Source organism: Elephas maximus, chromosome 17, assembly GCF_024166365.1.
Source record: "Elephas maximus indicus isolate mEleMax1 chromosome 17, mEleMax1 primary haplotype, whole genome shotgun sequence".
In the NCBI taxonomy this organism is placed as follows: Eukaryota; Metazoa; Chordata; class Mammalia; order Proboscidea; family Elephantidae; genus Elephas; species Elephas maximus.
Window position 1 is genome coordinate 47,587,285 of NC_064835.1, and position 72,089 is coordinate 47,659,373.

Sequence of the window (72,089 nt, forward strand, 5' to 3'; positions counted from 1 at the left end):
GAAGACCCTCAACGAGATGGATTGACACAGTGGCTGCCAACAATGGGCTCAAGCATAGCGACAATTGTGAGGATGGCACAGGACCAGGCAGTGTTTTGTTCTGTTGTGCACAGGGTCGCTATGAGTTCGAACCGACTGGAAGGCACCTAACAACAACAATAACGTATACATAGAGAAAGAGAAGGAGCTGGGGTGGGGAGGAGTCATTTATGTACCCATGATGACCACATATCATCACCAACGATTATGCTTAATCTACTCTGTATACTAAGGGCCACAACAGAAAAGAAAGACAATGCAGAAGATGACGTCCTTTTGAGATATTTCCGAGGTGGAATCCCTAGATTTCCAGATTTTCTGTTTCCCTCTTTTGGTTTTACATGCACTCCCTGAGAACGGCCCCACGTGCTTTTCCCTCCCGCCAATGGGAACGCGAGGAGAAGCGGCAGGCGTCAGCTTTGCCACCACAGCTGGCGGCCAGCGGAGCCCAGCAAGAGGCGGAGGGGGCGGAGCAAACGGGGAGGCAGGGCTAAGGGCCCGAGGGGGAGGGAGGTGACCCACGCAAGCGCAATAGTGCGCCTCGCCGCCATGGCGTCGGCACCGCCCAGTCACCAGGCGGTGGTGGCGGCGACTTCCCCTCAGGAAGGGCCGTCTCCGCCTCCTGCCTGTACCCCGCCTGCTCGGCGGCGGAGGCGGCGGCGGCGGCAGCGGTTGTTCCTGCCTCTCCGCCACCTCCACCCCGGCCTAGCTCCCGGCTGGCGGCGTTGGCGGGGAGGGGGACAGTAGTTGTAGACGCCCGCCCCTGCCTCAGAGAAGGTGAGTTCCCGCCGGCGGCGGGGGCGCCCCGTCTCAGCCCGTCGACTCCGCGGCCCAGCCCTCCGGGCGCGCCCGAGTGGACGAAATGGCCGACGTCGGCTCCCCTCCACGCCCCGGGAAGGGGCGCCAGGGCTCCGGAGGAGTGTGGAGGGAAACGGGGAGCTGAGGCGTGAGTGGGGAGCCAGGCGGCCAGGCGGACGTCTGTGGGTCTGAGTGTCAGGGAACTCAAGAGATCGAGGGGACGAGACAGGCGACAGCAGGCCCGAGGCGGGAGCCGAGGAAACCTCCGTCTGGTGGAGTCAACATTCTGGAAAAGTGGAGACTTCCCGTAGGATCCTTAGGAGAGGTGGAGTTAGGGCTTGGAGGAGAGTAGGAAGTAGCTCAGGGAGCCCTGGTGGCGCAGTGGCTAAGCGCTGGGCTGCTGACCAAAAGGTCGGCGGTTCAGCCAGCAGCGACCGCCGGAGAGAAGAGTGTGGCGGTCTGCTTCCGTGAGGACGTACAGCCCTGGAGGCCCTGTGGGGCAGCCCTACTGGGCGCTATAGGGTCGCTAGGAGTCAGAATCAACTCCACGGCAACGGGTTTGGTAGGAAGTAGCTTTACAGCTGCGGGGGCCCTCGGAGGAAGAGGCGTTGGGGAATCACGTCGGAGAACTTTCCTTGACTCCCTCCCGGAAGCCCTGGCCGGGTGAAACAAGCGTCTGAGTTTCCTAAACCAAAAAAAAAAACCCAAACCCAGTGCCCTGGAGTCGATTCCGACTCATAGCGACCCTGTGGGCCCACTTGAATCATGGTGTGTGAGTTTTAAGGCGAATCTGCCAACGCTTTTTCCCTGACATATTTTTTTCTTGACCATCTCTGAGGTGTTTGAGCGCTCCCAAAGTATAATATTATATAGCTGCGAACAGCCTGCTTTTTGCTAACCATGCATTAAGGCTTTAAAGCAGTTTTGGAAATTATTTTAGATGGTGGTACTTGATCCAGCCGCAAAGGATCTCAGTAAAACATTCATGCATCTTAAATTTCGTAATTAATTTTTAATATTTGCTGTGTTGCCTTATGTTGTCTTTTGTCTCCAGAGTGAGAGAGAGTGGAAGCCAGCATACTGTAGAATAATAATTCCTGGAGGGATAATCATAGATAACACTTCATTTTCACCCGCTTACATGATAAATTGTATTCTTCTGTGCTATTCCATAATCTTTTACACCTTTCCCTTTGGAGGCATGGCAAAACAGCAAATGTAATAAATCTTTTAAAACTTTGTAAGCACTTTATAAATCCCATTCACTAAAAATGGAAGTTAGAATTTCACTGCATCAAGATGATGTTCTCTTAAGTCTCTTAACGAAGACAACCTTTGGAAAACTAGCTTTGGTGTCTTCAGTCAGCCTGGGTTAGTACGATTGTTCGGAAATAAAAAATAAAATCTCCTGGATTTTTGTTTTTATATGAAACTGCCTGCTCGTCAGCAGCAATTAAGCCTGAGCAGTTTATAGGTGTCAAGACTGCAATTCAATTTGGCTCTTATGGCCAGATCACAGGAAGATTTGGAACCAACTTCTCATGGAAAAAACGGCTTTTTGCCAGATTCAGCATTTTTTTTCTTTGATTGTTTTTGAATATGTGTAATTATTAAAGATGTTAAAAGATCTCAGTTCACACAATGCTAGCAGTAACCTTCCTATACCACTTCAAGGTGGTAAAATGAGAATACTGGAAAAGGAAGATTCTGGTACTAGCTTCTACATGGCCCTGAGCAAATCAAACCGCCTGGACTTGGGTTTTATCATCTTTGGGGTGGGGAGGTTGAACTAGTCCACTAGTGGTTTTGCCCCTCAAGGGACATTTGGCAATGTCTGGCAACATTTGTTGTCACCACTGGGGGGCAGAAGGTATGCCATTGGCATCTAGTGGCTTGAGGCAAGGGTTACTGCAAAGATCCTGGGGTGCCCAGCATAGCCCCTCACAACAATTATCCCACCCAAAATGTCGATAGTGCCAAAGTTAAGAAACCCTGGACTAATCAAACTCAGGTCCCTTACAGCTTTAAATTTTTGACTGATTTTGCATTTCCATGTTGATATTCATGGCTGAGTACTAGAATGACAATTCATAAAAAATAACAAACATTAATCTTAACCTTTGAGTTGAGAGTTGAGACTGTTCACTAGGATTTGAAGAACAAGGTATAATTGTTCTTCAAAAAAATTACCTCTTGTCGTCTACTTCCGGTAAATACCTTTCATTAACTGTTCAGTCAACTTCTCACTTAACAAATGGTAAAATTTTACGTATTATATCCTTTAACACTATGAGGATTCAATGTATTTTTAATTTAGATGTTTGTAAAAGCTCTAAATAATTGCGTTATAATAGTAGGTAAACAAGAAAAGGGAAAAAAACATGTTGCTTGATATTTTGTCGGTATCTTTCTTTAAAAAGACCTGTTAGGAGATTCCTCCATAAAGGTATCAAGGAACTGTCATACTTTCAGTTATTAAAATTCCACCCTCACTTTCCAGACCCTGACAGGACCATTAAAAGTGATTCGAAGAGCATCTGCCCATCCCTTTTTACCGACAGCTATAGCACCCTTATGAGTCTGTCCTCTGTATTGGTCTTGGCAATGAGCAGATTTCAATAAGGATTAGAGATTGGCAAGCAGGGAAGAAATAGAAGCTGAGAGGTTACAAATAGGAAATTGAGAAACTCAGTCACAGAAAAAGAAATACCAAGGGGCCACACTATATGAAAAGAAATACACATACTTAAAATTTATGATCAAGGTGTCATAAGATTTTCCAGGACACTTTGTAATTCATTCAGTGAAGTTTCTCAGATATTTTTGACAGTTAAAAAATGAATGTTCACCAAATAATGATATCCCTGAGTAATCATAGTAAAAACAGAACAGCAACAAACAAAAAAAACTTTATCTACCTAGGTATTCCTTTTAAGGAAAAAAAAAATTTATTTAATGGACTTAATTTTAGACTGAAGGACATTTCTGACTCTTTACTGAATTGTTAATTCATTTATATAGCAATTGCCTAAAAATACTTGCCCTTGTTTCCATGATATTAAATAGATTCAAGTCAAATGGCAGTAAGAAAATCTAACTCATAGCCCTTCTTACACATTTATTCAAAAAACATTGAGCTCCTGCTGTGTACCAGGTAGTGTGCTCAGTACTGCGGGTATACAGATGAGTTAGGCACAACCTTTTTAAAGACCCCAGTGCTTGGTAGTTCAATTAGGGGAAAAAAAACAAAGTGGGAATTAGTTTTAAATATGGATTATTCAGACTTCTGTAGCACACAAGCATAATCCCTGAGTTAGCTAGCTACAGAGTAGTTACGATTATTGACGTTCAAAGGCTTAGTTTAAATAAAGACAAATTTAATATTAAATATGTAACTAGTACTCTTAAGTGATTTTGTTCATTCATTTGTATTTTGTGATTGGACATATGCCATAGTAAGTACTTAGTTATTTTTGTGATGGTCGTATTAGTAAAATTGCTATAATTTAACACACTCATAGGTCAGATAGCTAAGAGTATTTATGATGCTGACAGGTGTAGGACTGCATTTAAGATGCGTTTAAGATACAATCAAGATCTCTGAAAACTTCTTAAATGGGGTTTGACCTTCAGGGGCAAAAAGGGATAAAGCAGCGTGCTTTGGCAGAGATGACAGAATTGGTTACCTAAAAAAAAAACTAAAAAACCTAGTCCCCTGTAATTTAGTGCCATGCTCTGCTTCATCTTTTCCAAGATTATGATGGTGTTAAAAGGTTGCAGAACTTCCTGAGAACAGGACCAGGCAGCGATGTTCATTCTTACTGCTTCTGTTCAACATTTTTTCTGAAAGCCATACGATAAGACAAGAAAAAGAAAAGGTGTACAGATTGGCAAAGAAGAAATAAAACTGACTTTATTTGCAGATGATATGATCATCTATATCGAAAATCCCAAGAAATCTAGAAAAAAGACTACTAGAATAATAGTTTATGTAATGAAGCCACAAAGTTCAAAGTCAATATACAATCACATAAAAGACTTATGAATAACTTTTAACAAAATACACTAGGAACTTTATAACATTGCTGAGAGAAATTGAAGATGCAAATAATGGAGAGAAAAAATGTCCCCTAACACATTCATAGTGAATTAAAGTATTTGGACCATTTTGTTAACTTAGTACATTTATTGGAAGGGAAGAAAACAGCTATTTACACCTGAAACAACCAAACTAACATTCTAAGTTTGCCCAAAAAATTTTGTTCTTCGAAGATTAAAGACATTTAATAAATCATTATGCTGTATTATATTTAAGTGCTATGTCAACACAAATCAAATAATGTGCTGTGAAGCATGAAGATTTTTATTAAATTTTTCACTTAAATTCAGTTTATTTAGTAAACCTGAAACTTTTTAAAAACATATTTCATATTATGCAATAGTTGAATTCAGGTTTTGCTTTTTCTAAAAGAGTGGCCAGAATGGAACAGATTCTCTCTGACAAGTTTAGAATTAAGAAAAGCAAACTAGTTCTTAGTATGTCATTAAGATTTATATGTTGTTTTCAGACAACATTTGAAAACAGTGGTTGGTGTGCAGTGTTTTTATTTAACTTACACAATGGCAGTACATATTTTTACTGCAGTACATATAAAAGATCAATACAGCTATCGAGTAACTTGCAGGGTTTCATTTCTCCAAAATGAAAGAATCCATGTTCCTCCTTTCCACTGTGATCGTTTTCCTTCCTAAAAGTAAATGACCAGGTAAATGGCATCATTGATGTTCACCCATAAGTAGGTTTGTGGTGTATATGTGGTATCAATAGGAACATCAAATCTTCTCAACTTTTTCCAAAATTTTTAGAAGGTACATCTAAAAAAATACTCTAGATGAGTTTCAGTCACCGTGACAAGCTGTATTTCCTGCTTAGGACCTAATCCAAAACCAAATCCATTGCCATTGAGTTAATTCCGGCTTATGGTGACCCTATAGGACAGAGTAGAACTTCCCCATAGGGTTTTCAAGGCTATAAATCTTCACAGAAGCAGACTGCCACATCTTTCTCCTTGGGGGATGCTGGTGGGTTTGAACTGCCAACCTTTTGGTTAACAACTGAGTGCTTAGCTACTGCACCATCGGGGCTACTTTAGGACCTATACCAGCCTGTTAAATAGCTAAGATCCCAAGGTGTTTCCGCTTGCTACTACATACTCTTGGGTATAAACATAATACCAAATTATAAAGACATTAACACAAGTGGTAAACCTTAAAAGAGTTCAAAATCAGCAATCAGGAAAGACTAGGATGAGATTTTTAAAAAAATAATCCCTCTAGTTCTAAGTTAGCTTGAAATCAAAGAGTGAAATACTCCTTCCAGGCACCCCTATCCGGTTAACGGAAAACCGTTATTTGGCTTTCTGTGGTTACTAACATCAGTATGTCTGTTAAGTAGATGAAATCCTGAATAACAAAATAGCCCATTTACCCATACAGCTCTTCCTGTGTGCCATGTACTCCTCTAAACCCTGCATACATTTTCTTTAAGCCTCACAACAACTTTTTTATGTGTATCCGTATTTTAAAGATGAAGAATCTGAGGCACAGAGGTTGCACAGCTTGTAAGTGGCGCAACTGACTGCAGAGTCCCTAGTTCCATGTGACTTCAAGAACAGTGAGGTAGTTAAATGACAGGCAGTAGTTAGTTCTACATAGGTGTCTTGGCCTTGTTAGGTGGATGATCTTTCGGGAAACGAACCCAACATTTCAAAATCTGGCTTAACAAAATAAGGTAAACATTTCTTTTTCCCAAAAATTCGTTGTCTTTAAGCTCCTAGTATACTTCATAAGGAGCTCTGGTGGCGCAGTGGTTAGGCTGCTAACTGAAAGGTTGGCGGTTCAAACCTATCAGCTGCTCCGTGGGAGAAAAGACCTGGCTATCTGCTTCTGTAAAGATTACAGCCTTGGAAACGATATGGAACAGTTCTGCTCTGTCCTATAGGGTCGTGAGTTGGAAAGGTCTTGACAGCACACACAACAACAACAGTACCCTTTATTAAGGTGTGCTTTACTTAAACCAACAAAGTGTACAATTCAGTGAGTTTTTGACAGACGTATACTCCCATAAAATCACCATCATAAGCAAAATACTAAATATTTCTATCATGCCCCTTTGCAGTCCACCCCTCCCTCCACCCTCAAGCAGCTACTGATCTGCCTTCTGTTACTATAGATTTGTTTGCATTTCTATAAATTTGTATAAATGAAATCATCCAGTAGATACTTTTTTGTGTCTGGCTCTTTTCACTAACCGTGGTGTTTTTGAGATTCATCCGTGTTGTGTGTGTTGCTAGTTCCTCTTTATTGCTCAGTAATTCCATTGTATGGATATACCACATTTTGTTTATCCATTCACCTGTTGATAGACATGATGATTTTTTTTGGGTGGGGGGGCTACTACAAATAAAGCTGCTGTGCATATTCATATACAAGTCTTTGGATATATGTTTTCACTGTTCTTGGGCAAATACATAGGAGTGAAATGACTAGATCATATAATAGATGTGCTTTTTTAAATATATTATTCTTTAATTTTAGACCATAGGCACTAGACATTCTCCCACAAATACCTTTGGCACATTTGACTTATCGCTGAGCAAACACCAGTTATGCCTGTATCTTGGGATGGGGCAACAGGAACAGAAAACTCACCAACTTTATTAATTTCTCCCCCACCAGCTTTTTCATTAGGCTGGCAATGAGCTTGGAATGAATTCATAAGCATTGCTTCCTCTATTGCCTTTCCAATAAATGGCTGTCACCTGTATAGGTTTAAGGCGGGCTTGAGTAGGACCTTCCGGAGACTCTTCTGTTTGATGTGCTTCTTGATTAGATCTGGTGTTGCCTCAAGTGTTCTTCGTGGCTCTTTATCAAGCGGTGCAAATTTTGTTATTGTAAATTCCAAGTGAAAGTTCAATCGCTTTTGTTGCAGGGGAATTACAGTTTGACAGATATCTCCTGAAACTGAACTGTTAAGCTTCTAAAGTTTAGAATGCTTCATGTTTTGCATGTTTTTGTGTTAAAGCACCGTAACAAGAATTATGCCCATTACTCATTAAAAACTTGGTTCTTCCTGACATTTTCATCCCTAGCAAGCTCTGTGCTTCCTTATATTGTATTTCCATTTAATGATTCTCACAATATTTGCCCTTTTCTTGTATAGATTCAGCAATATTGAATCTTGTAGAGCTGTGCTGCCCAACAGGGTAGCCACTAGCCTCATACAGTTATTTAAGTTTAAATTAATTAAATTTGAAAATTCACTTCCTCTAGTCAAATTCGAAGTGCTCAATAGCTACATGAGGCAAGTGGCTACTGTATTGGGCAGCACAGATATAGAACTTTCTATCTAGATGTACTTTTTAAGTCCTTTTTGAAGGATGCTCTTTTAAGAAATTGTCTAACTTTTATAAAGTGGTTTTACCGTTTTACATTCTAACCAGCAATGTATGTGAATTCCAGTTGCTCCCCGTCCATACTGACACTTGGTTATTTTCAGTCATTGTAATTTTAGCCATTCTTTTAGTGAGGTGGCACAGTGGTTAAGAGCTCAGGCTGCTAAGCCAAAGATCAGCAGTTCAAATCCAGCAGCTGCTCCTTGGAAACCCTGTGGGGTAGTTCTACTCTGTCCTGTAGGTCGCTATGAGTCACAGTCAACTTGATGGCAAAGGGTTTGGTTTTGGGAGGAGTTTAGTGAGGGGTTAATAGTTTCTTCTTGTGGTTTTAATTCACATTTGCTTGATGTCTAGTATCTTTTCATGTGTTTATTGTCCATTTGTATGTATTTTCTGAAGTGTCTATTCAAATGTTTTGCCTGTTTTTAATTGGGTTGTCTTATTGAGTCATAAGAGTTCTTTATGTACTCTAGATAGAAGTCCTTTGTCTTATATGTATTATGTGGACATTTTCTCCCAGTCTGTGGTTTTCTTAATGGAGAGATGGGTAAGGTCTAGATATCAGGAAATGTTTTGGTTTTCGAAAAGGGAAGAAATGGATTCCAGAATATAGTCTGAGAAGTTTTGTATCAGAAAGGCAGCCTGGCATAATGGTTAATAGCACATTCTGGAAATATTTACTGTGACCATAGATATATTCCTTAGCCTTTTTGTGCCTCCGTTTACTCTTCTATAAAATATGGATTATAATAGGACTTACCTCTTAGGGTTGTTAAAAAGATAAAATTAGTTACTAATAAGTGCTTAAAACTGTACCTGGTACACAGGCCAATGCTGTGTAACAGTTACAGATCAGATTATTAGTAGGTGGCTTGCAAGTGTGATACTCTGCAGTGAACATAAAATGACAGTGTGGATTTACTGAAAGCACAAGTCATGCCATGCTTTCTTTTATGAAAGATGAACTGGCAGATAAAGGAATATTGTGAACCCATATTTCTTCAGTGAAGACACTCAGATTCTCAGGGGTTTTTGAGGTATTCAGCAATACCAGGTATACCAGGAGATATTTGAAGTTCAGTGGCACATCTTCCTGAGTAATTTTATTCAAATATTAAATAAAGACATTTTACATAAAATTAATGTTTTAAGACTAGAGTTCAAGAAATTCATGAGTTTTTAAGGAACTCCTGGCACACAGTCGGCACTCAGTAAATGTTCATCTTGTTTTCCTTCCCTGTCCTTTCCTGCAGTACCCACCATGGTACCTTGAAGCAAACTCAATAAATAGTGATGAAGTTTAACAAAGCCCGAAGCCATGGAGAACTTGAACTAAGTAATGTATGGGAGTTGAAAAATGAAGGGATAGCTATGAAAGAACATTATGAAGTTAAAATTGACATAATTTAGGATTTCCTGGGGGAGGAAATGGCTGAGATTTTGAGCTTAGGGATGTGATGAAATTAAATAAAGATAAAGAGCTGCATGAGTGAAGGAGTTAAAGGTAACCTCAAGCTCCTGACCTCAGTGTCAGCTTAGAACCTTGACTTAAGAATGGGAAATCTGGTATTAAAGGTTGAGCTGGGAGGGATATGATTGTTTTATCTTAAGATATCTTGAGCCGCTAAATGACTAGCCTTCATCTTCTTAAACTTTCTATCTGTAATTAAGTTTTTGGTTGTCACCAAAAGATATTGTTTACCTGTTCTTATTGAAGATTTTTAAAGGAAAAGTCAATACCACACCACCATTGGGTATGTCAAGTTTAGTTTGAAGATACCAGTATAACTTTTAAGTTAAATTTTTACCACATTTTTAATTAACAATTTTTTTTTTACAAAAAGTAAAATAATACAGACATGTACAGGGAGCAAAATTCAATGTTTTCCCTACCCCTGTTCTAATCTCTGGTGGCATAGTGGTTAAGTGCTACAGCTGCTAACCAACGGGTCGACAGTTCGAATTCACCAGGTGCTCCTTGGAAACGCTATGGGCAGTTCTACTCTGCCCTATAGGGTCGCTATGAGTCGGGATCGACTCAACAGCACTGGGTTTGGTTTTTGGTTTTGGGTTCTAATCCCATTTCCCAGTGGTAACTAACCACTGTTGAGTTTGTATATATTTTTTTCAGATTTTTTTCTGTGAATATTCAGTTAACACAAGATCAGACTGTCAATTAGATGCACACAAATCAGAAATATTACCTGATATCAAGTTTTTCTAATTATTTCAGGATTACAGGTAGTCAAGAGGCTCAAATATCACAACATGTCAGCATTCTCTGTAATTGTGTTCGTGTTCCATTTCCAGTACTCTAGTTTCCCTGTACCCTTATGTTCTCATCTTTTTTTTCCCCCACTGTACTTTAAATGAAGGTTTACAGTCCAATCTAGCTTCCCATTAAACAATTAATATACATACTGTTTTGTGACCAACCCTATGACATGTCAACACTCTCCCCTTCTCGACCTTAGATTCCCCATTACCACCTTTCTGTCCCCTCCTGCCTTCTAGTCCTTGCCCCTGGGCTGGCATGCCCATTTAGACTCATTTTGTTTTATGGGCCTGTGTAATCTTTGGCTGAAGGGCAAACCTCAGTAGTGACTTCAGTACTGAGCTAAAAGGGTGTCCAGGGGCTGTACTATCAGAGTTTTGCTGTTTTTGTTTGTTTGCTTGTTTGTTTTTGAGTTAGAATTTTGTTCTACATTTTTCTCTAGCTCTGTCCCGGACCCTGTGTTGTAATCTCTGTCAGAGCAGTTGGTGGTGGTAGCTGGGCACCATCTAGTTGTGCTGGACTCAATCTGGTGGAGTCTGTAGTATTGTGGTCCATTAGTCCCTTGAACTAACCTTTCAGAATCAGGTGACTATCTTAAAAGAGACTACATTTCTTGAAATTGTGTACTGTAAAACATAAAATGCCAAGGCTGACTTTCTTAGCTTAGCCTTTTAATGCTGGTATCCCAGACCAGTCTACTACTAGTACCCCAGTAGCTGTTTCTTCAGAATGGTATTTTCTGGCCTTATCATGCTAAATAAATACATATTGCCATATTAAATATTAGTGGCTTACTAAATGTTTTCATTAGTAAAAAGATATTACGGTAGCCTTGCAAGTAAATTAAGGAAATTTCGGTTTTGAGATGGCGTATGAAATGGTATCTAGGTAAAGATTGAAAATATTAAATGTTTAATATGTTGTATCTGTTTTATTAATAGATATCATGTTGAATGAACAAAGATTGAACTTTTTACAGATACCTTTTATAAGGTATATATATGTGGAGTAGTGCTACAGTACACGACGGCTCTGGGTGGGGCTACAGTTTGAGTCACAAAGGATTTTATGAGAGAGACTGAAAATAAAGTGAATGTGCCTTAAAGCAGCTTTTTATTTTTTTCTCTTTATTGTGCTTTAAGTGAAAGTTTATAATTCAAGTCAGTTTCTCATACAAAAACTTACACATTGTTATGTGACCCTAGTTGCTCTCGCTGTGTGAGAGCACACTCCTACTCTCCACCGTGTATTACCCTTGTCCATTCAACCAGCTCCTGTCCCCATCTGCCTTCTCATCTCACCTCTGGAAAGGAGATGCCCACATAGTCTCATGTATCTACTTGAGCTAAGATGCACACTCCTTGCCAGTATCATTTTATGTCTTACAGCCCAGAAAGAGTTGGCTTTGAAAATGGTTTTAGTTTGGGGCTAACAGAGTCCAGGGGCTATGTCCTCTGGGGCCCCTCCAGCCTCAGTCAGACCATTAAGTCTGGTCTTTTTACTACTTGAGTTCTGCATCCCACTTTTCTCCTGCTCCATCAGGGATTCTCTGTTGTGTTCTCTGTCAGGGCAGTCATTGGTGGTAGCTGGGCACCATCTAGTTCTTCCAGTCTCAGGCTGATGGAGACTCCGGTTTATGTGGCCCGTTCTGTCTCTTGGGCTCATATTTTCCTTTTGTCTTTGGTGTTCTTCATTCTCCTTTGCTCCAGGTGGGTTGAGACCAATTGATGTATCTTAGATGGCCACTTGCTAGCTTTTAAGACCCCAGGCTTAAAGCAGCTTTTTAAATGTAGCAGGTAAAGTTCATAAATGCATCTTATTTAATCCTTATAAGAACCCTGTGAAGGAGATGGTATGTTTTGTTTGTGTGTGTGTGTGTGTGTGTGTGTGTGTGTTGTCCTTTTGATGGATGAGGAGGAGGCTAACTCAGAGAAGGGAAATAACTTGTTGAGTTACATCAGGATTTAAACTCAGGTCTTCCTAACTCCAAAGTTCATTTTCTTTTCTTCACACCATTCTGCCTTCCACTGTATCTAGAAAGCGACTACAACTTGATCCTTGTAGTCAGTATAGGGAGACATTATGAAGCTTGGGCAGGAAATTATTAATAGTAACCAAGGGATATTGTAGATCCTCAGAGCCTTCTTTTACAGTGGGCGAAGGCTATTAACATAATATGCAACAGTCTTACACTTGACTTAGCCATTTTTTTAGACACAGGACTGTAGAATGCTAGGGCTAGAGGGGAAATATTTAGTGGTCTTGTTTCCTTAGTTTATAGATGAAGAAACTGAGATCCAGAGGAGTAGTAATTCTCCCTGGGTAGTCACGGGTATGACTAAGCCTGAGAGTGAGATCTGATTCCCTCTCCAGTGTTCTTTCCCTTTATATGGTGTTGTCTCTCATTTCTGCAGCATTCCTGTATAATGGTGCCCTAGAGAAAGACCAGTAGTTATTCCCCACTCTGTGCTTTTCATAATCTGAGACCTGAATGAGCTGCTAGAGCTCTTTCATCTTTGATATCTGGGATACCAAAAGTACTAGACACCTTTACATAACTGAAACATAATGCTTGCTGTACTGTTTTAGATAATTCATCTAGTCTTCCCATTACTAATCTTATTGGCAACAGCATTTTAGTTCTTATGTGGTTGAGGTAAAAGTACTGTAATTGCAGTCATGTGTTGACCTTGGATTGAGAGGTTTTAGATTCAAGTCTCAGCTTCACCAGTAACACTGGGAAATAACTTTTACCTCTCTGAGTAGGTAACTTGCAGAATGGGAGTGGTGTTCCCTTCCATAGCTGTGAGAATTCAGTGAAATCAACTATTTGAGTGTGCCTAATACATTCTCACTCCCCAGAGCCCAAAGATCTCGGGTTAGTGAAAGACAACCAAAGGGTTCTGTAATACTTGAGATGCATAATCCCAAACTTTTATGGGATTATAAAGTAGTGTTCAGTGTGGAAGATACAAGAAAATAGAAATCTCTGATAATTGTGCTCAGATAATGTTTGTTTCCCTTCTTCCTACGCCCACATCTTGGTTATTCTTAGTGGTTGGTTATAAATCTATTCAGATTATTAGCTTTAACCTATAAGAGTTTATTCATTCCCTCACTTAAAAGAAATTTGGAGATACACAGTACAAGGCTATTGAGAGAGATCTTTGACAGATCTGTCAGGAATCCAGGCGTTTTCCTTCCTCAAGGTCCCCTCATGTTCCACGATGACTGTTTGAACTCCAGCCATGGTGCCGTAGTCATCTAGTGCTGCTATAACAGAAATACCACAAGTGGATGGCTTTAACAAAGAAAATTTAGCTTCTCTCAGTCAGGTAGGCTACAAGTTCAAATTTAGGGCATCAGCTTGAGGGGAAGTCTTTCTCTCTCTGTTGGCTCTTGACGAAGGCCCTCGTCATCAATCTTCCCTTGATCTGAGAGCCTCTCAGCATAAGAACCTCTGGTCCAAAGGACACACTCTGCTCCCGGCGCTGCTTTCTTTGTGGTATGAGGGGCCTGCCTCTGCTTGCTTCTGTCTTTTATACGTCAAAGGAGACAAGCTCAAAACACAGTCCAATCTTGTAGATTCAGCCCAGCCTCATTAACATAACTCTAGCCTATCCCACCTCATTGACGACATAGAGGTACGATTTATAACACATAGGAAAATCACATCAGATGACAAACTGGTGGACAGTCACACGATACTGGGAATAATGGCCTAGCCAAATTGATACACATATTTTTGGGGGACACAGCTCAGTCCATGACATGTGGCATCTTCATTCCAGCTGCAAGACCCTCCTGGAAGTCCTACACAGCACTTCCGCTTTCTGATTATTGGCCAGGATTTATTCACACAGTCACATCTTGCTTTAAGAATGGCTAGAAAATAGAGTGTTTTAACTGGGCACATTGCCCAAAGTTGTTAATAATAAGGAAGAAGATAAGCATCTTGGGAGGTAGGTGGTAGTTTCTGTCACAAACAAGAACATAAAAATTACTGTCTTCTAAATTGTGTCACTCTGCTGAAGCTGATACATTAATTTGAAAGCAAGCCGCACTCTATTCTTAAACTTTTCCTTCAGACCAAATATGTTAAAACTCAGGAGTGCCACCTTCAAATTCAGAGGTGTAAATTTGAGGTCACTTTTGTTCTTGAAAAAAGAAAATATTATTTATTTTTCCAAAGCAAAAACCTGCTCAAAAAGTAGGCTTCATTTTCAAACTTAACGGAAAACAAAATGGTAAGAAAATAAGAACGGATTTTATGAATTTTCAGATGATTGGTCTGTGTTGATGTTATAATTCTAAAATATGAGTTATTTAATCTGTGTAACAAAACTGTGCTTGATTTCAGGAGAATGGGAGTGGAGTATTAGACAAAAATAGATTTTATCATCTCTGCATCGTGATTTTTGGCTCCCTGGTTGGTTACTGCACAGTCTCACCGTGTGGGAAGTTCAGCTGAAAAACTGAAGCAGTTAATGAGCAAATATGAGGTTTCTCCACCAAGTTCTCAGCCTGATAAGGGTAAGGTTTCGTTCATATCTTTATCAAACTCTGCCATCCATTTTGTACTGGGGAGACTTTCACTTTGAGGCAAGAACTTGATTATTGCTCTTCAGTTTATTAAATTCAATTTAAAGCTAGTGATTTCGTATTCTACTATAAAGTCACAACAACAGCCAACCTTAGTTTTGTCTGTTTCTAATCAGATCATAAAATCACCACCCCTCTTGGCAACTGTCCCTGTTCTTTCAGTCTTTCTTTCTATCACATAATCTTGTGTATTTCTGGATCAGTGTCTTTACCATAATATTTTCCTACTATAACTATAGATTTTTAAAAAGAGTGGATTTCCTTTTAGCATTCTATTTAAGGGTACCACCATCATCAGCCGGTAGTCATTGACAACTTACCTTGTGCCAGATCCCAAGGACACAGTGCCGTAAAACTCATTGCCTCTTCCCTCCCCCCAGTACAGTTGAATTACCAGAGGACATGAGTGACCTGACCCAGTGTAGCCTGAGATGGCAGGATGCACCCTGGAAAATCCAGCTTACATTTTGAAAAGGAGGAAAACCGAAAGCTTGTGTGGTGCTAGAACAAGTACTAAGATGATTATGGCCCTGAATCAGTAATGTAACACAGTGCTACAAACTCTGACACTTTGGAAATTACATCTGGCACGGAACAGGCACCAATGTGGCATGCTACCCTTTTTCCCATTACAAATCCAAGTGGCAGCATCACCCACTGAAGCCGTGTCATGGGAGGCATCGTTAAAATTTGTTTTCTTAATGAAGCAAAAATGACTTTTCAATATTTTTGAGGTCTTCATTGAGATATAACATAAAGTTTGCCCATTTAAAGTGTGTATAATTCATTGGTTTTTAGTATAGTCACTGAACTGTGCAACCATCAGCGCACTCTAAGTATATTACCCCAAAAAGAAACTCCATACCCATTAGCAGTCACTGTCCATTTTCTCTTCCACCCTCACCCCACCCCCAGCCCTAGGGAATCGTCTACTTTCTGTTTCTGTAGATTTGCCTATTCTGGGCACTTCATCTAAGTGGAATCATACAAATGTGTGGTCTTTTGTGACTGACTTCTCTCACTTGGCATAATGTTTTCAAGGTTCGTCTATATGATAGCATGTATAAGTACTTCATTCCTTTTTATTGCTGAATAATATTCAATTGTATGAATATGTAACATTTTATTCATCAGTTTGGTAGACATTTGGGTTGTTTTACTTTTTGTCTATTATGACTAGTGGTCCTATGAACATCCATGCGCAAGTTTTTGTAGGGATGTATGGTTTCACTTCTCATGTATGAAATCATTACCACAGTCAAGGTAGCAAACTTATCCATCATCCCAAAAAGTTTCCTTGTGCCCTTAATTCCTCCCTCCCACCTCCCCCTTCCCATGTCCTCAAGCCACCACTGTCACTGTAAATTAGTGTGCATTTTCTAGAGTTTTATGCAAGTGGAATCACAGAGTATGTATTCTTTTGTCAGGCTTCTTTCACTCAGCATAATTATTTTGAGATTCATCCATGTTGTTGTGTGTATCAGTAGTTCATTCCTTTTTATCACTGGTAGTATTCCATTGTGTCATTATACCACAATTTATCCATTCACCTGTCAATGGACAGTCTGGGCTATTAAATAAAACTGCCATGAACGTTCGTGTACAATCTTTGAATTAGCATGTATTTCTTTTTCTCTTTTTGAGTAAATACCTGGGAGTGGAATGACTAGATCATATGGCAGGTGTATGTTTAGCTTGTTAAGAAACTGCCAAACTGTTTGCCAAGTGGTTGTACCATTTTATATTCCCACCATCAGTGTATGATTGCCCCACATCCTCACCATCACTTGGTATTCTCAGCCCTTAATTTCATTCTAGTGAGTTCATGGTGGTATCTCATTGTGGTTTTAACTTACGTTTAGTTGATGACTAATGATATTGAGCATTTTTTCATGTGCTTATTGACCATTTGTATATATTCTTGCCTGAACTGTGCAGATCTTTTGCCCATATTTAATCAAAGTGTAGTCCTTCCGTTACATCATTTTTATTCTAGTCAGGATTGTAGATACTATTTAGCTAAGGAGCTAATTTTCTGATTTACCAAATTAGGCTTCATTTACAATTTCTTTTGTTTCCAGAAAAGCAAAGTGATCATTAGTGACTTGAGAGTTCTGTCAGGCTTAATTTGTTTCTGTTAAAGAGAAGAAATAGCCCATTTGACCCGGGCTATGCTGCCTCCTTTTTTTTTTTTTTTTTATGCTGCCTCCTTAATTTCAGTGATAATATAGATCACTACAAATATCTAGGGCATCACCATCTCATGGTAAACACATTTGCTGCTGTGTTTGTACTTATCCAAGATTTGAGGTAGGGGAAAAAAATCAGAAATGGCCCTCCCCCTCTCCAAAAAAAAAAAACTCTAGCTAAAATTTTTGAAACTTTTCCCTACATCAGTCCTACCCCCTTTCAGCTTTCACCTCCATTTCCTCCCTTAACCCTGTCGCTGTTGCTTCAGTGGTAGAGACAACAAACCTGAGGGCATTCTAGAATGCTTTCTCACCAATCAGAAGTAGGAGAATGAAATCCAAGCCCTGGATAGAAGATCCAGAACTCTGTTCCCTCATCTTCCCTCGTGCCCTATTCCTAAGTGTAGATTTCATCTCATAGCTGAATCTCTAATTCTGTCCAGTATTTCAAACCATTTTACCAACATCCTATTATTACTGAGCCTTACAGTACTTTAGTCAGGTGAGTATGTACATTGATTTTATTTCACTTGAGTAAACTCAAGATTCTAAAGATCAAATTACTTCTCTGCAGTTCTGTTATTTCCCTTAGAAAACCAAATACAAGGAAATGATTAATAAGTACTTTAGAAATTATGTGAACATTCAGATAGATCACACACCATGGATGAGTGGCTCTAGCCACACATTCTCCATGCCTTACGTTTTTAGCCCTACAGCAGCATCCAATATGTCAGCTCTTTTCTGCCCATCTCCCTCTTTTCATCCCACTCTGAGAGACTTTTTTCATTTTTGTTTTAAATAAAGTTACTTGTGAATGGCTTGGGAGATACTTGGCCATCCTGTTGCTTCTTTTTGGCATATAATGTCATATTTAATTTTTATGCTGATGTTCACTTTTTAATTTGTCTGAGCTTCGTTTTTGTCCTTTGAAGCTCTTTTAATGAGCAAAAGAAATATTCAAAATAATCTCTTTAAGAATTTTCCCGCATCTTGTCCACAGAGAATCCCTTGTTGTGAACCTAATGAAGCATTCAAAGAAGACATATGACTCTTTCCAAGATGAACTCGAAGATTATATTAAAGTGCAGAAAGCCAGAGGCTTAGAGCCAAAGACTTGTTTCAGAAAGATGAGAGAGGACTATTTGGAAACCTTTGGGTACGAAGAAGAGGTTGATTCCAGACCCAGATATAGAATGTCTGATCAAAGACTCCCGTCTGAAACTGTCCAGACTTACCCAAGGTCATACAATATTCCGCAAACATTGGTAAACCAGTTACCTCAGCACCTACCAGCTCATGATAGCAGACTGAGACTAGACTCTCCAAGCTGTTGTCAACTCACCAGGGACTATTCCTCAGAAAAACCAGTACCCCTGAACCGTAGTCAGCAAGAATATAATTATGGCTCATACAGTGGAGAGTCTGCAGTTTACAAGCACCTCTCCTCAGAAAACAGTACCAGTGTCTATCAAGCCAGTCATAAACAGATACATCAGAAGAGAAAAAGGCGCCCTGAGGAAGGCAGAGAAAAAGCAGAGGAGGAGCGGCCCAAACATAAGAAGAAAAAAAGTTGTGAGGAGATGGATTTAGACAAACACCAGAGCATCCGAAGAAAGAAAGCAGAGGTGGAAACAGTCAGTGTCAGTACAGAAAAGCTTAAGAATCGAAAGGAGAAGAAAAGCCGAGAAGTATCTTCTAAGAAAGAGGAACGTAAGCGTAGAAAAGAGAAAAAGGATCAAGGCCAAGAAAGGACAGAGGAGGAAATGCTGTGGGACCAGTCTATCCTTGGATTTTGAAGCTGTTTAGTTGGTTATCCTGAGATTGAATTGAAAAAAATAGTTGAGTAGTTTGGTCTCACAAGGTTCATGTTCATATCCCTTATATGAACAGGTACTTTAACCTCTAACAAAGGCCACCTGAATGGAAAGTATTTAGTATGCTTTATTCCCCAACACAGAAATTGCTTTTCCATACTTTTTAAAAGCATCATTACATTTTTTTTTAATATATAATCTCCCTTAATGAGAATGGCTCTGCTTTTTATTCATCAGATTGCTATGATAGTGGAGTTATTTTCCCTTTGGAGATCATTTACTTTAAACTGGAGGATTCATAGGCTTTGCAGAATCTATTTCTTGGTTGGGTTTGCTTTGGTTTTAGTGGGATACTTTTTGGTTTTCTCTGTGAAGCAATTTAGAATGATTATTTCCTTTGTTAGCTCTAACTTGCTGTGTATTTCCTAGGCTGGAAATTGGAAAATGAAATGTATTATAATAATAAGCTTAGATTAAATATAGTTTTAAAAGTTTTCAAAGAGTCCTGATGCAAATCAGCATTTATTCTGGAAATGTTTATAATAAAGTGTTCTAATTTCCACATGTTGTTGCCTGTGTCAATGATCTGTTCCCATCCAATGATGATTTTATTTTGGGAGTGGGAAAGCAATAACTTGTACTCAGGAGGCCAGATCTTTTTTGGGTAAGTCAGATTTTAAAAGTTGTATGAATTCCTTATCTGCTATATCTTACTAACAGATTTGAACCCAGTTTTTAGGATAGAAATCTATGACTGATCACAATTTTTCCAAATAGCTGGAAGTGAAGAGGGAGGAACTTATAAAGACAAGAAATTGTGTTAGATTGCTTTGTCCTGACCGTTTTTTTCATTCTGATGGTCCTACTTGTTATAAGTATATCAAGCATTTGAGCATCATTATTGTGTTCTAGGAATCCCTGGTTGCTGCAAACAGCTTGCTTAGCTGGTAACTGAAAGGTTGGAGGTTTGGGCCCACCTAGAGGTACCTCAGAACAAAGGCCTGGTAATATTCTTTTGAAAATTCAACCATTGAAAACCCTATGAAGCACAGTTCTACTGTGAAAAACATGGGGTTGCCATGCATCAGAATTGGCTCAACAGCAACTGGTTATTGTGTTGTAGAAAGAGTAACAGCCTGGAATCTGAATCCCAGAGTTTTATTCTCAGCTATGCTGTCAAGTTACTATGTGACTTTGGGAAAGTCACTTAACGTCAATTTCCTCATTTTCAAATAAGACTAGAAGACCTGACCTCTAGAATGTCTTTGGTAACAAAATTGTATAATATAAAAACTCTGCTTTCTACAATGTTTTTCCTACACGTTAAAGTGTGTCTTTTCTGACACCAACTGTAAATATCTTCTGACACCAACTCCAAGTACAGTTCTTCAGACTGTAATCACCTGGAGCTAGGTCATTTCTCACAAGTTAAAGGGCACAGGCCTCCAGGCTGTCAAGTCAGCCTAAGTCTTCAGACACCAGCTGCAAGTTTGGAGGGGTCCACACACTCTCACTTCTGACCTGGCTGCAAATTTGAGAGTTCCCACTTCCCCTTCCGGTTTGATAATTTGCTAGAATGACTCACAGAACTCAAGAATGTGCTATACCTGTGATTACAGTTCTATTATAAAGGATACAAATCAGAACCAGCATAAAGAAGAGACGTATAGGGTGAGGTCCAGGAGGATTTCAAATGCAGAGCTTCCATGTCCCAAAGACCTGTTACCCACCTGTGCTTCAGTGTCTTACACCAACCAAGACCTTCCTAAATGTCAGTGTCCAGAGTTTTTATTGGGTTTTCATTATGTAGGTATGATTGAATCATTACCCTTGTGGTTGAACTCAACTTCCAGCTCTTCTCCCCTGAGATCAGGCTGATGTCATGTAATAGGTCTTTCTGGGGTCTTCCAGCTCCAAGCCAATATGAGTTACCTTATCAGCATAAACCCTTAGGTGTAGTCTGGAGCCTTCACAGATAACAAAGACACTTCAGTCACTTGGGAAATTCCAAGGATTTATAGGTTATCTCCCAGAATCAGGGACAAAGACCAAATTATTCCATCAGTATGCAAATATGCTTCTGTCTTCTATTCAAAAAAACATTAACTCCCTTGATCCCTATGACCTCTTTCAGTTGCCTGAAAGACAACTCTTTCACATCAAAACAACTTGTCTACACTAGCTGTCTACAATTTCTCACCTCCAATTTTCTCCTTGACCTCCTCTAATCTGGTTTCTGTCCCTACCATTCCCTGAAGCTGCTCTTGTTAAGGGTCTCCAATGACCTCCATTTTGTCAAATCCAATGGATACCTTTTTGCGTTCAATCCAAAATGCTTCTCTCTTCCATAACACCGCATTTTCCTGATTTTTCCCACATCAATAGCTCTTCCTCCTCATAGACTACTGGTTCCGCCTCCTCTAACCTTTAAATGAATGTAGAGTGCATCAGGGTGCAGTCCGGGACCACTCTTCTTTCTAATCACACATCATAAATGAACTCATCCAGAGCCAAGGCTTTAAATTTACGTATATGTTGAAGACCTCCAGATTTCTATTTCTTGACCTTCCCCGTGAGTTGTAGACTTATATCTGTCTTCATGGATGGTTCTACCTAGAACCCCAATACAGCACTTGCTTCTCTCAACACTAGTGATTCTTTGCACAGTCTCCCCCATCTCTGTAAATTACAACATCAAATCAATTGTTCAAGCCAAAACCACTCTTGACCCCTCCTCTCCTACATCAGACCCATCAATAATTCCTCCTAGTTATGTCACCAAATTATCTCTCCTATTATCCAATTCTCTCCCTCTTCTCTGCCACTACCCTGTTCCAAGCCATTATTTATCCCTGTATCAAACTGGACAAATAGGTCTGAAAAGAACCACAAAAACTAGAAGAAGCCGTCCCAGGTTCTGTGTTGGTGAGTGCAAAATCTGCAGAGAAGCATCAGGAAAACAAATTGTGTTATGATCACCTAAGCCATCAAGGATTTCAGAAATATCTAGCAAATATTTCCTTCCAGAAGGGCAAAACCTTGCCCAAAAAGAAAACCACGAGGTTGAGAAACCAGATTCAGCAGGGTGGTAACACTGAGGGTGAAAGAGAAGGTTCAAATAGTTGGGGCCAGGGTAAGGTCCTAGATGAAGCAGGACTCAGAAAGCATTATAACAGTAAAATACAATAGCTAAGGTTAGAGTTAAACCTTGGCAAGTGTCTCAGTTATCTAGAGCTAGTGTAACAAATACCACAATAAAAAACAGAGGTTTATTCTCTCACAGTCTAGGAGGCTAGAAGTCCAAATTTAGGGCACCACCTCTAGTGGAAGTCTGTCTTTCTGTCAGTTCTGGGGGAAGGTCCTTGTCACCAACCTTCCCCTGCTGTAGGAGCTTCTCAGCCAGGAACCCCAGATCCAAAGGAGAAGCTCTGCTCCCGGCTCTGCTGTCTTGGTCTTCGTAGGAGGTCCCTCTCGTCTCTGCTCGATTCTTTCTTTTATATCTCAAGAGAGATAGACTCAAAATACAACCTAATCCTGTAGATTCAGTTTTGCCTCGTTAACATAACTGCCTCTAATCCTGCCTCATTAACATCATAGAGGTTAGGATTTACAGCACATAGGATACTCACATCAGATAAAACAAAATGGTGGACAACCACATAATACTGGGAATCATGGCCTAGGCAAGTTGACAAATATTTGGGGGGGGGCGGGGGAGGGGGACACAATTCAATCCATAACAGCAAGCGCCTGTAGATTTCTAGGAAATAGAGCAGAAAAACTTTCCGGAGCCAGGCTTATCTCTGATAGGCGGAGACCAAAAACCAAAAAAACCAAACCCATTGCCGTGGAGTAGACTCTGACTCAACGACCCTATAGAACAGAGTAGAACTGCCCACAGGGTTTCCAAGGTGTGCCTGGTGGATTCAAACTGCTGACCTTTTGGTTAGCAGGTGTAGCTCTTAACCACTATGTCACCAGGGTTTCTGATAGGTAGAGAAGTGCCATAATTTGAGCCTTTCCTAATAACAGGGAGTCCTCAAGCCATGAAGCTGGGAAAGGTATCATAGGTGCCGGGTGGATTGAATTGTGTCCCCCCAAAATATCTGTCAACTTGGCTAGTCCATGATGCCTAGTATTATGTGATTGTTCACCATGTTGTCATCTGATATGATTTTCCTACGTGTTATAAATCCTACTTCTATGATGTTAATGAGGTGGGATTAGCAGCCATTATGTTAAAGAGGCAGGACTCAAACTACAAGATGCGGTTGTGTTTTAAGCCAATCTCTTTGAGATATAAAAAACAGAAGCAGGCAGAGACACATGTGGACCTCATACCACCGAGGAAGCAGCGCCAGAAAGAGAGTGCATTCTTTGGACCTGAGGTTCCTGTGCAGAGAAGCTCCCAGACCAGAGGAAGATTGATGACAAGGACATTTCTTGGGAGCCGACAGAGAGAGAAAGCCTTCCCCTAGAGCTGGTACCCTGAATTTGAACTTCTAGCCTCTTAGACTGAGAGAATAAACTTCTGTTTGATAAAGCCATCCACTTGTGGTAATTCTGTTATAGCAGCAGAGAAATTTATTTTCTCACAGTCTAGTAGGTTACAAGTCCAAATCCAGGGCATCACCTTCAGGGGACGGCTTTCTTTCTCTGTGGGCTCTTGAGAGAAAAAAGGTGGTACAGGCCACACCCCAGGGGAACTCCCTTTACGTTGGATCAGGGAGGGGACCTGAGTAAGGTTGGTGTTACAATCCCACCCTAATCCTCTTAATATAAAATTACAATCACAAAATGGAGGACAAGGAGGTGGGGCCAAGGAGGTGGAATAGCCAGATGCTTCTGGGTATCCCTCTTACAACAAAGACCCAAAAAATCAAGTGAAACAATTATATTTATGACAAGCTAGGAGTGCTGAACATCCAAGGGAAAGTTAGAAAACAGCCTGAGCAGCAGAAGGAGAGAGAGGCAGTTCAGAAGCACAGAGGAGTTGCCGGACCTGAATCCCTGGGATCCCTCAGGCACCATTTCCGGGACCAGCTGTGGCAGGCCGGTAGTAGCAGCGTTTGGCTGCAGTTTCCTCAGGGAGAAGCAGCCAGCTGCACAGCCTACTCACACCTCTGGAACCAGAGAAGAACAGTGCTGTCAGCAAAAGCTAAGTACTTGTGCACATTTTACCACACCCCTAGCCCCCAAGCTGGCTTCAGTGGATGTTGATTTCCCTGGGCCTGGGATAGGCCCATCTGAGCACCCTGAGCCATGCTCCCATCCTTGGAGAAAGAATAAATTCACATCAGGGGGAAAAGATAATTTGCCAGCTCCACTAACTGGGGAAGCTCAGGACAGAAGCAACTCCTGTCCAGGCACAAACCGTCTGTGGACTCTGAGTACCTTTCCCCCCTGCATGGATCTGTGTGGGCCTATTTCAGGAGAATAGGCCCTTGTTAGACTGCAACTGTTTAAGCTGTGTGGTGGGGGGGGTGGGTGTTTGACATTTGACACAGCTTTGCCTGTTAAACAGGGTCCTCACCTACCCATATCAGAGGCTTAAGGACTGGTGGCTCCAGGTCACCCAGCCACCCACAACAGGGGTCCAAGGATAACTGGTACATCCCACCCCTTACAACCAAAAGCATTGGGTGCCCATGGTCTGTCTGCAGAACCCACCTACCTGTATGCTGTATGTAGGGAACAGGGATGGGCTTTCCTCAGGGACATTCGGGGGATGGTTCTCAGTCCCCTGCCTTGTTCAGAGAGTAACCCCCTGCTGCAGTCAGGTACCAGTACCTTCCCCAAACACCCCTGCCCCTCTAAGACTGTATGACAGAGACTGTATCACACACTTGATGACCAGCTACCTGGACACCTGAGGTGAATCCACACAAGAAAAGTGAATGAACTCATAAGCTCATATGCCTGATAACAGCTCTAGCCATCTGATGACAGGACATCAGAGCTCCAAAAGTGAAAATAATGAAGCTAGCTCACTTAAGCAACCATTTGGGCAAATCAAAACAAAACAAAGCAAGAAACTAGGATACAGTACGCAAACATAAAATAAACCAGTATAATAACTTAAAGACGACTCAGAGACAACAGTCAATGTCAAATCACATAAAGAAACATACCATGATCACTTCAACAAGCTCTCAACACAGAGAATCAAAGGATCTTCTGGATGAAGGTGCATTCCTGGAATTACCAGATGCAGAATACAAAAGATTAATATACAGAACTCTTCAAGACATCAAAAAGGAGATCAGGCAATATGCAGAACAAGCCAAGGAACACACAGATAAAACAGCTGAAGAAATTGAAAAGGTTATTTAAGAACAAAAGGAAAAATTTAATAAGCTGCAAGAATCCATAGAGAGACAGCGATCGGAAATTCAGAAGATTAACAATAAAATTACAGAATTAGACAACTCGGTAGAAAGTCAGAGGAGCAGAATCGAGCAAGTGGAAGGCAGAATTAGTGACCTTGAACATAAAGCACTTGACACCAATATATTTGAAGAAAAATCAGATAAAAAAAAATTTTTTTTAAATGAAGAAACCTTAAGAATCATGTGGGATTCTATCAAGCGAACTAACCTATGAGTGACTGGAGTACCAGAGCAGAGAGGGATAACAGAAAATACAGAGAGAATTATTGAAGATTTGTTGTCAGGAAACTTCCCTGATATTGTGAAAGATGAGAAGATATCTATCCAAGATGCTCATCGAACTCCACATAAGGTAGATTTTAAAAGAAAGTCACCAAGACATGTTATAATCAAACTTGTCAAAACCAAAGATAAAGAGAGAATTTTAAGAGCATCCAGGGATAAACGAAAAGTCACCTACAAAGGAGAGTCAATAAAAATAAGCTCGGACTACTTGGCAGAAACCATGCAGGCAAGAAGGCAATGGCATGACTTATATAAAGCATTGAAGGAAAAAAACTGCCAGCCAAGAATCATATATCCACCAAAACTGTCTCTCAACTATGAAGGTGAAATTAGGACATTTCCAGATAAACAGAAGTTTAGGGAATTCGTAAAAGTCAAAACTACAAGAAATACTAAAGGGAGTTCTTTGGTTAGAAAATCCATAATATCAGGTATGAACCCAAGACTAGAACACTGGACAGAACAATCAGATGTTAACCCAGACAGGGAAATCACAAAAATAAATCAATATCAAAAAAACACTCAAACAGGCAAATAGCAATGTCATTATGTAAAAGAAGACAACATTAAAATAATAAAGACAGACTAAGAAATGTAGTCACAGATCTTTCATATGGAGAGGAAGACAAGGCGATATAAAGAAATAAAAATTAGGTTTAAACTTAGAAATATAAGGGTAAATATTAGGTAACCACAAAGGAGACTAGCTATCCTGCTCATCAAAATAAAATACAAGAAAAAAAATAGAGACTCAGTAGAAACAAAACAACAACGAATAAGAGGAAAAGACAAACTACTAAAAAGATAAACTACTCAGCACAAAACATTAAGTGGGAAAAAGAAACTCAACAACACACAAAAAAAGACATCAAAATGACAGCACTAAACTCATACAACCCAGTGCCATCGAGTCAATTCCACCAATCCATAATCACGCTGAATGTAAATGGAACAAATGCACCAATAAAGAGACAGAGTGGCAGAATGGATAAAAAAACATGATCCGTCTATATGCTGCCTACAAGAGACACACCTTAGACTTAGAGACACAAGCAAACTAAAACTCAAAGGATGGAAAAAAAATATATCAAGCAAACAACAATCCAAAAAGAGCAGGGGTGGTAATATTAATTTCTGACAAAACAGACTTTAAAGTTAAATCCACCACAAAGGATAAGGAAGGACACTATATAATGATTAAAGGAACAATATACCAGGAGGATATAACCATATTAAATATTTATGCATCCAATGACAGGGCTGCAAGATACATAAAACAAACTCTAACAGCATTGAAAAGTGAGATAGACAGCTCCGCAATTACAGTAGGAGATGTCAACACACCACTTTCGGTGAAGGACAGGACATCCAGAAAGAAGCTCAATAAAGACATGGAAGATCTAAATGCCACAATCTACCAACCTGACCTTATAGACATACGTAGAACACTCCACCCAACACCCAACAGCAATCAAGTATAAGTTCTTTTCTAGTGCACATGGAACATTCTCTAGAATAGACCACATATTTGGTCATAAAGCAAGCCTTAGCAGAACCCAAAACATTGAAATATTACAAAGCATCTTCTCTGACCATAAGGCCATAAAAGTAGAAATCAATAACAGGAAAAGCAGGGAAAACAAATCAAACACTTGGAAACTGAACAATACCCTGCTCAAAAAAAGACTGGATTATAGAAGACATTGAGGATGGAATAAAGAAATTCGTAGACTCCAATGAGAATGAAAACACTTCCTATCAGAACCTTAGGGACACAGCGAAAGCAGTGCTCAGAGGTCAATTTATTTCAATAAATGCACACATCCAAAAAGAAAAAAAGGCTAAAATCAAAGAATTATCCCTACAACTTGAAAAAATAGAAAGAGCAACAAAAGAAACCCTCAGGCACTAGAAGAAAACAAAAAATAAAAATTAGAGCAGAGCTACATGAAATAGAAAACATAAAAACAATTGAAAGAGTTAACAAGAGCAAAAGCTAGTTCTTTGAAAAAATTAACAAAATTGATAAACCACTGGCCAAACTGACAAAAGAAAAACAGGAGAGGAAACAAATAACCTGAATAAGAAATGAGATGGGTGATATTGCAAGAGACCCAACTAAAAGAATCACATCAAATTACTATGAAAAATTTTACTCTAACAAATTTGAAAACCTAGAAGAAATGGATGAATTCCTAGAAACACACTACCTACCTAAACAAACACAAACAGAGGTAGAACAACTAAATACCCATAACAAAAGAAGAGATTGAAAAAGTAATCAACTCCCAACAACAACAAAAAAAAAAGCCCTGGCCCCCTGGAGGGCTTCACTGCAGAGTTCTACCAAACTTTTGGAGAAGCGTTAACACCACTACTACTAAAGGTATTTCAGAGCATAGAAAAGGACAGAAGACTCCCAAACTCATTCTATGAAGCCATCATAGCCCTGATACCAAAACCAGGTAGAGACACCACAAAAAAAGAAAATTACAGACCTATATCCCTCATGAACTTAGAAGCAAAAATCCTCAACAAAATTCTAGCCAATAGAATTCAACAATGTATCAAAAAAATAATTCACCATGACCAAGTGGGATTCATACCAGGTATGCAGGGATGGTTCAACATTAGAAAAACAATTAATGTAATCCATCATAGAAATAAAACAAAAGACAAGAACCACATGATTTTATCAATTGATGCAGAAAAGGCATTTGACAAAGTTCAACACCCATTCATGATAAAAACTCTCAGCAAAATAAGAATAGAAGGAAAATTCCTCAACATAATAAAGGGCATTTATGCAAAGCCAACAGCCAACATCATCCTAAATGGAGAGAGTCTGAAAGCATTCCCCTTGAGATCGGGAACCAGACAAGGATGCCCTTTATCACCACTCTTATTCAACATTGTGCTGGGGGTCCTAGTCAGAGCAATTGGGCTAGATAAAGAAATAAAGGGTATCCAGATTGGCAAGAGAGAAGTAAAAGTGTCTCTATTTGCAGATGACATGATCTTATACACAGAAAATCCTAAAGAATCCTCAAGAAAACTACTGAAACTAATAGAAGAGTTCAGCAGAGTATCAGGATACAAAATAAACACAGAAAAATCAGTTGGATTCCTCTACAGCAACAAAAAGAACATGAAAGACGAAATCACCAAATCAACACCATTTATAGTAGCCCCCAAGAAGATAAGATAATTAAGAATAAATCTTAACAGAGATGTAAAAGACCTATACATAGAAAACTACAAGACACTACTGCAAGAAACCAAAAGAGACCTACATTAAGTGGAAAAACATACTTTGCTCATGGATAGGAAGACTTAACATTGTAAAAATGTCTATTCTACCGAAAGCAATCTATAGATTTAATGCAATTCCGATCGAAATTCCAAAGACATTTTTTAATGAGATGGAAAAACAAATCACCAACTTCATATGGAAGGAAAAGAGGCCTTGGATAAGTAAAGCATTACTGAAGAAGAAGAACAAAGTGGGAGGCCTCACTCTACCTGATTTTAGAACCTATTATACTGCCGCAGTAGCTAAAACAGCCTGGTATTGGTGCAACAACAACGGATACACAGACCAACGGAACAGAATGGAGAATCCAGACAAATGGTGCTGGCATAAATGGATATCTATCTGCAAAAAACTGAAACAAGACCCATACCTCACACCATGCACAATAACTAACTCAAAATTGATCAAAGACCTAAATATAAAATCTAAAAGAATAAAGATCATGGAAGAAAAAATAGAGACAATGCTAGGAGCCCTAATACCTGGCATAAACAGTACACAAAACATTACTAAGAATGCAGAAAACAGATAACTGGGAGCTCCTAAAAAATCAAACACCTATGCTCACCCAAAGACTTCACCAAAAGAGTAAAAAGATTACCTACAGACTGGGAAAAAGTTTTTAGCTATGACATTTCCAATCGGTGTCTGATCTCTAAAATCTATGTAATACTGCAAAAATTCAACTACAAAAAGACAAATAACCCAATTAAAAAATAGGCAAAGGATATGAACAGACACTTCAGTAAAGAAGACATTCAGGTAGCTAACAGATACATGAGGAAATGCTCACGATCATTTGCCATTAGAGAAATGCAAATCAAAACTACAATGAGATTCCGTCTCACTCCAACAAGGCTGGCAGTAATCCAAAAAACACAAAATAATAAATGTTGAAGAGGTTGTGGAGAGACTGGAACACTGCTGGTGGGAATGTAAAATGGAACAACCACTTTGGAAATCGATTTGGCGCTAACTTAAAAAACTAGAAATAGAACTACCGTATGATCCAGTAATCCCACTTCTTGGAATATATCCTAGAGAAATAAGAGCCTTTACACGAACAGATACATGCACACACATGTTCATTGCAGCACTGTTTACGATAGCAAAAAGATGGAAGCAACCAAGGTGCCCATCAAGGGATGAATGGATGAATAAACTGTAGTATATTCGCACAATGGAATATTGTGCATCAATACAGAACAAAGATGAATCCACGAAAGATTTCATAACATGGAGGAACCTGGAAGGCATTATGCTGAATGAAATTAGTTGCAAAAGGACAAATATTGTATAAGACCACTATTATAAGAACTCGAGAAATAGTTTAAACAGAGAATATTCTTTGATGGTTACAAGAGGGGGAAGGGAGGGAGGGAGGGAGAGGGTTTTCACTAATTAGATAGTAACAACAACAACAACAACCAGTGCTGTCGAGTCAATTCCGACTCATAGCGACCCTATAGGACAGAGTAAAACTGCTCCATAGAGTTTCCAAGGAGTGCCTGGCGGATTCAAACTGCCAACCTTTTGGTTCGCAGCTGTAGCACTTAACCACTATGCCACCAGGGTAGATAAGAACTATTTTAGGTGAAGAGAAAGACAACACACAATACAGGAGAGGTCACCACAACTAGACTAAACCAAAAGCAGTTTCCTGAATAAACTGAACACTTTGAAAGCCAGGGTAGCAGGGGCAGGTGTTTGGGGACCATGGTTTCAGGGGACATCTAAGTCAATTGGCATAATAAAATCTATTAAGAAAACATCCTGCACCCCACTTTGGAGAGTGGCATCTGAGGTCTTAAACGCTAGCAAGCGGCCATCTAAGATGCGTCAATTGGTCTCAACCCACCTGGAGCAAAGGAGAATGAAGAACACTAAAGGCAGAAGGTAATTATGAACCCAAGAGGCAGAAAGGTGCCACATAAAGCAGAGACTACATTAGCCTGAGACTAGAAGAACTAGATGGTGCCTGGTTACAACCAATGACTGCCCTGACAGGGAACAGAACAGAAAACTCCTGAGGGAGCAAGAGAGCAGTGGGATGCAGACCCTGAATTCTCGTAAGAAGTCCAGACTTAACAGTCTGACTGAGACTACAAGGACCCAGGAGGTCATGGCCCCCAGACCTTCTGTTAGCCCAAGACAGGAACCATTGTCAAAGCCAACTCTTCAGACAGAGATTGGACTGGACTACGGAATAGAAAATGATACTGGGGAAGAATGAGCTTCTTGGATCAAGCAGACACATGAGACTATGTTGGCATCTCCTGTTTGAATGGAAGATGAGAGGGTAGAGGGGGTCAGAAGCTGGCCGAATAGAATTGAAAGAGAAAGTAGAGGCAAGGAGTGTGCTGTCTCATTAGGGGGACAGCAATTAGGAGTATATAGGAAGGTGTTTCTAAATTTTTGTATGAGTCCGACTTGATGTGTAAACTTTCACTTAAAGCACAATAAAAATTAAAAAAAAAAAATGGAGGACAACCACACATGGCCTAACCAAGTTGATACATATTTTGGGGGGTACAGAATTCAATCCATGACAATCACTAAGACAATAGGCTATTCCTCTCTCCATAGAAATATCCCCCCAGAAGTCCAGGTAACATGTCTCATTTAAACATGGGATAGGAGAAACAGTATGATCTAACTCCATAAGGTTATAAAATTTAACCTTTCTTCTTAAAAGAAAAATGTCAAAATGTAACTTTTACAGTTACATATTACGACAAATGAGAAGACACCAGAAAAATGCTGACACAAAGAAGATGAAAACACTAAACTAACCCTTCAAATGGGACTGAAAGAGAATAAGAAGGCAGTTAAAATTTTGAGAAAAGAGCATAAAACAAACAAAAAAAAGAACTCTGAAATAAAATGGCCAGACCACTAAGCCACTGAAAAAAAAGATGAATTAAAGACTTGAGAGACTGATAAAGATAAAAGATAAGCAAAGGAGATCCAAGTATACTTGGAGTCTCAAGGAAGAAAACCAAAGCAAGAAATGGAACAAATATTTAAAACTGTAATTGAAGAAAAAATTCCTAAAATTCTGAGGGAAAATTAATTTCACTCTAGAATGCTATACCCAGTTAAATTATCAATCAAGTGTGCATGTAGAACACAGAAAATTCAGACAAATATTACCTCCCATGCATTCTTTCTCCAGAAGCGACTAAACAATATACCTCCACGGAAACAAGGGCTTAAATGAAGAGAAATAGGAAGATATGAGATCTAGAAAACTGGACATCCACCAATAGAAAAAGACAAAGAGAATCCCCAAAATAATGCTGAAGAGAGATCCCAGGATGACAGTTACACACACAACTAGTCCAGATTACAGGTTACAGACTTCAGTGTAGGTTACATGTCAACACAAAGAAAACAAAAACCCTCACAACTGGGCCAATAAGCAACATCATGATAAAAGGAGAAAAGATTGAAGTTGTCAAGGATTTCATTTTACTTGAATACACAACCAACGCCCATGGAAGCAGCAGTCAAGAAATCAAAAGACGTATTGCACTGGGCAAAACTGCTACAAAGACCTCTTAAAAGTGTTGAAAAGTAAAGATGTCACTTTGAGGACTAAGGTGCATCTGACATAAGCCATGATGTTTTAAATCACATTATATGTATGCAAAAGCTGGATAATGAATAAGGAAGACTGAGCACGAATCGATGCTTTTGAATTATGGTGTTGGCAAAGAATATTGAATATACCATGGACTACCAGAAGAACGAACAAATCTGTCTTGGAAGAAGTACAGCCGGAGTGCTCCTTAGAAGCAAGGATGGCGAGACTTTGTCTCACATACTTTGGACAAGTTATCAGGTGGGACCAGTCCCTGGAGAAGGACATCATGCTTGGTAAAGTAGAGCGTCAGCGAAAAAGAGGAAGACCCTCGACAAGACGGATTGACACAGTGGCTGCAATGATGGGGTCAAACATAGCAACAATTGTGTGGATGGCACAGGACTAGTCAGTGTTTTGTCCTGTTGTGCATAGAGTTACTAAGAGTCAGAAGTGACTCAACGGCACTTAACAACAACAAACAGTTCAGATTGGAGCAAGTCAGAAGGCTTCAAGAAGATAAAATTTATAGAATACAAATTTGGTGTTACTGAGAAATATACACAACTAGGGGAGAGGTGGGGAATACATTAGTAGAAATACATAGAAAACTAAGTAACTGACAAAGGAAGACAATTATTAACTCCAGAGAAAATAAAATAACTCCATAAAAATGTAATATTTTTCGTTAAAAATATTCATTGAGTGCCAGATTTGAGCCAGGCACAGTTTAGGCCCTTGGGAAATGAGACAAAATCCCTGCCTTAGTGAAATTGCATTCTAATAGAGGAGATACGGATCAAATAATGAACACAGTAAACAAGTAAATTATATATTATGTTGGAAGATTACATAAAGTGTGGAGAAAGTCATAACATACGTGGCTGAGCTACCAATAGTGTTTGCATTATCATCAAATATAAATGTTTATTACTGATAAAGCCAAAATTACAATATAATTGTCTTGGAGTGCAGGGGAGTCAGGGGAAGGAGGGGAAATGTGCCAATGTGTGGTGGGGCAAGACACCTAAATCCTCTCCTTGTTGTTGTTGTTAGTTGCCATCAAGTCGGCTCCAACTCATGACAATCTTATGTATCACAGAACGAAACATTGCCCAGTCCTGCGCCATCACAATTGTTGGTATGTTTGAGCCCATTGGTTGCAGTTATTGTGTCAATCCATCTCATGGAGGATGTTTCTACTTTTCAGTGACCCTCTACTTTATCAAGCCTGATGTCCTTTTTTGGCAATTGGTCTTTCCTGATGACTTGTCCAAAGTGAGCAAGACGAAGTCTCACCATCATCCTCACTTCTAAGAAGCATTCTGGCTGTACTTCCTCCAAAACTAATTTGTTACTTCTTCTAGAAGTCCACAGTGTATTCAATGTTCTCCACCAACAGAACAATTTTTTGTGGCTAAGATCAAGCATAGTATCTGTTCTTATTAGCTTGGCATCTGATATGTTCTATTGACATATGGTATATTAAGCCACTTATTGTTGTGATCTTGGGTAGCTGAACACTTGATTGATCACCGGTCTATAGCAAATGAATCCACCCCTATGTTTGAGTCCATTGTTGTGGCTATTGTGTTAATCCATCTCATTGAGTGTTTCCTGCTTTTCGTTGGCCCTCTTCTGTACCAAACATGATGTCCTATTCTAGCAATTGGACTTTCCCGATGATGTGTCCAAAGTAAGCAAGTCGAAACCTCGTCATCCTCGCTTCTAAGGAATATTCCAGACGTATTTCTGCCAAAAGAAAGAATAAATCAGTCTTAGAAGAAACACAACCAGAATGTTCCTGTTTATCGAGGAAGTTGATGTTCGTGGGTACGTTAAGGCAAGATGGAAGGAAAATTGTCCACTGAGGAAAGAACAACCTGCATAAGCCAGAAATTTTTATACCCTAGTCCCCAAAGAGATGCTGAAATGGAAAGTGTTCAGTGCTTGTACCCCTTTGTGGATGAAATGGGCCACAAGGTCTTTACTTACTTATTTGAACCTTCTGCCTCCAGGGAAGTGGGTAGATCTGTGGACACTTGGGCAGCTGAGGGCACAAGGGAGAGCCATGGAAATAATGTGTAAAGTAAGAGAGAATATGCTAACTTTGACTCGTACATGCTCCACATCAGACTACTTCAGGGACAGAAGAGCTTTGGGGAGTTTGGGTGGGGCAGAGTTTATCCCATCACAGCAACAAGAATATCCCTTCCTGATAGGCTTCAGCATGACACCTTGGCAATGCAGTCAAGAAGTGATTCCCGTGAGAACTAACAACATAAAACCCTTAGAAGAAAAAAACATAATGGCAATGCTTCAGGACCCAGATTTTAACAACGGATTCTTGGATATGACACCAAAAGTATAAGGAGAAAAAACAAAATAGATGAACTTTATAAAAAGGAAAAATTTTATGTATCACAGGATTTTATCAAAGTAAAGAGACAACCTACAGATTGGAAGAAGATTTTTAGGAACCATACATCTGATAAATCACTAGTAGCACTGTGATTAAGCATTAGGCTGCCAACCAAAAGGTCAGCGGTTCAAATCCACCAGCCATCACGCAGAAGAAAGATGCAGCAGTCTGCTTCCACAAAGATCAGTTTTGGAAACCCTGTGGGAGCAGTTCTACTCTATTCTAAAGGGTCACTATGAGTCAGAATGGTCTTGATGGAAATAGGTGTGGTCTTGTTGTTGTTAAATATCTGATAAGAGTTTAATATCCAGAATATAAACAACAAAAAAAGACAACCCACTCAAAAAATGGGCAAAGGAATTGAATAGACTTCAACAAAGAGGATATACAAATGGCCAACAAGCACATGAAAAGATGTTTGACATCACTAGCCATTAGGGAGATGCAAAGCAAAACCACGATGAGATACCACTTCACCCCCACTAAAATGGCTATGAGAAAAATGAATAAATAACAGGTATCGGCAAGGGTGTGGAGAAACTGGAACCCTTATCCATTGCTAGTGGGAATGTAAAATGGTACAACCACTGTAAAAAACAGTATGGCAGTTCCCCAGAATTTAAACATAGAACTACCATATGACACAGCAATCCCAGTTCTAGGTGTACACCCAAAAGAATTGAAAGCAGCAACACAAACAGAAACCTGTACACCAATGTTCATTTCAGCACTGTTTGCAATAGCAAAAAGGTGGAAACAGCCTAAACGTCTGTCAACATATGAACGCATAAACAAAATGTGGTATATACATGCAATAGAATATTGTTGTTAGCTGTCAAGTTCGCCACTGACCTACGGCGATCCCATGAAGCGATCCCACGAAGGAACAAAAAGCTGCCCAGTCGTGTGCCATGGCCATACCATAATCAGTTCCTGATCAGACAATTGTGATCCACAGGGTTTTCAGTGATATTTGGAAGTAGATAGCCAAGTCTTTCTTCTTGGTCTGTCTTAGTCTAGAAGCTCCCCTGAAACCTATTCAGCATCATAGCAACATGCAAGCCTCCACTGACAGACAAATGCATGAGGTTCATTGACTGGGAATCAAACCTGGGTCTCCCATATGGAACTCAAGATTTCTATCACTGAACCACCACTCCCCCCACAGTGGAATATTACTCAACCATAAAAGCACAAAGAGAAATGAAATCCTGATACATGCTACAACATGGATGAATCTCAAAAACATTATGCTGAGTGAAAGAAGTCACAAAAGGATAAGTATTGTAAGATCCTTACATGAAATAGGCAAATGTATAGAGACCAAAGTTCATCAGTGGTTACAAGGGGTGGGAAGGAAGGGGAAAGGGCGAGCCTTTGCTTAGGGGGCACTGAGTTTCTGTTAATGGTGGTGAACTATTTGGAAACAGTGGTGTCAGTGGTACATCGTGATAAACATAATTAATGTCACTGAACTGTACATGTAGAAAATGCTGAATTGGCAAATGTTTGTTACATATACACAAATATAGATACAGATATAGATGGATAGTAGAGATAAAACCCCTTGCTGTTGAGTCGATTCTGACTCATAGCCACCTTATAGGATAGAGTAGAACTGCCCCATACAGTTTCCAAGGCTGTAATTTTTACAGAAGCAGACTGCCACATCTTTCTCCCGGGGAGCGGCTGGTGGGTTGGAACCACCGACCTTCGAGTTAGCAACCAAGCACTTAACCTCTGTGCCACCAGGGCTCTATATATATTTACCACAATAAAACAATTTTTTACTTACCACAATAAAACAATTAAGAAAAAATAGTGATATCTGAGGCCTCCAGTCTGTCTAATGTTCAGTAACTACCACCAGCCACTGTTAATTAGGTGCCTTCCAAGTGCTCAGAGGGTTTGTGGGACAGCAGGGGAAATCACACATGATGTGACAGGAGGTAGAGTGGAACAGGTGTGGGCACTGGCTTCAGAGTCGGGAGGCGGGGTTAAACATCTGTTCTCCTGCTCATTTACTGTAGGTGGCTGCAGGCGGGTCATTTCATCTCTTTAAACCCTCATTAAAAATTAAATGTTTTAAAATGTTTTTTTAAATTGGAATTAAAAATCATCTTACCTCAGGATGTTATTTGAAGATGAAATATGAAATAAATGTTGATTCAATCAGAATATCTAATAATTAGAACATAACATCAGAAAGACCATGGTAAAGAGTGAAATTTCATGGTGCTGAGCCTGAGTCAGAGCTGCCCAGAGGTGAAGCAGGTGCCTGGGATGTGCTGACCTAAACCATGTCTGTACTCTATATTGAAAGATGTCTACACTGGCAAGATGTCAGTTCTCCTCAAACTGATCTACTAATTAAGTGCAGTCCCAAACAAAATCGCAATTTTTTTTTTTTTTTTGGAAATTGACAAGCCGATTTTAAAACTTATACGGCAAAGTAAATGCTGGGAATAATCAAGACATACCTAATAAGGAAAAGAAATATAGAGGACTTGCTCTGGCAGATATAGACTTATAAACCTATAATAATTAAGACAGTGGTATTGGTAAGATAAGACAGTACAGAACCCAGAAGCAGAAACATAAACAAATGGGCATTGGATTAAAAACAAAGGCAGTGCTTGAGATCAATAAGGAAGACAGACTTTTCAATAAGTAGTGATGGGAAAATACAGTATCTACATGGGAAAGACAAATGAAATATAATACCTACCTCACAGCTTGTACGAAAATCAATTCCAGTTGAATCACATATTTATGAAGCTTTCACAAAACATCATATGAGAATACCTTTATAATCTATGGTGGTGGTTCTCAACTGAGGTTCTGAGGACCCTCAACCCGGGAGGGGGGGACTGGGCAGCGGGAGCCACAGGAGAAAATGCCACTGGCATCTACTGAGTAGAGTCCAGAAAAAAACCAAAACCCAAACCCAGTGCTGTCGAGTCGATTCCAACTCATAGCGACCCTATAGGACAGAGTAGAACTGCTCCATAGAGTTTCCAAGGAGCGCCTGGCAGATTCGAACTGCCTACCCTTTGGTTAGCAGCCGTAGCACTTAACCACTACGCCACCAGGGTTTCCAGGGTAGAGTCCAGGGTTGCTGCTAAATCCTACCATGCACAGAACTCCCCCACAACAAAGAATTATCCAGCTCAAAATGTCAATAGTGTTGAGGTTGAGAAACCATGATCCAAGATTAGAAAAATATTTCTTAAGTATGACACAAAAAAGAACTAAATCTAAAGATTGATAAGTGTGACAATGTTAAATTTAAGATCATCTGGTCACCAAAAGATACCACCAAGACAATGAAAATGTAAGGCAGAGTGAGAGATCTCTGCAACACAAAGAACCAGAAAAGGGCTCATTTGTTGAATATAAAGAAAAACAACCCAGCAGAAAAATATTCAAAAGAGAGAATCCAAACGGCCAATAGAGATAAGGAAGGGTACTCAGCATTGTTTTAAACAGAGAAATGTCGTTTTGGATCACAATTAGGTACAGAATTTAAGGTCTGACAACACTGAGTGTTGGGACGAAAGTGAAGCACTCAAACACTGCTGGCTGGAATAGGGCTTAAACTGGTAGAACTCTTTGGAAAAACATTTGGCATTTTTGCCGATGATGGAAAAATTTGGGAACAGATAAGGATGACGAGCCTGACGAACATAATTAATGCACTGAACTGTACATGTGAAGACTGCTGAAATGGCAAATGTTTTGTTACATATATATTTGCAACAATTAAAAAGTTGACTTTACTGTGTCTTGTAAAGCTGAATGTACAATGTCTGGTGAAATTCCACTCCTAGGTAAACACTCTATAGAAATGCAGGCTTGCTTACATCAGGAAATGTACACAAGCATTCATGACAATGTTGTTTAAAATGATCCCAGAGACATGGGCTGATTGAATGGACATGGGAAATCCGGGGTAGAAAGGAAGAGTGGGAGAGCAACTAGGGCCACATAACAATGTGTGTATAAATTTTTGTATGAGAAACTAACTTGAACTGTAAACTTTCACTTAAAGCACAATTAAAAAAATAAAATAAAATGATCCCAGCGTGGAAACATTGACAACGCCCATGAGCAGATAATCTAGTATATATGTGTGCATATATATATATATATATATATATATATATATATATGCCCTGGTGTTGCAGTGGTTAAAGCACTTGGCTGCTAACCAAAAGGCCTACCATTCGAACCCACCAACCGCTTCACAGAAAGATGTGGTGATCTGTTTCTGTAAAGATTACTGCCTTGGAAACCCTATGGGGCAGTTCTACTCTGTCCTATAGTGTTACTATGAGTGAGAATCTACTCAATAGCAACAAGTTTTGTTTGGGTTTATGTATATAAGCCCATGCAAAAGTGGTTGCAGCAGTACATCGACAGGGAAATGCCAGAAAGTCAAGTCAGATTCAGAAGAGGACTTAGAACCAGGGATATCATTGCTGATGTCAGACCTTGGCTGAAAGCAGAGCATACCAGAAAGGTATTTACCTGTGTTTCACTGACTATGCAAAGGCATTCAGCTGTGTGGATCATAACAAATTATGGATAACATTGCAAAGAATGGAAATTCCAGAACACTTAATTGCGCTCATGAGGAACCTGTACATAGTCGAGTAAATAATACAAGAAGCTGGATTATATGAAGAAGAATGTGTCATCAGGATTGGTGGAGGACTCATTAACAACCTGCGATATGCAGACACAACCTTGTTTGCTGAAAGCGAAGGACTTCAAGCACTCACTTATGAAGGTCAAAGACTACAGCCTTCAGTATGGATTACATGTCAACATAAAGACAACAAAAATCCTCAGAACTGGACCAATAAGCAACATCATAATAAATGGAGAAAATATTGAAGTTGTCAAGGATTTCATTTTAATTGAACCCACAATCAACACCCATGGAAGCAGCAGTCAACAAATCAAACCACGTATTGCATTGAGAAAATAAGACCTCTTTAAAGTGTTGAAAAGCAAAGATGTCACTTTGAGGACTAAGGTGTGCCTGACGTATGCCATGATATTTTCAATCGCCTCATATGCAGTGCAAAAGCTGGACAATGAATAAGGAAGACTGTAGAAAAATTGACGCCTTTGAATTATGGTGTTGGTGAAGAATATCGAATATACCATGGACTGCCAGTAGAACAAACAAGTCTTGGAAGAAATACAGCCAGAGTGCTCCTTGGAAGCGAGGATGGAGAGACTTCATCCATGAACTTTGGACATGTTATCAGGAGGGACCAGTCCCTACAAAAGGACATCATGCTTGGTAAAGTAGAGGGTCAGTGAAAAAGCAGAAGACTCTTGATTAGGTGGATTGACATAGCGGCTGCAACACTGGGCTCAAACATAACAATGATTGTGAGGATGGTGTAGGGCCAGGTAATGTTTCTTTCCGTTGTACATAGGGTCGCTAAGAGTCAGAACAGACTTAACCGGAACCTAACAACAAAACCCCAGATGTACGGAATCAGAATTTACATTTTAACAAGATCCCCAGGTAGTTCTTATGTGTAATAAAATTTGAGAACCACTGCTCTACTAGTGGAGCCTTAGTGGTTAAGAGAGTACCTGCTAACCAAAACGTCAGCAGTTCGAATCCACCTACCACTCTTTGGAAACCCTATGGGGGCAGTTCTACTCTGTCCTATAGGGTCGCTATGAGTAGGAATCGACTCCAAGGCAACAGTTTGGTTTGGGGTTTTTTTTAGCGATTTTCAGAATCGGTCCCTAGCTGGCAGCATTAGTGTCCCCTGCGAACTTGTTAGAAATGCAAATTCTCTGCGGGGTTCCACCTAGAAGGAATCCAGTCCTAGAAGCCCTAGTTTCAAAGGGATGAACTTGGGTGTTTCTAAATCACTTTAGGGTGTGTGAGTGGATTTGTTCATCTGGTTGCTTGGAGATCTGGGATGGTGGGGAGTGAACCCATAGGAAGGGGCGTGCCTTCCTGCTTCCCTGCGGCTGCTGTAGAAGCCTGAGCACCAGGGAAACTCTTCTCCTGGATCTCATAGTAAAGTGTCTGCCCTGCGTTAGAGTTCCTTACTTCCCTTTGAGGTTCTACCAGGCAAACCCCTGCTCTCTGTGGGGCTCTCAGGGCTTCTACTTACACAGCACAAATGCTTGAGGAGACATGAGTTCCATCTGTTTGTGGAAAGTCTTTCAGTGAAGTAGTATGTGGTGGTGATTTGATTCCAGGTAAGGTGGTAAACCAAACATGCTTCTCTTCTATTCTAATGTGTGGGGGCATTTGCAGTGCTAGTCAGGAGGGAAGACAGCTGAGGTGCAAGTAGAAGGAGGCTGGGTGGTTAACAAACAGTTAACACACTCAGCTGCTAACTGAAAGGTTGGAGATTGTAGTCCACCCAGAGGCACCTCGGAAGAAAGGGCAGGTGATCTATTTCCAAAAAAACCAGCCATTGAAAACCAGTTATACTCTGCCACACATGGAGTTGCCCTGAGTTGGAATCGACTCCACAGCAACAGATTCGTTTTTTGCCTTAGTAGACCCGAGCACATGGAGATGAAGTGTGATGGGGGCGGTCAAAGCTTCTCTTCACCCATTTATTCATTCAGCAAGTATTTATTAAGCATTTATTTTATGCCAAGCACAATCCCATACAATGAGAAAACAGCCATGAAAATAACTCCCTGCTAGAGAAGAGCTAGAGCCCTGGTGTTGTAGTGGTTAAGAGCTCGGCTGCTAACCAAAAGACTGGCAGTTCAAATCCACCAGCTGCTCCTTGGAAAACCTATGGGGCAGTTCTACTCTGTCCTGTAGGGTCACTATGAGTTGGAACTGATTCAACGGCACCTAACAACAACAACAGAGAGGCGCTTACATTGAAACGTGGTAAGACAGAAAAGAGACCAAATTTTAAAATTATATGTTAGATTCTTGCTACGCAAAGTGTGGTCTGTGAACCAGTAGTGACAGCATGACCTGGGAGCTGAAAGTCCCAGCCCAGACCCGCTGAATCAGATTCTGTATTTTGGCAATATCCCAGGCGATTTGTTTGAGAAATGGCGTTAGGTAATGGTAAGTGCCATGGAGTAAAAAAGCAAGGAAGAGGCATAGGGTGTCCCAGGGATTGGGGAGGGAGTTTCAAAACTGAGAAGGTGAAATTCCAAGGAAGATTCAGGGGGTGGGCTGGCTATGTGACGAGTTTTCTAGGCCTAAAAAAAAGCATCCCGTCGCCAGAAGCCTTAACCACTAGACCACCAGGCTTTCCTTTCTAGGCCTAGGGAAGTACAAAGGCCCTGAGGCCAGGGTGTGCCTGCCCGTTCCCTCCAGCTGGGAGACCTGTGTGCCTGGAAAGGAAGAGCAAGGGGAAGGTTGTCATAGAGAAATGGACACTAGGACCAGAGACCTACAGCATCAGGCCTTGTAGGCACCGTGGTGGCGCAGTGATTAAGAACTCAGCTGCTAACCCAAAGGTCGGCAGTTTGAATCCACCAATTGCTCCTTGGAAACCATGTAGGGCAGTTCTACTCTGTCCTATAGGGTCCCTATGAGTCAGAATCAACTCAGGAGCAATGGTTTTGGTTTGGTTTTAGTTTCTGTGTGAAGGAGGGAAGCTCTGATGGGTTTTGAGCAAAGTGACATTATCTGGATTACCTTACCTTGAAGTGATTATTCTGGCTAACTCATAGCAGGATTGGGAGATCAGCAGGAGGTGGTAGCCCTGGGTCCTGATCAGGGGAAGATTTCAGATGAAGAGAAGTTGTCTGATTCTGGGTGCATTTTGATTGAAAGTAGAGCTGGCAGGACTTGCTGATGGTTGCGCCTGTGAGCTAGGAGAACAGCAGGAGAGTGGTGGGTGTCTCCTGTGGTTCCCATTCAAGCACGTGGAAGGAGGACCTGCCAGTCATGGAGATGGGAGTCTGCAGAGTCCAGACTTCCTCTTGATGGAGTAGAGTGGATCAGAGTCACCTGGGGCTGGAGGAGAGCCCGAAGCAGAACTTGGCTTTCAGCTAAGAATACTTTGCAAGTTTTGTTTTCTACTCTGTAGTATATCCATGTTTGTCTTAATATAGAACATCCCAGCTGAGAAAATAAAGCCGAGGGGCATGAGATGAGGCTGAAGAAGCAGGCAGGAAAGTGGCACCCCAGGAGGCTTGTGAAGAAAGGGTAGAAACTGACTAGGTAGAAGTGGGGTGTTGGTACTGCCCAAGCAAACATTCCGTGCCAGGAGGGAGCATGGCTTTTATGGAGGGGCTGAAAAAAAAGAAATGCAGAGGGGGCAGTTGTGACTGGCCCTTAGAGACTGAGAAGCGGGTAGAAGCCAGACATCTGTGGCCTAAGCCTGGAGGCCTTCTTTAGGATATGTCTTAAACAATAGGGAAGCAGGAGGGGTGTGGCTGGAGGAGATTTTATCAGATTGATTTTTAAAAGGTTGCTCTGGCTGCGTTGTGGCCAGTGGCTCAAAGGGTGGGTCAAAGTGGATGACAGAAGACCACCAGTGGGGCTGAGAGGTGACGGGTCTTGGACTGCAGAGGTGACACCCAGGATGGAAGGCAGTGGATAAGTTCTGGGGATGTTTAGTAGGTGAAATAGGTCTGACCTGAAGGACCTATGGTGCATAAATTTCCTGTCAGTATCTCAGCCCTATGTCAGCAAGGTCTTGGGCCGGGAGGGGAGAGAGAAACAGGAATAGTCATTCTGCCCCTCCCATCTCTCCACCCAGTGAAACCACCTTGGCTCTCCTTACCAGCAGTTGTGGGTTGGTTTGCATATTTCTGCTTTGTTTATTGTCTGGCTACTACACACACCTCACAAAAGCAGAAATGACCTCTGTTCAGGTCACAGTATGTGCCCAATGCCAAGCACAGCACCTGGCTCGATATGTGCTCAGTGAGCACACACTGTGATGGGTGAACAATGTACTACGTCATACCAGTTCCTACCCCACACCATAGAGTATTACTGTATTACTGTATTACATACGAGGAAATTGAGACTCGGAGAGGATGAGAAAATGGTACAAGTCAACACATGAGAAAGTGACCAGCTGCCCTTTGAAGTAACATCTGCCCAGGGTTGTGACTTGCCCAAAGCCACTCAGCCCAGGAGAAAACAAACTAAAAAAAAAAAGAGAGAAATTCATAGTGACCCTATAGGACAGGGTAGAACTGCCCCATAGGGTTTCCAAGGAGTGGCTGGTGGATTCAAACTGCCGACCATTTGCTTAGCAGCTGATCTCTTAACCACTGTGTCACCAGGGTTCCCAGCTCAGGAGAGGGGCCCCCCGAAACCCAGCCCAGACCTGCACCTGTGGGGCGTGTCCTTGGGTGGCGGGGCCCTGCTTTGCACTCTGGCACTTTCCTCTCTGCCTTGTTAGGCTGGGCGCCGGGCTCTTAACCACCATTCCATACTAACAAACCCCTTCGCTGTCCTCTGCATTCTTCCTCTTCTTTCCATATTGAGGAGGAAAGATGGGAATCCACTCTAGAATTCCCACTCACCCGCCAAAACCCCAAATTAAGTTGAAATCGCCACAAAACCAACCCCTATTCTGATAACTTTTGTCTCACCTCAAGGTCTATTTGCAGGGGGTAGGGCGAGGGGCAGTGCTCTTCCTGGCCAGTGTCATTTTAGAAGGCTGGCCACACCTTCGCAAGGAGTAGAGCCAGTCCTGCAGCGTCACCTCTGGGCCAGCACCCTACAGCTGGGTGTGCCCAGCACACTGTATGCAAAACAGTGTCTGTTGGGCTTTGTCTGCCAGAGCTAAAAACTAGAAATGACCTAAATTTGTGAAGATTTGGTTTAAAAAAAAAAGTATATATATATACACACACACACATATGGTCCACATCTGCTCTGGCACAGCACGCCTGGCTCTTCAAAATGAGGCGGCTACACGTGCGCTGACATAGAAATGGCTACATACATTCTTCAGGAAGAAAAGCTGAACTGCAAGCCAGAACCTACAACCTGACCTCACATCTGTTGGATCATGGTTTAGATAAACACCTGAAGTAATATACCCAGGGTATCAGCCGAGTAGTTCTCTCTGAAGCGTAAAATTGGCGGTGGGGAGTTGATTTTACAATGTCTTTTGCTGCTTCAGTTGTTTTTTTATTTTTAGAACAGACGTGTATTTACTTTGATTAAACGGAAAGACAAATAAATTAATAAGGTAAAATGGAAATGAGTTCTCAGAACCAGCCACGCCAAAACAGCAGTAAGTCACTGACCACTTGCTGTGTGTCCAGTGCTCTTCCAAGAACTTCATTTGTAAACACTCCTTTGATCCTCAGAACACCTATAAGGCTAAGTCCAATATTAGAGACAAGAAACCATCTGAGTGGGGTTAAGTGAGCAGGTTCTGGGCCCTCTCTGACTGGGTTTAAATCCTGACACCTCCACTTTCTGGCTGTCTGACCTTAAGTAGATTACTTAAACTTTCTGTGACTCAATTTCCTCATTTGTAGGAAGAGAATAATAATTGTTTCTGATTTCAACACAGTCAGTAGCACCACAAATGCCAATTCCTTTATGTTCTTCCTCTGTTTTTTCACCCCAGCCATGAGATTTTTTAAATTTTGTGGGTATGTGTATATATATATAAATGAGAGCCCTGGTGGCACATGGTTAACTGCTGGGCTGTTAACTGAAAGGCTGGTGGTTTGAACACACCTAGTGGCTCCTCAGGAGAAAGACCTGGTGATTGGCTTCTGTAAAGACTACTCATTGTCGCTGAGTCCATTCTGACTCACAGTGACCCTATAGGACACAGTAGAATTGCCCCATAGGGTTTCCAAGGCTGTAATATTTATGGAAGCAGACTACTAAGTCTTTCTCCGGCCAAGTGACTTGGGGGTTCAAACCGAAGACCTTCCATTTAGTAGTGAAGCACTTAACAACTGCGTCACCGGGGCTCCTCCAGTAAAGATTACAGCCTAGACAACTCTATGGTAAAGTTCTACTCTGTCACATGGGGTTACTATGCGTCAAAATCAACTCAGTGGCACCTAGGAACAACACACGCACACACACCAAGCAGCTAAATTAAACTAAAATAATAAATTCTACAAAAAAAAAAAAAAAAAAAACAAACAGAACTGGCTAATCCCTGTTCCTGTGGGCCCAGAAAGTAATAATAGAGATCATCAAACCATCTCCCAGGCCACACACACACGTATAGTTACTCGTTGTTCTCTTTTTGTTTTCTTAAAATGAGTTGATTTTCTTATTTTTATTACATAGTAATAGTAATTATGGCAAAAAAAATCAGTACAGTTAAGTAAGAAAGATTAAAATTACTGATATCACCAAACATAGGAATAACCACTGATAAGTTGTATGTATATCTGTATGTGTTACATTTATTATATATTTATGGCTTCTCAAATTTTCAGTGTTATCTCATTCTTGATTACATTTCATGATTCTCAGTCTATGTCAAAAATATGCATTTTCAGCACAGATGACTGCATGGCATTCCTAGTATATAAACATATAATTTCATTTAGAAATTTGAGGACTTGATCTTTTCTTAGGACAAAGAATGCATTCACAGCAAAATAATATATTCGATAAAGTTTTCCCTCCATCTTCCCCAGCAGAGATTCATTCATGGTCAAGATAATGGAAAATTCTAAGACTTACGACGCTTTTCAACATGAACTTGAGGATTACATTAGAAAGCAGAAAGCCAGAGGACTGCAACCAAAGATTTGTTTTAGAAACGTGACAGAGGACTCTAAGTACAGAGAAAGGGGCCACACTGGACACAAACCCCCAGTCCTGGAGCAGAGGCTGTCCATCGGGAGGCCCTACAAATTTCCCGGTTCCTACAAAAGGCTGAGAGCAGTGGAAAGCCAGTTGCCTCCCTGGCCCAAAATTCATGACTCCAGACAAAGAATGGAATACCTAAGCCACCATCAGAAAAAACAAGACCATCTCTTCAAAGCCCCAGCGCTTCCAAGCCCAGCTGTGCAAGGAAAGAACTCTGGCCCCCACAGAGTACAGCCCAGAGAAGATTCCAGTTTCTTCTCAGAGGTCCGCACCAACACCCATCAGGCAGGTGAAAAACAGAGTCACCAAAGGAGAAGATACAGGGAGAAGGGAGAATACATAGAAGAGGAACAAGTATTGAGGAAGAGGAAGCACCATGGGGATGGAGAGTCCCACAAAGAAAACAGGAGCATCAGCAAGAGAAAGGCCAAGGTGGATCCAGTCAGTGCAGAGAAGCTCAAACACAAGAAGAAGAACAACAAAGCTAGAGACACCACAAAAGAGGGAAGAAGGTCCCACCGAGAGAAGAAGGGACCTGGCAGAGAAAACACAGAGGAGAGGGACTTGTGGGACGAAGCTATCCTTGGAGGTTGTTACTGATGGGAGGGGATTTGGGACCTCGATGTTAAATTCTTTGAATCAGTTGGAAAGGATGGATTAAATGACACTGAAGCAATTAAATGGCCACTCACGTCAAAGAAAATAAAGTTAGGCCCTCACCTCACCTCATACTTCATTCAAATATAAAATCCAGATAGTTTAAAAATATAAATGTGAAAACGAAAACACAAAAGTATTAGAAGAAAATATAGGAAAATTGTTTCTAATCTTAGAGTACAGATGACTTCCTAAACAAGATACATTAGCCAGTGGCTGTAAAAGAAGAAAAATAATAGATGTACTTGCAGAAATAGTTTAAATTTTTATAAATCAGAAGATTTGCTTATGGATTTTTTTTTAAGTAAATGATAAACATTATATATTATATATATATATATACAGAAAACATCTCCAGAAAGATACATAATACACTGATAACTGTGGGCTCTGGAGCAAGAACTGCATGAGTGGGGGGCAGGGCTGGGTGGAAGACTAACTTCAAAGTATACACTCCTTTGCAATTTGAATTTTGTACCACATGAGACTATTATCTTTTCAATAAGTAAAAATTTTATAGGCAAGCAACAGTCTAGGAAAAAAATTATTTGTATCAAACTATTAATACTCCTCGTGCCAGTTGTCAAATTATTACCTCTCAGCTCCAAATCCACCCCTCTTCGCTCTGCTTTGTGAATCCGCACCTTACACTTGCCGCCTTTGTCAGCGGGCTTGGTGTCAGTCTGTGTCAGCAGAGGGCGCAGGAGAGACGCTGTAAGGCAGGAGCAAGAGGAAGGGATTTTTCTTCTCAAGTTTTCCTGTTTCCTAGGCCAGCAAGTCTGGGGTGGGGGTGCTGGTCTTGTTCACTTTAGTGGTCTTCTTGGTTTAGCTGCAGCCCATGCCCTCCAACGAGTTTCCTCAAGCAGCCATTTTCTCTGCAGAGGTATTTACATTTGAACCCCAACTAAACAAAATGTGATCCAAACAAAATGGATTCTATTCTTCTCATTAATCGAACTGTATTACAAAACTCGTACTCACTATGTTTTCAATTTCATCAATAAAAAAGGTTGTGGAAATTCGTTTTCTGTGTTGCTATATAAGTACCTAAATAATATTCTTGGTTGTGCCTCTTGGCCCACAGCAAAAACCAAGATGAACCCACTGGGATCAAGTTGATAGTTACCTTATAGGACAGAGTAGAACTGCCCCATAGGGTTTCCAAGGAACAGCTGGTGGATTCTCGGTTAGCAGTCAAATGCTTAACCTCTGAGCCACCAGGGTTCCCTTGGCCCACAAAGTCTAAAATATTTCCTATCTAGCTTTTTACAGGAAAAGTTTGCCAACCACTGTTTTAGAGTTCTCTTTTACTCCTTTTGTAGTTAGCCATCTTTTAGTAGTTAACAGTTCCTACGTTTAATTTTCTTTGTTTAAATTACTGATGTGTTTTCTGTCTCATGATTTGGCCCTGACTAATATACCGTAATAAAAAATATAAACAACTCAACAGGAAAATAGGCATTCACCTATTCATTTAAACCAAAAAAGCCAACCAGTGGCTGTCAAGTTGATTCTGAGTCATAGTGACCCAATAGGACAGAGTAGAACTGCCCCATAAGACTTCCAAGGAGCAGATGGTGAGTTTGAACTGCCCACCTTTTGGTTAGCAGCCGAGGTCTTAACCACTGCACAACTATTCATTTAGTCAATAAATATTTAACGCCAATTGTTGTTCCAAGATACAACACAGAATAAAAAGGTAAAAAGAAGAAAGGAGGGAAAGGGGAAGACTGTTGATGTACAAAGTGGAGCTCAATTCTGGGCCCTGGTCATTATGAGTCTTGCAGGTTATGAGGTGATTTGCCATTTACTGTTTGATACCATTCAGCATCTGCCAAACATCTGGCATCCCTTTTCCCCATTTTTGAAATGCCAGTAGCTCCCTCTCCTGGGTCAAACATTGAGACATAAACCAAACCAAACTCATTGCCCTCAAGTCAATTCTAACCCATAGTGACCCCACAGGACAGAGTAGAATTACCCCATAGAGTTTCCAAGGAGCACCTGCTGGATTCGAACAGCCAACCTTTTGGTTAGCAGCCATAGTTCTTAACCAATGCGCCACCAGTGTTTCCCAATCAACATAAAAAAAAACAACATAGGCCACCATAAATTTCTAAATGCCCCTCCCCTTGGGGATTCCAGCTCCCACTGACAGTGCCTGGCTTAGCCCTGAGAGTTCAGCTGAACAAACCCTTTAAAATCAATCCCCTTAAGAGAATGAAAAAACAATCCACAAACAGGGAGAAAACATTTGCAAAATACATATCTGATAAAGGACTTGTGCTGTGCAGAGAATTCCTCAAGTCATAAGACCATGGCCCTTCTCACCATGGTCTTGTGACTTTCAGAAAATGATTGGGTGGAACTATGCAAATAAGGTGCTTGTAGTCCACCAAGGGGATTGGACAGCCTGCTAATAATGCAAATAAGGTGCATAGAACACTTGTGGGGATGGGGCTATGCCAATAAGGTACATGAATCTTTGTAAGGAATTGGCCAGTTTTGCCATCCCACTAGGCTTAAAGGGAACCAATCCCAGAGGCAGAAGGAAGAGGACCTTACTGCCATCAAGAAGAAGAGCCAGGAGTGGAGCTTGTCCTGTGGACCCAGGGTCCCTTTGAGAGCCTCCTAGACCCAGGGGACGCAGTAAGTTATAACACCTGAGATGGTGCAAGACGGTGAACATGGCAGAGTCCAGTGGCAGAGGAACAGCAGCAGCAGAACCAGGAGACTGGAGAGAAACAGCTGGGTGGGCTTCCAGGAGAACAGAGCAAGGCAGCTACAGTGGGCATGCTGATCCACAAAGAAAGAGAGCTGAGTGCCTTCAGGCAGTAGGCTTCCTGATGGAGTGGGGTGACTCTGGGCATTTATTGGCAGAGCTAAAGAGCTTTGTAACACTTGGCCTAGCAGGGCAGAGGCCCAGCCAAGAGCCAAGGCTGAGGGCCAAGAGAGGCGTACCTGCAGGCATGGCTGAGAAGCTGCCTTGATCGAAGAACTGTATCCTGAGCCATCCCTCATCCTGAACTGTAACCTGCTACTTCCCTAATAAACCCCATAACTGTGAGTACACTCTAGGAGTTCTGTGTAGCCACTGCAATGAATTCTCAAACCCAGCAGAGAAGTAGAGAGAGCCATGGGAGGGATGGTTGGTTTCAGAATTGGTAAAAAGGTTGGCAGTTGGAGGTATGTCTGATCTCCATCTCATGGGAATCATCCTTGGGCTGATGACCTTGATTCTCTCCCCTGCCCCTTTTAAGTCTCCACCCCTTGTTAAGTCTCCTCCCCCTTGTGAAGTTAGAGGCATCTGATGCCCCCACACCATTTTTATAACTTGTGTCTAAACTATATGAAAACCTCTTAAAACTCAGTGATAAGAGAACAAAAAATCCTATAAAAAATGGGCAAAAGATCTGAACATACACCTCACCAAAGATAAATCGATGGCCAATAAGCATATGAAAAGATGCTCAACATCATATGTCATTAGGGAATTGCAGATTAAAACAACATGAGGTACCACTATATACCCATTAAAAAAAAAAGGCTAAAATCCAAAACACTGACAACACCAAATACTGGTGAGGACCTGAGTCAACAGGAACCCTCATTAACTCATTAATTGCTGGGGGGAATGCAAAATGGTAGAGCTTCTTTGTAGGACAGTCTGGCAGTTTCTTACAAAGGTAACCATAAACCAAAAAAAAAAAAAAAAAACCCTTTGCCGTCAAGTCAAATCCGGCTCATAGCAACCCTATACCCAGGAATCATACATCTAGGTATTTACCCCGGAGAGAGGAAAAAATGTGTCCACACAAAAACCTATAATTGGAGAGAGCAGAAAAAGAGACTTTCATTTCAGTATGTAATTACAAGGACATACTGGGTATACTTTTTTTCATGTTTTTCAACATTTTTTAATAAAAACACTAAAATGAGAAAATTTATTCTATTTAAAAAAAAAAAAAAGATGAAGTTGAAGATGTGGCCTTGGGGAAGGGGTGGTGGTAAGTGTCTGTACTCCCTGACTAGGACTGGAACTTATTAGAACGTGACTTAGAACTCATTAGAACAAGACTTCTAATGGGAGCAGGTTTGCTCCCCAACTTGGAAAGAAACTTTCACTGTTTGTAAAGACATGGCTCTGCTTAGTTTGTACCTAATGTGATTTTCTGAGTAGAGGTATTCTGCTTTCACTCCTCATATTGGTAACAGTGGAAACAATAACCCTCTACTTGAAAATTAGAGGCTTATTCAATATTATTTTGTTTCAATTTGGGTTTCCTTTCATGGTTTTTTTTTCATGGTGGTTAGCTTTGTATTTGTAGCATTTTCCACAAGGAGACTAGAAAAAAGCAATCTAGACTGCTTTTCTTTGATTTGGTTTAGAACTAACTGAAGGTGAGATTCCAATGGAAATGAACCACACCAAGTTAATAAGCTCTTATTTTATATAGTTCAAACTGTCCTGAGAGATTGATCTAAATTGATCTAAAATCAGCTCATGTTCTGGGAATTTCCTTATTGGGATATTTTCATAATTATACTCATCCTTTCAACCATTTGTTGCTCAGACAGAGATTTAGTGAGTGTCCCCGTGTGCCAGGCCCCACAGCAGTAGCAGGTCACACAGCATGGAATGAATTCAATGGGTCTCAACTTTATCAGACCCAACGGTCCTTTCCCATGACAACTCTTTGTAATGACACTTTCGCTGGCCCACAATGACATTCACAGAGAATATATCCAACCTACACACACAATTTCAAAACAAATCAGTATAAATCCTAAACAGTAGTATAAATGAGGAGACAGCTTTGTGATACACTGATAAGCATTTTAACCAGCCAGTGCTGAGGCACAGCTATAGTGGGTGATATAAGGAGAAGTCAGAGCCGAAGCCAATCTGTAAAAAAAGACCTAGAATTTGAAAGTCAGAGGCACAGGTGGTCGCTGGGCTAAAATCCACTGTATTCCGAGCACAGAGTCCCTGCGAGGGAAAAAATATTTTGGAAAGTAGAACAGTCTGGTTCCAGGTTCTGAGAGTTCCTTATAAACAGGCTACTCACCTGAGTGCATGCCCAGTAGGATACTTGAAAGTCATAGGAAAAGTCTTTGCGTGCACCTGGCTCCCCTAACCCCCATCCACTAAAAGCCCAGAGGCCACCCCAATCAGTGTGACCATCTAAACATGTGGTTCCAACACGCACCTCCACCCCAAGAAGATGACCCCTTTCCTGAGACTTACTGAGTTAGCTCCTTAAAGTTCAACTTGACAAGAGAATGTAAAGCAGATCTGGATTTCACTGGCCCAGAAGACAACCCAGTGAGATGGCATGGCAGGTACTATTATCCCCACTCATCAAGTGAAAGAACCAAGGCCCAGGGGCAGATAAGTAGCAGAGAGGGGATGCTAATCAGTGATCTTCCCACTGTATCAGGGCGGTCAATACTGGTTATGGATTTATTCACTCCAATATCCACATTTTCACCTTGGACACACACTAAGCCCAATTTTCCTGCCCCCTGCGGTTTAGTCAGGGCCACGTGACTGAGTTCTGGGCCATAGAATGTGGACAGAGCGATGTCCACAAGTGATGTCCAATTGCTGGCCTGGCCCCCCATTCAGTCACCCATTCTCTCTTCCCCTCCCCCGGTGATCTCCAAAGCCATCAGTTGAAGATGGAAACCCATGAAATAGAAAGAGCCTGGAGCCCCGCAGAACTGAGTGGAGCAAATGTCCCCCACCTCCTGGCATAACTGCATTTGAATGTTGCAGAACAATGCAGTGGGTTTATATTGAGCTAAACCACTAAGACTTGGGAGTTTATTGGTCACAGGAGCAAGTGTTTTCCTTCAGTAATTTATTCAGTGGTTCCCTGTCTGTGATTTGCGGCCATTCCCTGACAACGCACTAAGGTAACTTTGAATAAAAAGCAAAGATGTCACTTTAAGTACTAAGGTGCGCCTGACCCAAGCCATGGGTGTTTTCAATAGTGTCACATGTATGTGAAAGCTTGACAATGAATAAGGAAGATTGAAGAAGAATTGATGCCTTTGAATTATGGTGCTGGCAAAGATACCAAATATACCATGGATTGCCAGAAGAATGAACAAATTTGTCCTGGAAGAAGTACAGCCAGAATACTCCTTAGAAGCAAGAATGGTGAGATTTGTCTCACATACTCTGGACATGTTACCAGGAGGGTCCAGTCCCTGGAGAAGGACTTCATGCTTGGTAAAGTCAAGAGTCAGTGAAAAAGAAAAGACTCAACGAGATGGATTGACACAGTGGCTGCAACAATGGACTCAAGCATAGCAACAATTGTGAGGATGGTGCAGGACCATGCGGTGTTTTATTCAGCTATACACAGAGGGTGGCTATGGGTCGGAACTGACTCGACGGGACCTAACAACAACGACTTTGAATCGTTCAGTGAGAAAGAAGCTCCCTTTATAATACCCTGATGTCCATGAAAGATTGGGCAGGAAGAGGCAGGCTGTGTTTTATAGACATTTATTCTTATCACTTAAAGTCCCTAGGTGGCACAAATGGTTTGCACTTGGCTTCTAAACTAAAGGCTGGTGGTTCAAACGCACCCAGTGGTACTGAGGAAGAAAAGGCCTGGCGTTCTGCTTCCATTAAGGTTACAGCCAGGAAAACCCTGTGGAGCACAGTTTTACTCTGTAACACATGGGGTCGCCATGAGTCACCGCCTGACTTGATGGCAATTTAGAACACTAACAACGTTCCATATGCCACACTCAGGTCCTAGAGATGAGCCACCCTTGAGAAAGGAGTATATAGCCTAGTGGGGGAGCAGATACATATGTGCCTAAGGGGCCCTCAAGGCCAAGTATGAAGGAATGGAACTCGGAGCCAGGGGGCACCGGCCCAGGCACAGGGGGTGGGTGGGTGGCACGCAGTGCAGTGAGGACTCGGCCAGCACCAGCTTTCGAGGGAGAGAAGAAGGAGCTGAGGGGGCCCAGGTCCTGGCCTGACCTGTCTGAGCCACCCCACCACCCAGGCACTGTCATCTGTTAAAGAAGCAGGAAGTGCTTGTTCTCCCCTTTTCACTCCTGTTACTGTGGGCTTTTTCTTTGTTTTTCAGTTGTTTGTTTTGTTTTGTTTTCCCCCCTCTTTCTTCCTGCTGTTCATTCCTGGTTCTCCCAGGGGGCCCAACTGAATGGTCCCTCACATCCTGGATTTTTGAAGGTCTCACGCAGATGTCTGTCTGCTGTCCCAGCCTGGACTGGGCACTGAAGGGATGGGGCTGGGTGAGAAAGTGAGCAGAGCCTTTGCAGAAGCTGGCAGGGGACCGACAACACGTTGTACACACGCACACACACGCTGACTGGGAAGGGACAGAGGACTTGATCTGACCTCAAGCAAATGGCTATGTATGGAGGGGAGGATGGCTAGGCTCCACGCAGAAGGCCTCAGGTACATTCTTGCACCTCATGAGTGACCTGTAAGGGAGAGCCACCTCACCTGGATCTGACTTGGGGTGGACATGCTCCCCAACACCAAGGACCAGGTCAGCCTCATGGAGAGCGGTACTACTGGGGCAGGGCATGGGATCCCACAGTGACTGAGGTGGGTTTCGTTGGAGGGAAGGGGGATAGTAGTCAGAATTAAGTTTATATAAGGATATACAGGAAACCCTGGTGGCATAGTGGTTAAGTGCTATGGCTGCTAAACCAAAGGGTCTGCAGTTCGAATCCGCCAGGTGCTCCTTGGAAACTCTATGGGGCAGTTCTACTCTGTCCTATAGGGTCACTATGAGTTGGAATCGACTCGATGGCACTGGGTTTGGTTTTTTTTTTTTTTTGTAAGGATATACAGTACTGGACAAAGAGCCATACCCATTTCATCTGTTCGACTTGATGATACCCCCTCCTAACTGTGTGTATATTTAGAATACTGACCTTTAGAAAGCCTCTTCAAAAAATTCAAGGCACCCTGGGTTTCAATACCATCAGTACCAGAACTACCAAGGCCCCTTCCTGCACCCCCAGCTGCCCCACCCCTGCCCCACCGGCCAAAGTCCGATGGATCTGAAAAGCTCCTGTGTGGAGGATGACTTCCACCAACATCAGAGGTGCCTCCGCAGGTATGTCTGGCATTAGGGGGAGCCACCTCCTCAGGCAAGCATGCTAAGGACACACTCTAAGTGAGCAAGACGTTGGAGCTGCTCTGTGGATGTTTGGACAGAGTTCCTCAGAACCAAACCTCCCAGTATTAGGGTGTGTGCAGCCAGTGACAGCCGCCGCCATGGACCAAGGTCTGCTCTGCATCTATAGCACGGGACAGGAGCCTAATTCCCACGGTGTTAGGATCCTTATTTCCTGTTTACAATTCAACAACCAAGGCTCAGAAATTAAACATCCCAAAGAACCAAGCTGATGAGTGGCAGGGCTAGTATTCAAACCCAGCTCTGTTCTTTTCCTCCCCCCACTCCACCTCCCTCACCTGGGGCTGCCAGCTGAGATGAATGAGGGTAGAGGGGTGGGGACAGAGAAGTTGATTAGGGTGCGGTGATGGTTAAGTTCATGTGTTGTCTTGGCTGGGCCGTGATTCTCAGTGGTTTAGCAGTTATGCAATGATGTAGTTGGGCCGTTATGTAATAGTGTAATTACCCTCCATTTTGTGATATAATGTAATCACTTCCATGATATCATATGGTGTGATCAGCCAGTCAGTTCTAAGGGGAGTCTCCATGGAGGTATGGGCTGGATCCAGTACATACAGACATTCTGGCAAAGGTCGCTGGTTTTTGCTCCCTCTGGATCCTGCATCCAGCTTGTCATCATGTGACCTTTGGTTCTTGGGACTTGAGCCAGTGGCCTGCCATACTGTCTGCTGATCTTGGGATTCATTGACCTCCACAGCCCATCAGCCAGCAGTCTGCCATCTGACCTGCCAACCTTGGATTTGTCAGCCCCTGCAGCTATGTGAGTCCAGGAGAAGCCTCCAGACTGATACCCTATCCACAGTTTTGGGATTTGCTAGGCTCTACAATGACATGAGTCATTTCCTTGAGATCTCTCTCTCTCTCTCTACATATATACATATGTATATACCAAACCCCATGCCATTAAGTCAATTCTGACTCATAGCGACACTATAGGACAGAGTAGAACTGCCGCATAGGGTTTCCAAGGACAGCTGGTAGATTTGAACTGCTAACCTTTTGATTAGCAGTGGAGCTCTTAACCACTGCACCACGAGGGCTCCATATATATGTGTGTGTGTGTGTCTATGTATACACACGCTTCACTGGTTTTGCTTCTCTGGAGAACCCAGCCTAAGACAGGTGTACAGGCGTCAGGACTGTTGACTTTTAGTGTGGGAGTTAGTGGGTGACATTGTGCTAAACAAATTTGTGCTGAACTCATCTTGCAACATGTCTGTGTCAGTCATGAGAGTCAGCTCGTCAAAGACAGGGTCTGGCTCTCGCGCCCCTTGGGATCCCAGGGCTGAGCACATGGCTTAGAAGGTTCTCTGTGTATGTGTGTGGAAGGAATGGCCTGGGGGACAATAAAGCTTTTCTAGATGCCACAGAGCTTGCAGAGGGCGGGGGGTAAAGCTGGAAAGGCGATTGAGCTTCGACCAGGCAGGGTCACCAGTGCCTCTGCCTCATTTCCTACAGCATGGGAGTGGCTGTGGGTCTAAAGCACTTATCAGCCCAAGCAGCTCAGCGGCAGACTTTGTGGAAAGCTGACGCTAGTGTGTGTTCCTTGGCTCTGCTGTCCTGTGTACACCTATGCCTCTGCAGTCATTCCTGGGAGCAAGGACAAAACCGAGGGTGCTGCTGGTCTCTGGCTGGGCTGTGGTAGTAGCCCCATACTCAGGACATGTGCCCACTTCCTCCTTCCCCTGTAGTGACTTTGAACTCTGCACCCAGCTCAGCTACATCTGTCACAGCAAGGGGCAGAAGAGCCAGAGTAAGAATGGAACGGGAAGAATATTGGATTTGGACACTGGAGGTGACGGCGTCCCTGCCCCACTGCCTGCTAAGCCTCCAGTGACAAGCCCTTCAGCACCTGTTAGATAAACTCTGAGTTCTTACGGTGACCCTCAGGGCCTATGGGGTTGGGTCCTTACTGACCTCCACAACCTCCTCACGGGCCTCCTCTTTCCTCCTTTCGCCCCAGCCAGTACTGGTGCTTCAGCTTCCCCAGGCTCCCTCTCCCTTCCAGGCCTTCACAGACCCAGTTCTTCTCCCTAGAATGCCCTTCCCCTAACTCTCTGGCCCCCTTCTTCTGGCTCACCCGCTTGAGCAGGAAGACATGGCCTAAGCCCGGTCTACCCTGACGTGTCTCCCCTCACCAGGGTAGGATTACACAGCAGGCAGACCAAGCTGTGTGGGGACCCGCAGGACAGAAGAGCAGGGAGGGAAAGTGGGGTGTGTGCACACGCCACACACATACACAGCACACTCACACCACACACACATCACACACAGACACACACCACACACTCACACCACACACAGACACACACCACACATACACACCACACACTCACACACCACACACACATCCCGTACACTCACCACACACACATACATACCACACACACCACACACACGTCACGTACAGAGGCACACCACGCACACACCACACACACATCACATATAGACAACACATACATACATACCACACACACACATCACATACAGACACACACCATACACACACATCACAGACACACACCACACACATATACATATCACACATACACACCACACACACATCACATACAGACACACACCACACACACATCACATATAGACACTCAGCACATACATACATACCACACATACACACCACACACACATCACAGACACTCGCCACACACACACACATCACATGCAGACACACACCACACACACACCAAACACACGTCACAGGCACGAACAGCTTCAAAGTAGGCCGTTTTGTTGACCTTCCTCCTGTTAATTACTTCCCCTTTTAGTGTATTTTTGTGGAAGTTATATATGGGACACCATGATCTTTCAGCACTCAGGGACAGGGAAGTACTTGTCTGGTCTGTCGCATCCCCCCAGCAGGGCTGGGGTGTCTCCCCCTGCCCAGCTGGCAGCTCACCTCCCTCACTCAGCAGCAGCTAACCCTCCTTGCTCCACATGGGTGCCTCTGTCACCCAGGAGACCCACAGTAACTACTGCAAACAACGAAGAGGTGCCAGTCCGGGCCCAGCACCACTGAGCACTTCCGTGGGTCCTCAGCATGCTGACCTGCGCTCAGCTTCAGGTGCCTCAACTGTGCTGTGGGGTGTCCACCCTGTCCTGGCCTCCTCCAGCGTGCGTGGCTGCCTGGTGCAGGTCCACGGTGTCACCTCCTCTCCAGAAAGGCAGATGGTCCTGGGGGCTCTTTGGTAACGCAGCCAAGACCTATGACAGGCAGAGAGGGCGAGGGCGGAGACCTGAAGGTCCCCAGTCCAGAAGGGGAACCTGCGGCCCCCGCCGTACCACCCCTGCCCCGCCCCCCCCCCCCCGCGATGCCCCGCCCGGTTCGCTCCCACCCACCTTCTGCCATACCCAGCGGCCGGGACAAGTGTCCCGGGAGCACCAAGATGCAGCTGTGGCTCTGGCACCTCCTCGTGGCGCAGCTGACAGGTAAGGGGAGGTGGGCTCGGGGCGCACGAGGACAGGGACAGGGTGGTCTGCGTCACCCTGGAAGAGCCCGAATGTGGACTTTAGAAAGGGCTGTGAAAGCAGGAACCAGAGTCCAGGGCTGTGGGGGAACCGGAGGTGGTGGCGGTGCAGGCTCAGCCCTCGAGGGAAGGAAGGAAACTCATCATCCCATTATCCCAGGGGTCCAGGAAGCCCCAAGGCTGAGGCCGCTTCTGCCCCCAAACCTGACCCTAGGAGAAGGGGAGGCAGGAAAAAAAGGAAGGAGGGGAGAGGGTTGGAGGAGGGAAGAAAGGGCAAGGAGGGAGGAAAATGCCCTTGTCTGGGGTCCCCATAGTGGGTAACCCTACCAAGCTGCCAGGGCCCTATTCTGGCTTCCCTGCCCCACACTTGCCTGGGCCGAGGGTCCTACGGACACACTTTTGTACTTCCGGGGAAGTGTCTGTTGAGCAATCCACCAAACACCAGGCTATTGGAAGCCCTGTAGAATTTGGCAGCTAGTACTCCCCTGGCCCTCCTGGTTCCCCAGTGTGTGCTGGTGTGCCTCCGGAAAGAAGCAGCTCTGGAATTGGGATGTTGGAGTTGGAATGTAAGTGGAAGTCTAGATTGTCCCTCCAACTAAGCCTGGTCAGACTGCTTTTTGGAAGAATCCCTGCAAACTGCCCACTGACGTATGGGTGATTTGCTCTCATGCCCCAAAAGTCCAAAGCTGGTCATACTGCCAGGGGGTGACCAGGCCTGCCAGCTCCGGGCTCTGACCCAATGAGCTCAGCAACACGGTAAGCAGAAGTTAGTCCAGGCCATTCAAAGCCTATGAGTTATTGTGGATCATTCTAGAATCAGCAGGTCCCTCTGAAGAGTGGAATCACTGGGCTACTGGGAGGATCAAAGGAGTCAGATGATGGGGCATGTGTGGAGAGGCCTGGCTCTGCCGGCACAGCAGGGGCTCAGCCAAGGCCAGGCAGTTAGTCTCTGGGGACAGAAAGGCAAGTTGGACCAGAGAGAGGCCGGTGCACATCTCAGCCAGGAAGTCTTCACGGAAGGACCTGGGAGGGGAAACGCATACTTGCAGCCCCAGGCCTCTTCTGACCCCTTTGTGCTTCGAGGAGCTCTTCCTGGGCTTTCTTGGAAAGGACGGGTCTGTGTGCTTGTGGCTCGCTTTGTGCATGCACTCATGTGACCGCAGCTCCGGGAGAGAATCACAGGCGCTTCAGCTCAGGGAGCAGCTCAGAGCTCAGGCTCTGTGGCCCTAAGACCTGGGTTTGAAGCTGGATCCACCACATACAGGCTGTGTGGCCTTGAGCATGTCATTTACCTGCTGAGGCTCTGTTTGCTCATGTGTAAAATGAGTATAAAACAGTCTCTCCCTCACAGAATTTGGTGAGGGTTAAAGGAGATGGTGCCTGTACCATGCTCAGCACAGCACTTGCATTGGGTCAGCTCAATTAATATTGTAGTGATCTATTCCTGTCATCTCCCTGAAGAGGTCAGTGACCCAAAACAGTTAAGAACCTGTGCTCCACTGAGCAGCTGGTAGAGTGTTTAGGGAGAGATGAGAAGGCCCTGCAGCCATTTGGGCCTCAGATACTGTTTTACTCACAGCGCAAGCAGAAGTTCAGAGTGGCCTGTGACTGGCGTTAGAAAGTCAACGTTCATTTCATCTGTGTAAGAAAGGCCGCTGTGGCCCATGGAGCCTGAGCCGCAGGCACGGTCAGCAAGCCCCTCTGGGGCACACACTCCCCCTCTGGCTGCCTCTACCCACTGAGGTCTCCTGGGTGTGTCCTCTGCAGTTCCTGCTCCTGGCCTCTGCCCTGGTCTGGAGGGTCTCCAACTGCCTGCCCACAGCTAACGTGAATCGCTCACCAGGTCAGGATCAGTATGTTGGCCCCCATGTGGCCTTGGCTGTGAACGAGACCCCTTCAGATCCTTCACCTTGAGATTTCATGTGCTGCCAGTAACAACCCCCGAGATGTGAGCTGCCTGTACAATGATTTACTTGGTTTAGTGCTTTACAGTTTGCCATGTGCTTTCTTGGACATTTTCTCATTTCTTTCTAACCCTTGGAGGCAGGCAGGTAATAGCACTAAGCTGCTCTCCTTTCACAGGGAGGAGATAGGCTCTGTGGCTTGGCCAGGTCACACGACTGGTATGGGGCAGAACCCAGATTCCAGGCCCGGCCTGTGAGTCCTGCTCTCAGTCTCTGGGAACAGTCCCCTGCTTGCTGAATGTTTCCCCTCGGAGACTAAAATGAACTCCCAGCCTGCTTCCATTCAAGAGTGGAGATCCAGTGACCCATCACATGGAGGCAGAGCTTGCTGGGTTGGGGAGTGATGGGCTATCACTGTGCCCGCCAGGGAATGAGTTCCTCTTGCTGGCTGTCATCACTGTCTAGACAGTAGCTGCTCCTCATGTAGGTTGTCCAGACCAGCCGTGTGCTCTGTCTGCAATCATGAGCTCCTCTCCAGTTTGCCCTGGGTCTCCTTAGCTGCCTGGAGCCTATGGAAAGTCTAGATGGTGTGGCAGCAGAGCTGGGGGAAGGTATTCAGACTCTGACACCCTGAGTTTGAGTCCTAGCTGTGCAATTACCAGCTATAAATGGAACCCTGCAGAAGTAACTTTATGCCTCAGTTTCCTCATTCATTCATATATGGGGATGAAAATCCCTAAGCGGGTTTGAGACTTGATTGAGATAATTTGTGCCATAGCCCAGGCATATAAGAACAAAGTCAATATATGGCAGCTCCCTCCCCTGTCCCCTTCATAAAGCTGAGCGTAGCAAACACTGTCTTGCAGGTGAGCTCTTGGTGGGGGGAAATACACAAGCTTTGAGTCCTGGAGTCACCAGCTGCATTTAACAAGCCCCCAGACCCTACAGAGCCCTGGCAGCTCAGTGGTTAAGACCTCAGCTGCTAACCAAAAGGTCAGCAGTTTGAATCTACCAGCTGCTCCTTGGAAACCCCTATGGGGCAGTTCTACTCTGTCCTATAGGGTCGCTGTGAGTCAGAATAGACTCGACAGCAACAAGTTTCTGGACCCTGCAGCAAGGCAGCTTCTTCTACAGGTTTTCCTGTGACTCAGTGTGACTCCAGGACCCCACAGGTGATGCCAGGACAACATCCTGATGGTCTCTGCTCTTTCTGGCTTCTCGTAGCTCTCCACGGCAGCTCAGCACTCCACCAGACGCCTGAGTCTATAATGGTTCAGACCCATCAAACGGTGACCCTATCCTGTGAAACGAAAACCTCCCTCATTAACAGGCGTGTCTACTGGCTGAGACAGCGCCAGGCCCCGAGCCCGCACAGTCACCATGAGTTCCTGGCCCTGACCACCTTGGATTACACGCAACAAACTGTGTATGGCGAGGGGGTGAAGCAGGAGGAGTTCATAGTGTCTCAGAGCGGGGCGCGGTGTACTCTCAACCTCACGAGGGCAAAGCTTTCGGACAGTGGCACATACTTCTGCATGACCGTCGGGCAGCCCCAGCTGATATTCGGGAAGGGAACTCGGCTGAGCGTGGGTAAGAATACAGACAAGGACTGAGCACCTACTGTGTGCCAGGAGCACAGGCTGGGCTCTGGGCTGCCTCACTCGCAGCGAGCCCCACTCTGCCTGAGGCAAGATAGCCAGGAGCAAAAGCACTGTACTAAGCCTCACGAGGGGCCAAGCGTGTACAAGGGCTTTGCTTAGTTGTCGCACTCAGTGCTACCCGCCGCCCTGGGAGGTAGGAACTAGTTGTATTCCCATTTTACAGGTGAGGCTGAAAGAGATGGGTCAGGGTGAGAGATGGACATACTGCTTCTTATGGGGATAGGGCAGTGACTGTCCTCGGGCCACATCAAACCCACCTGAGGCTGTGGCTCCATGCACAGGCCTGAAGGTGGCCTCAGAAACCCCCCAGATAATTTGTGCAGTAGCCCGGGCATATAAGTACAAAATCAATATATGGCAGCTCTCTCCCCTGACCCCTTCGTAAAGCTGGGCGTAGCAAACACTGTTTTGCAGATGACCTCTTGGTAGGGGGAAATAGACAAGCTTTGAGTCCTGGAGTCATCAGCTGCATTTAACAAGCCCCTGGACCCTGTGGAGCATGCACAGGGAAAGAAGGCTGTCACAGCCCAGATGTACCAGTGAGAGCATTTCTGAGGGCAGTGGGGGGCAGGTGCTGCCCTCGCATTTTGCCAGCCCACACCCCGAGGTGCAGGGAGTGAGAAGACCCAGGCCCAGACCAAGTCTGCTGAAAATTCTCTATTATCATGATCCCTCCGGCCCTGTGAAGCTGCAGTTCCAGGAGTCAATACACCCAGTAGAAACACATACTGTGAGCCACAGACGTGAAATTCGTAAGTAATGCATTTGATTTAACCCAATATATGAACAGTATTACCGTTTCAACACGTAACCAGTATAAAATTACTACTGAGGTATTGTACGTCCTTGTTTGGCACTATGCTTTTGATGTGTATTCTACACATACCAAACCCGTTGCTGTCAAGTGGATTCCGACTCATAGGGCACATCTCAGTTCAGACTGGCCACCTCTCAAGGGCTCGGTAGCCACATGTGCTGAGGGGCCGCCATATTGCACAGGGCAGATTAACCAAGGGAGCAAAGGAATCACTCCTCGAGGGCCGGCATCTGGCCTAGCCCCCTGCCCTGTAGGCCTCCCACTGCATGCTTCCTGGTCACCTCAGTTCCTCTCAGGCTGGGGGCACTCAGATCACAAGAGAACCCCCAGAAATTAGACTGCTTAGTGTGGGGCGGTGTGGGGGGAAAGCTAGAGGCTCAATGAGGAAGACAAGGAATGGAGTGATGCCTCCATCTGCCCCCCACTCCAGCCTCGGATCTTGGGTGGGATGGGGGAAGGAAGTGAGCTCTGGGCAGTAAGCCATGGTGTCCCTCAAGTTGGGAGCCGACTGATTTCCTGTATTGAAATAGGGCTTTGAGGTTTTGGTTTGGTTTATTTTTTGTGTCTCTACAAGCCCCACATCTTCCCATTTGTGAGATTTCAGGGTCCAGGAAGAGTAGATGTCAAAAATAAGCAAAACTGATTTCAGAGCCTTCCCACCACCTCTACCACTGCCCACCCTGGCTTCCATAGTTCCAACCTCCCTGGCACTGCCCAGCACCCCGGGAATGGCAGTCCTTCCCGAGAACACGTGCTTGCCACCATATCTCCCCCCGGAGGTGGGTGACAGGGGATCTGGGGCAAGAGCCCACTCCGTCCTGCCGGCCAGTGCATTTTACAGGAGAGCTAGGAGAGGTCAGAAGTGTTTGGGGAGAAAGGGAGCTTTCTCAGGCCCCCTCAGCACATCACAGCCGCAAAAGGCCTGTCCCCTTCAAGGAGAAGAGCGATTTGAGCTGGAGGGCAGGAGGAATCAAGAGGGATCTGCCTGTGGGCAAGAAGAAATTAAAACAGCATGACCCTTTTCGCAAAGACCCCCACCAGACGCAGGCCACTGGGCCCAGCCAAGGCACTGACGTCCTGTAGGCCTGGCTGCGTGTGGTCCTCACCACTGACCCATCATCCCACCCGTCTGTCCTTCCTCGTTTGTACAGCAAGGGGAACAGGATGTCCTCTGGGACTGTGAGGATTAAACCAGACAGCAGAGTGCTGTGTCACCCAGCACAGGGCCAGGCTCTTTGCAGACTCCGTGCACCACAGCTGGTGTCATTTTTCCTGTTAATGATCATTACCCTCAGCATTCTGATGACCAGGGGCCTTGGGTTGACTTAATGTATTTCACTTGGTCAAAAAACATTTTCAGTAATGAGGCCACTCCTGAGGTTCACCCTTCAGCCAAAGATTGAACAGGCCCATGGAACAAAACAAGACTACAGGGGCACACCAGCCCTGGGCAGGGACTGGAAGGCAGCAGGGAATAGGACAGCTGGTCATAGGGAACCCAGGGTTGAGAAGGGAGAGTGTTGACATGTGGGGTTGTTAACCAGTGTCATAGAACAATGTGTATACTAACTGATGAGAAACTAGTTTGTTCTGTAAACCTTCATCTAAAGTTCAATAAAAAAATTAAAATTCTCTTAAGGAAAAGAAAGAAAACATTTTCACATGAGGCTGTGTGACATTAGGAGAGCACATGTTCTAGAAGCAAACTCTTGTTTCAAACCCTGGCTCTGCTAAGTAATGCTGTCTAACTCTGGGCAGTGGTTAAGAGCTCGGCTGCTAACCAAAAAGTCAACAGTTCAAATGTACCAGCCACTCCTTGGAAACCCTATGGGGTAGTTCTACTCTGTCCTATAGGATCACTGTGAGTTGGAATTGACTTGATGGCAATAGGTTTGGTTTTTTTTTTTTTAACTTTGGGTAGGAGTCCCTGGGTGCAAATGGTTAGTGTGCTTGGCTGTAACTGAAAGGTTGGAGGTCTAAGCCCAGCCAGAGGGGCCTTGAAAGAAAGGCCTGGTGATCTCCTTCTGAAAAATCAGCCACTGAAAACCCTATGGAGCACAGTTCTGCTCTGACACACATGGGGTCACCATGAGTAGGAATCGACTTGACAGCAACTGCTGTTTTTTTTTTTTTTTTTTTTCACTTGGGGCAAGGTATTTCAGCTCTCCGAGTCTAGGTTTCCTTGTGGATAAAACAAGGATAATAGTGCCTGCCCCAAAAGTTACTGGATTCAATATACTTAGGTTGAAGTCTTAACACTGCCATCAGCACATGGTAGGAACTTAAGAAGTGTTTATTCTAACTGACTGCCTCTGCCTAGAAACCTCACAAAGCAGACAGAGCAGATAATCTCCACTTCCCAGAGGCATCTCAGGGAGGTGAGGCTCAAGGGGTCCACTTGGTACATGAAAGTTGCCAGCCCCCAAATGACAGATTCGTTGGCTGCCCCTCCCGGTTCCTTGGTACTAGAGTTTAAGTTCACAGTGTCGTCCTTTTCCTTCTCCATTTTGCAGAAAATCACTTCTGTGAAATCTCTTTGCTCAACCCACGAAGGCAAGGCAAGACTCAGCGGGGCTCAGTGCTCATGCCGTTCCCCCGGGATGATCCTCGGTTCCCCAGGACCCGGGGTCTCCCTTTGCTCTGAGTGTTCACCTTACAGTATCCCAGTGGTTTAGAACGTGGCACAGGGCCAGAATGAAGAGTGGAGTGCCCCACCCAGGAGTCAGAAGAGAGGCTTGGGGCCTTAGCTCTGCACTTTCCGCAGTGGGGCCTCAGGGCCAGCCGCCACCTCTCTGGCGTTCACCTTTGAAATTAAAGCTTGAGACTAGACCAAAATTTCCTTCTAAGTCTGATATTTTATGATTTTTAAGGACACCTGAGAAGGAAAACAAATCCCCAAATATGACCTCTGAGTGGTATTGTACATGCAGAAAAGGGCACTCACCTCCTTTCTAGAAGCTTCCTCCACCTGCTTAAAGATGGGCAGAGTGGGCTGAGGGGCTGGTCATGCCAAGGGTGTGGGCAGCCCAGCTTCAGCCCAAGGCTTGAGTCAGGTGGGGCCAAGCCTACTGCACATGCTGCTGGGTTCACATCCTCTTTACTTCTTGCAGCAAGCCCAAGAAGGAGGTGGGGCATCTTTATCTTAGCAGATGGGGAAACTGAGGCAGAGCAGTTACGTGACTTGCTCACAGTCACACAGAGGCTTATCAAGGGTGTGGAGCTCTGTTCATGCCTGTACTTTCTGCAGTGCCCCTCTCCCTCAAGGACACCAAGGTGACCCCCACCCCTAAGCCTTCAGATACATTTGAGAATTGGGAAAGCAGATCAAAAATTCTATTTCTCTGTGATCATGAACCCCCATAGCAGCCTAGAGCATGGTCATAAGGACTTCAGTACCTGGACGTCAGGATACACTTTCATCTCTAAGTCTCCCTGGTGTCTACCTGACTAAGATATGTGTCCTGTTTCCTTTCTGTAGTTGATGTTCTCCCCACCACTGCCCAGCCCACCAAGAAATCCAGCCCCAAGAAGAAGGTGTGCCAGTTCTCCAACCCACCGAGCCAGAAGGGTGAGTTCTCCCATTCCCCAAGCCCTCAGAAGCACGGCAGACATTCTTACTCACTCCCTTCCTTCCTTGCTTCACTCATTCAGCAAGCACTTCCCAAGTGCTGATTCAGTATCCTTCTCTGGCACCATGCCAAGGACAGACAAGAAACTGGGTATGACAGCAGCACCCAGTCTATGGGGGACAGACTCACAAATCGTCACAGGACAAAACTCAGTGGACAATGTATCCACACAAAAACTTGCACGCGAATGTTCAGAGCAGAATTATTCATGAGAGCCAAAAAGTAGAAAGAACCCAAATGCCCATCAACTGATGAATCGATTGAAAAAATATGGTATATTCATACAATGAATATTATTTGGCCATAATAAAGAACGAAGTGCTGAGGCATGCCACAGCAAGGATGAACCCTGAAAACGTTACGCAGTGAAAGAAGGCAGTCACAAAAGTCCATAATATTGTATGATTCCATGTATATGAAATGTGCAAAACGGGCAATTTCATGAGACAGAATGCAGACTAACGGCTCTCTAGGGCCCACAAAGGAGAGAATGGGGAATGACTCCTAACCAGCGTGGCAGTCCTTAGATGACACTGTGGTGACGGTTGCACAGCCTTTGAATGCAGGCAGTCCCCGACTTATGATGGGGGTTCCGTTCCAACAACTCCGTCCTAAGTCTGTTCTGATATAAGTTGAATTACCTTTTTGTTTTGTTTCATTTTCATTATTATGCCTTTTACTATCAGTACCTGTCCAAATCCAGCAGTGTTTTGAACAGCAAATCATAAAATTGAACATCTGAAAATGATAACATCAGCAAAATTCTGCAACATGTTACGAATGATAAGATGTACCAGAAAAAGAAAACTGGATAGTCACAAGTACAGCAGGTCGTAACTCAAATACATCATAAGTCGACGACTACCTGTATTCTAAAAACCACTGAATTATATACTTTACATAGGTGAGCTTTATGATATTTAAATTATATATATCTCAATAAAACCAAAACCAAACCAAACCCGTTGCCGTCGAGTCAATTCCGACTCACAGCAACCCCATAGGACAGAGCAGAACTGCCCCATAGAGTTTCCAAGGAGTGCCTGGTGGATGTGAACTGCCAGCCTTTTGGTTAGCAGCCATAGCACTTAACCACTATGCCACCAGGGTTTCCATACCTCAGTAAAGCTGTTAAAAGTTAGACAAATAAAAAACCCAGCCCACAGGACCAGCACTTTAAATTTTTCCTGTTTTGATCCCTAACACAGAACCTAACACACGGTGTGTGCTTAATGTGTGCTTGTTAATGAGTGAACAATTTTGCCTGTCCGTGCTGTGAGCACTGCAGCTGAGCACACACACACTTACGCACACTCATACAGACACACATTCACTCATACACACACTTTTCTTGAAGCCATGGGCCCAAATGTGTTCTTGGAAAAGTACTGACCTCTACTCCCAAAAGTTACTGGTAACAAACAGAAAGTGTCACCGGCTCCTACCTTTAGAAAAACCATGAGAAGCCACACTGAGGCTACCTCGTGCCACTTGGGCTGCCTTGTCTTAAATATACGGTGAAGACTGTGAGAGCTGGAATGCAACGGAACTGACTTGTTTTCCGCCTTTGACAGGGTGCAGTCTTACCATTTTCCTATCATTTGTTTTAGTGGAGATATTTGAATTTTCCTTCTCTGACAGATTTCTGCCTTACACAGGTTCCAGCTTTTACAGGTTTTACTGTGTAAAATACCAGGAAGAGTCTAAGGAGGGGCCCCTAGCACGGACTAGGAGAGGGAGTGGGAAGCTGCCACTTGAGGTCACAGGCAAAGCCTTTGGGAACAAAATGGTGGGGCAGAGTGACCTCATTTTATAAAGCATTTATACCCTAACACCTTCCCTTCAAGGAGTTCAGGCGGGGGACAATAAAAAAAGAATACAAAACATTCAGATGAGGACGTAAAAACTGGGTCTGTGCTTTGGCTCTGGGGGTGTGAGCAAACCCTACTGAAGCAAAGGGAATCCTCCAGGTCACATGGCACCTCCCTGTCCACGTTATGATATAAAGGAACAACCCTGGGCCTTCATTCTACCACAGAATCCTAGGACTCTACTCTGTCCATCCTCCTGAAAAGATCTTTGAACAATAATGAATTCAGCACACTGCCATGAATGATATAAAAAAAGGTCTTAAAATTTCTTATAATCAACCCTCGGTAAAATCCCAGGGCAAAATGGAAGTACATTAGTAGGTGTTTTGTTCCATTATGCATGGGGTCCCTGTGAATTGGGGCAGCTAACAACAAGAAGAGCCAGGATGTGTGTGAGGGCGGCCAGGTGGAGTGGGGTTGGAGGGAGGTAGGTGGAAGTTGCACTGGGGGAGGGAGTTTGAGGCGGTGTAGCCTAGCAGTAAGTCAGCCAGAGGTAGGCATGAGTCCTTGTCGACAACTGCCTGTACTGTGTGGCTTTGGGTAGCCATTCAGCCTCTCTGAACCTCCATTTTCTCGTCTGTAAAATGAGTGTGATAATGCCCTTTACTGGGAGGTCATGAAGACTAAATGAGATCCTACACACGAGGCACTCAGAGCTTGTCAGGGTACCGGGCACAGCTCAGAGCTTATTACACATGAACACACAGGCCCGCCATGGGGAGGGGCATGCCCCCCAAGGCAGAGGGCTGCCCCTTGAGATAACACCAGAAGTTCTGGGAGATGATTTCTAAACCTCTCTCAGGAGCAGGGTGGTGAGATGCAGACCCAAGAGACCCCGAGGCCCGAGCAAGATGAGGAAGACCAGGCTAGAAGTATCCCTGGCGTGGCTCCCTGCCCACGCAGGCTTTTCACTGACTTTACTGGGAGTAGCAGCTTTTCCAGGAGTCACATTTTGAATGGGCAACCATGCATCTGCGTGGACCTGTGGCCTCCAGTTCAGATATGACCATTCCCCAGGAAGCCGCCCTGATCCTGCTGCCCTGATCCTGCCGCCCCAGGATGAGGGGGCCCTCCCACCCTGCACTTCCCTGCAGGCTGCACCCACCTCCAGTATCTTTTTTTAACTTTATTGAGGTATAATTTACACACCATAAAACCCATGCATTTTAAGTGGACAACAAAATAATTTTTAGGTAAATTCACCAAGTTATGCACCCATACCACAATCCAGCTTTAAACATTTCCATCACTCTAGTAAAATCCTTTATATCAGTTTCCGGTTAATCCCAGCTTCCAGTTAATCCCAGCTTCCGGTTAATCCCAGCTTCTGCCCCTGGCAACTATGGATACCCTTTTTCTCTATATAGATTTGCCTCTTGTGGACATCTCATATCAATGGGCCCATACAATATGTGGCTTTCCTGTCTGACTTCTTTCACTCAGTGTGGTGTTTCTGAGGTTTATCCATGTTGTAAGAACATGGAGGTGAGAGAGACACAGGCAGGAACCCTTAGCATTTCACAGGCAGGAAGGACTTTCAAGGATTTCTTATCGTTCAACCTTCCACCCAGTGCAGGAACACCCTCTTCAGCCTTTGCTCGTTCCCCTGTACCACCATGGCCTCTCTCACGGCTGTGGTGCACCTGGCAAGGGCTTTAGAACCAGGAAGACCTGGCCCCATATCTTGGCCCTTTCTTTTAGTAGCTAGACATGTGATTTATCGGCTTTGAGCCTTGGTTTTCTCAACCGTAAAATACCTTTTTCACAAGATGGAAGCTTGCAGTACCTTACCTGGCTCATAACAGGTATTCGGTAAAAATTCTCTCCCCTACCTGACATCCAAGATGTCTTCTAATTGTTCGCAGGCTGTTTTATACTTTGAGCTCAAATCTGCATCCTGTTGTTTTCACCCATGGGTCCCCAGAGACCTTTTGCAGAGCTTGAAAGTTGTCATCAGGATTCACGGGGCAGATAATACAGACTCTGCTGTTTAAATAGCACCCAAAGTGGGCAAAGGGACGGATACAAAACCCATAGAAGAAAAATAATACAAGTGGTCCATATGTGTATGAAAATATGCTGATGCTCACAAGTAAGCAAGGAATTGAAATATAATTTTCACCCACCAGATTGGCAGAAACTTGGGTAACTTCCAGGGTTGATGATGTTTGGGGAAGTTATCCTTTCACGCACTAGTGGGAATGTAAATTAGCGAAGCCTCTTTGGAAGGCAGTTTGACAATATCTATCACAATTTGGAGTCCCTGGGTGGTGTAAACGGTTAATGTGCCTGCTGCTAACCGAAACGTTGGTGGGTTAAGTTCACCCAGAGTCACCTCGAAGGAAAGACCTGGAGAGCTACTTCTGCAGAGTCAGCTCCTGAAAACCCTGTGGAGCACAGTTCTTCTCTGACATACATGGGGTCGCCATGAGTTGGAGTCGGCTTTACCAGGCATCTAGTTTGGATTTTTATTACAACTTAAAATGTACACAGTCTATGGTTTAGCAATTTCCATCCTCAACATTTGCTTCAGTAAGGTACCTTCATAAGGAGACACATACCAGGATATTCTCTGCAGAGCTATTGGTAAAAGCAAAACATGGGGAATAACCAAATTGTCAAATGCTACTCTGCTGGTAAAAAGAATGTACTGACATGGTTAAACCAAAAAAACCAAACCCAGTGCCATCAAGTCAATTCCGACTCATAGCAACCCTATAGGACAGAGTAGAACTGCCCCATAGAGTTTCCAAGGAGCGCCTGGCGGATTCAAACTGCTGACCCTTTGGTTAGCAGCCGTAGCACTTAACCACTACGCCACCAGGTTTTCCCTGACATGGTTAAGTGAAGATAAAAAAGGGCTCGCAAAACAATTTGTGCAATATGATCCACTGTATATATTTTTTAAAACTATATGTGTCT

The 72,089-nt window shown here is 43.3% G+C and overlaps 2 protein-coding genes across 4 annotated transcripts in view; both read left to right on the plus strand.

Moving 5' to 3' along the window:
- Nucleotides 1–588: 588 nt before the first annotated feature.
- KRCC1 (lysine rich coiled-coil 1) lies at nucleotides 589–19,587 on the plus strand. The gene is given in 3 exon segments (XM_049856356.1): nucleotides 589–643; nucleotides 646–985; nucleotides 18,361–19,587. Coding segments are annotated over 3 exon segments (1,191 nt in total). The 3' UTR covers nucleotides 19,157–19,587.
- A 39,549-nt stretch (nucleotides 19,588–59,136) lies between these two features.
- Nucleotides 59,137–72,089, plus strand: part of CD8B (CD8 subunit beta) — an 18,488-nt gene continuing 5,535 nt past the window's right edge. For 2 of the 3 annotated variants that reach the window (XR_007513683.1, XM_049857312.1), the window contains exons 1-3: nucleotides 59,137–59,247; nucleotides 62,414–62,779; nucleotides 67,146–67,235. Coding sequence is in view for 2 of the 3 variants with exons in the window: in XM_049857312.1 (XP_049713269.1) it covers nucleotides 59,205–59,247; nucleotides 62,414–62,779; nucleotides 67,146–67,235 (499 nt within the window). In the remaining variant the exon portion in view is untranslated. The remainder of the gene's footprint in view (nucleotides 59,248–62,413; nucleotides 62,780–67,145; nucleotides 67,236–72,089) is intronic. The other variant, XM_049857313.1, reaches the window with a different exon arrangement.